The sequence below is a fragment of the Tympanuchus pallidicinctus genome, unplaced genomic scaffold, assembly GCF_026119805.1.
Source record: "Tympanuchus pallidicinctus isolate F22 unplaced genomic scaffold, pur_lepc_1.0 scaffold182, whole genome shotgun sequence".
NCBI classification, from domain to species: domain Eukaryota; kingdom Metazoa; phylum Chordata; class Aves; order Galliformes; family Phasianidae; genus Tympanuchus; species Tympanuchus pallidicinctus.
This window is the reverse complement of record NW_026294702.1, coordinates 1-55182: the sequence shown is the minus strand read 5'-3', so window position 1 is coordinate 55182 and position 55182 is coordinate 1. Positions and strand designations below refer to the sequence as shown.

The 55182-nt window shown below is 42.5% G+C and overlaps 3 protein-coding genes and 1 long non-coding RNA gene across 5 annotated transcripts; 1 reads left to right on the top strand and 3 right to left on the bottom strand.

The window, feature by feature from the left end:
- Positions 1-18354: 18354 nt before the first annotated feature.
- Positions 18355-35204, bottom strand: LOC128079434 (uncharacterized). Its single transcript, XR_008206122.1, has 9 exons — positions 35081-35204; positions 34743-34914; positions 31030-31458; positions 28000-28041; positions 26049-26298; positions 24762-25054; positions 24350-24431; positions 19658-19739; positions 18355-18450 (listed from the first exon to the last, which is right to left on the bottom strand). It is a non-coding gene; the product is annotated as an uncharacterized LOC128079434 (long non-coding RNA).
- A 1631-nt stretch (positions 35205-36835) lies between these two features.
- On the top strand, positions 36836-42928 carry LOC128079433 (intercellular adhesion molecule 5-like). The gene is made up of 7 exons (XM_052680640.1): positions 36836-37272; positions 38434-38706; positions 39000-39317; positions 39486-39779; positions 41228-41497; positions 41747-41989; positions 42267-42928. Exons 1-7 carry the CDS (start codon positions 37221-37223, stop codon positions 42479-42481), a joined length of 1665 nt encoding a protein of 554 aa, XP_052536600.1. The 5' UTR covers positions 36836-37220; the 3' UTR covers positions 42482-42928.
- A 91-nt stretch (positions 42929-43019) lies between these two features.
- On the bottom strand, positions 43020-50054 carry ICAM5 (intercellular adhesion molecule 5). Of its 2 annotated transcripts, XM_052680638.1 has the most exons (11): positions 49956-50054; positions 49173-49245; positions 48577-48852; positions 47898-48209; positions 47341-47619; positions 46742-47014; positions 46118-46360; positions 45363-45605; positions 44771-45013; positions 44021-44284; positions 43020-43789 (listed from the first exon to the last, which is right to left on the bottom strand). In XM_052680638.1, exons 2-11 carry the CDS (start codon positions 49228-49230, stop codon positions 43572-43574), a joined length of 2409 nt encoding a protein of 802 aa, XP_052536598.1. In that variant the 5' UTR covers positions 49231-49245; positions 49956-50054; the 3' UTR covers positions 43020-43571. The 2 variants fall into 2 exon arrangements, with proteins under 2 accessions (XP_052536598.1, XP_052536599.1); XM_052680639.1 differs by lacking the exon at positions 43020-43789 and having other exon boundaries at positions 44115-44280.
- Positions 50055-53163: 3109 nt separating this feature from the next.
- Positions 53164-54661, bottom strand: FDX2 (ferredoxin 2). The gene is made up of 4 exons (XM_052680642.1): positions 54522-54661; positions 54332-54438; positions 53807-53894; positions 53164-53629 (listed from the first exon to the last, which is right to left on the bottom strand). The coding sequence occupies exons 1-4, from the start codon at positions 54659-54661 to the stop codon at positions 53473-53475; spliced, it is 492 nt and encodes a 163-aa protein (XP_052536602.1). The 3' UTR covers positions 53164-53472.
- Between the last annotated feature and the right edge of the window lie 521 nt (positions 54662-55182).

The following is a 55182-nucleotide window of genomic DNA, read 5'->3' as shown; positions in this document are numbered from 1 at the left end:
CACAGAAATCCCAGGTTTTCCCCTAAAATATCGCTTATTTTCATAGAAATCCCTGTTTTTCCCCTAAAATATCGCTTATTTTCACAGAAATCCCTGTTTTTAAAATAAAACATCGCTTATTTTCATTGAAATCCCTGTTTTTCCCCTAAAATATCGCTGATGTTCACAGAAATCCCTGTTTTTAACATAAAATATTGCTTATTTTCATAGAAATCCCTGTTTTTCCCCTAAAATATCGCTTATTTTCATAGAAATCCCTGTTTTTCCCCTAAAATATCGCTTATTTTCATGGAAATCCCTGTTTTTCCCCTTAAATATCGCTTATTTTCATAGAAATCCCTGTTTTTAACCCTAAAATATCGCTTATTTTCATGGAAATCCCTGTTTTTTCCCCTAAAATATCGCTTATTTTCATAGAAATCCCTGTTTTTCCCCTAAAATATCGCTTATTTTCACGGAAATCCCTGTTTTTCCCTAAAATATCGCTTATTTTCAAGGAAATCCCTGTTTTTCCCGTAAAATATCGCTTATTTTCACAGAAATCCCTGTTTTTCCCCTAAAATATCGCTTATTTTCATGGAAATCCCTGTTTTTCCCCTAAAATATCGCTTATTTTCATGGAAATCCCTGTTTTTTCCCCTAAAATATTGCTTATTTTCATAGAAATCCCTGTTTTTAACATAAAATATCGCTTATTTTCACAGAAATCCCTGTTTTTAACATAAAATATCGCTTATTTTCATAGAAATCCCTGTTTTTAACATAAAATATCGCTTATTTTCACAGAAATCCCTGGTTTTAACATAAAATATCGCTTATTTTCATAGAAATCCCTGTTTTTCCCTAAAATATCGCTTATTTTCACAGAAATCCCTGTTTTTAACATGAAATATCGCTTATTTTCACAGAAATCCCTGTTTTTAACATAAAATATCGCTTATTTTCATGGAAATCCCTGTTTTTCCCCTAAAATATCGCTTATTTTCACAGAAATCCCTGTTTTTAACATAAAATATCGCTTATTTTCATGGAAATCCCTGTTTTAACATAAAATATCGCTTATTTTCATAGAAATCCCTGTTTTTCCCCTAAAATATCGCTTATTTTCACAGAAATCCCTGTTTTTCCCCTAAAATATCGCTTATTTTCACAGAAATCCCTGTTTTTCCCCTAAAATATCGCTTATTTTCATGGAAATCCCTGTTTTTTCCCCTAAAATATTGCTTATTTTCATAGAAATCCCTGTTTTTAACATAAAATATCGCTTATTTTCACAGAAATCCCTGTTTTTTCCCTAAAATATCGCTTATTTTCATAGAAATCCCTGTTTTTAACATAAAATATCGCTTATTTTCACAGAAATCCCTGGTTTTCCCCTAAAATATCGCTTATTTTCATAGAAATCCCTGTTTTTAACCCTAAAATATTGCTTATTTTCATGGAAATCCCTGTTTTTCCCCTAAAATATCGCTTATTTTCATAGAAATCCCTGTTTTTCCCCATAAAATATCGCTTATTTTCATGGAAATCCCTGTTTTTCCCCTAAAATATTGCTTATTTTCATAGAAATCCCTGTTTTTCCCCTAAAATATCGCTTATTTTCATTGAAATCCCTGTTTTTCCCCTAAAATATCGCTTATTTTCACAGAAATCCCTGTTTTTCCCCTAAAATATCGCTTATTTTCATGGAAATCCCTGTTTTCAACCCTAAAATATCGCTTATTTTCACAGAAATCCCTGTTTTTAACCCTAAAATATCGCTTATTTTCATGGAAATCCGTGTTTTTCCCCTAAAATATCGCTTATTTTCACAGAAATCCCTGTTTTTAAAATAAAATATCGCTTATTTTCATAAAAATCCCTGTTTTTAACCCTAAAATATCGCTTATTTTCACAGAAATCCCTGTTTTTAACATAAAATATCGCTTATTTTCATAGAAATCCCTGTTTTTCCCCTAAAATATCGCTTATTTTCATAGAAATCCCTGTTTTTCCCCATAAAATATCGCTTATTTTCATGGAAATCCCTGTTTTTCCCCTAAAATATCGCTTATTTTCACAGAAATCCCTGTTTTTTCCCTAAAATATCGCTTATTTTCATAGAAATCCCTGTTTTTCCCCTAAAATATCGCTTATTTTCACAGAAATCCCTGTTTTCCCCTAAAATATCGCTTATTTTCATAGAAATCCCTGTTTTTCCCCTAAAATATCGCTTATTTTCATAGAAATCCCTGTTTTTCCCCTAAAATATCGCTTATTTTCATAGAAATCCCTGTTTTTAACATAAAATATCGCTTATTTTCATAGAAATCCCTGTTTTTCCCCTAAAATATCGCTTATTTTCACAGAAATCCCTGTTTTTAACCCTAAAATATCGCTTATTTTCATAGAAATCCCTGTTTTTCCCCTAAAATATCGCTTATTTTCATAGAAATCCCTGTTTTTAACATAAAATATCGCTTATTTTCATAGAAATCCCTGTTTTTAACCCTTAAATATCGCTTATTTTCATGGAAATCCCTGTTTTTCCCCTAAAATATCGCTTATTTTCATGGAAATCCCTGTTTTTCCCCTAAAATATCGCTTATTTTCATAGAAATCCCTGTTTTTAACCCTAAAATATCGCTTATTTTCATGGAAATCCCTGTTTTTCCCCTAAAATATCGCTTATTTTCATAGAAATCCCTGTTTTTCCCCTAAAATATCGCTTATTTTCAGGAAATCCCTGTTTTTAACCTAAAATATCGCTTATTTTCATAGAAATCCCTGTTTTTAACATAAAATATCGCTTATTTTCATGGAAATCCCTGTTTTTCCCCTAAAATATCGCTTATTTTCACAGAAATCCCTGTTTTTAACATAAAATATCGCTTATTTTCATAGAAATCCCTGTTTTTCCCCTAAAATATCGCTTATTTTCATAGAAATCCCTGTTTTTCCCCTAAAATATCGCTTATTTTCACAGAAATCCCTGTTTTTAACTAAAATATCGCTTATTTTCATAGAAATCCCTGTTTTTCCCCTAAAATATCGCTTATTTTCATAGAAATCCCTGTTTTTAACCCTAAAATATCGCTTATTTTCATGGAAATCCCTGTTTTTCCCCTAAAATATCGCTTATTTTCATAGAAATCCCTGTTTTTCCCCTAAAATATCGCTTATTTTCATAGAAATCCCTGTTTTTCCCCTAAAATATCGCTTATTTTCAAGGAAATCCCTGTTTTTCCCCTAAAATATCGCTTATTTTCACAGAAATCCCTGTTTTTCCCCTAAAATATCGCTTATTTTCATGGAAATCCCTGTTTTTTCCCCTAAAATATCGCTTATTTTCATAGAAATCCCTGTTTTTCCCTAAAATATCGCTTATTTTCATAGAAATCCCTGTTTTTCCCCTAAAATATCGCTTATTTTCATAGAAATCCCTGTTTTCCCCTAAAATATCGCTTATTTTCATAGAAATCCCTGTTTTTCCCTAAAATATCGCTTATTTTCATAGAAATCCCTGTTTTTCCCCTAAAATATCGCTTATTTTCATAGAAATCCCTGTTTTTCCCCTAAAATATCGCTTATTTTCATGGAAATCCCTGTTTTTCCCCTAAAATATCGCTTATTTTCATAGAAATCCCTGTTTTCCCCTAAAATATCGCTTATTTTCATAGAAATCCCTGTTTTCCCCTAAAATATCGCTTATTTTCATAGAAATCCCTGTTTTTCCCCTAAAATATCGCTTATTTTCACAGAAATCCCTGTTTTTAACCCTAAAATATCGCTTATTTTCATAGAAATCCCTGTTTTTCCCCTAAAATATCGCTTATTTTCATAGAAATCCCTGTTTTTCCCCTAAAATATCGCTTATTTTCATAGAAATCCCTGTTTTTCCCCTAAAATATCGCTTATTTTCATGGAAATCCCTGTTTTTAACCCTAAAATATCGCTTATTTTCATAGAAATCCCTGTTTTTAACTAAAATATCGCTTATTTTCATGGAAATCCCTGTTTTTCCCTAAAATATCGCTTATTTTCATAGGAATCCCTGTTTTTCCCCTAAAATATCGCTTATTTTCATGGAAATCCCTGTTTTTCCCCTAAAATATCGCTTATTTTCACAGAAATCCCTGTTTTTCCCCTAAAATATCGCTTATTTTCATGGAAATCCCTGTTTTTAACCCTAAAATATCGCTTATTTTCATAGAAATCCCTGTTTTTAACCCTAAAATATCGCTTATTTTCATAGAAATCCCTGTTTTTCCCTTAAAATATCGCTTATTTTCATAGAAATCCCTGTTTTTAACATAAAATATCGCTTATTTTCATAGAAATCCCTGTTTTTCCCCTAAAATATCGCTTATTTTCATGGAAATCCCTGTTTTTCCCCTAAAATATCGCTTATTTTCATAGAAATCCCTGTTTTTCCCCTAAAATATCGCTTATTTTCATGGAAATCCCTGTTTTTCCCCTAAAATATCGCTTATTTTCATAGAAATCCCTGTTTTTAACATAAAATATCGCTTATTTTCATAGAAATCCCTGTTTTTCCCCTAAAATATCGCTTATTTTCACAGAAATCCCTGTTTTTCCCCTAAAATATCGCTTATTTTCAAGGAAATCCCTGTTTTTCCCCTAAAATATCGCTTATTTTCATAGAAATCCCTGTTTTTCCCCTAAAATATCGCTTATTTTCATGGAAATCCCTGTTTTTTCCCCTAAAATATTGCTTATTTTCATAGAAATCCCTGTTTTTAACATAAAATATCGCTTATTTTCACAGAAATCCCTGTTTTTTCCCTAAAATATCGCTTATTTTCATAGAAATCCCTGTTTTTAACATAAAATATCGCTTATTTTCACAGAAATCCCTGTTTTCCCCTAAAATATCGCTTATTTTCATAGAAATCCCTGTTTTTAACCCTAAAATATCGCTTATTTTCATGGAAATCCCTGTTTTCCCCATAAAATATCGCTTATTTTCATAGAAATCCCTGTTTTTAACATAAAATATCGCTTATTTTCATGGAAATCCCTGTTTTTCCCCTAAAATATTGCTTATTTTCATAGAAATCCCTGTTTTTCCCTAAAATATCGCTTATTTTCATGGAAATCCCTGTTTTTCCCCTAAAATATCGCTTATTTTCACGGAAATCCCTGTTTTTCCCCTAAAATATCGCTTATTTTCATGGAAATCCCTGTTTTCAACCCTAAAATATCGCTTATTTTCACAGAAATCCCTGTTTTTCCCCTAAAATATCGCTTATTTTCATAGAAATCCGTGTTTTTCCCCTAAAATATCGCTTATTTTCACAGAAATCCCTGTTTTTAAAATAAAATATCGCTTATTTTCATAGAAATCCCTGTTTTTCCCCTAAAATATCGCTTATTTTCACAGAAATCCCTGTTTTTAACATAAAATATCGCTTATTTTCATAGAAATCCCTGTTTTTCCCCTAAAATATCGCTTATTTTCACAGAAATCCCTGTTTTTAACATAAAATATCGCTTATTTTCACAGAAATCCCTGTTTTTCCCCTAAAATATCGCTTATTTTCACAGAAATCCCTGTTTTTTCCCTAAAATATCGCTTATTTTCATAGAAATCCCTGTTTTTCCCCTAAAATATCGCTTATTTTCACAGAAATCCCTGTTTTCCCCTAAAATATCGCTTATTTTCATAGAAATCCCTGTTTTTCCCCTAAAATATCGCTTATTTTCATAGAAATCCCTGTTTTTCCCCTAAAATATCGCTTATTTTCATAGAAATCCCTGTTTTTAACATAAAATATCGCTTATTTTCATAGAAATCCCTGTTTTTCCCCTAAAATATCGCTTATTTTCACAGAAATCCCTGTTTTTAACATAAAATATCGCTTATTTTCATAGAAATCCCTGTTTTTCCCCTAAAATATCGCTTATTTTCATAGAAATCCCTGTTTTTAACATAAAATATCGCTTATTTTCATAGAAATCCCTGTTTTTAACCCTAAAATATCGCTTATTTTCATGGAAATCCCTGTTTTTCCCCTAAAATATCGCTTATTTTCATGGAAATCCCTGTTTTTCCCCTAAAATATCGCTTATTTTCATAGAAATCCCTGTTTTTAACCCTAAAATATCGCTTATTTTCATAGAAATCCCTGTTTTTCCCCTAAAATATCGCTTATTTTCATAGAAATCCCTGTTTTTCCCCTAAAATATCGCTTATTTTCATGGAAATCCCTGTTTTTAACCCTTAAAATATCGCTTATTTTCATAGAAATCCCTGTTTTTAACATAAAATATCGCTTATTTTCATGGAAATCCCTGTTTTTCCCCTAAAATATCGCTTATTTTCACAGAAATCCCTGTTTTTAACATAAAATATCGCTTATTTTCATAGAAATCCCTGTTTTTCCCCTAAAATATCGCTTATTTTCATAGAAATCCCTGTTTTTCCCCTAAAATATCGCTTATTTTCACAGAAATCCCTGTTTTTAACATAAAATATCGCTTATTTTCATAGAAATCCCTGTTTTTCCCCTAAAATATCGCTTATTTTCATAGAAATCCCTGTTTTTAACATAAAATATCGCTTATTTTCATGGAAATCCCTGTTTTTCCCCTAAAATATCGCTTATTTTCATAGAAATCCCTGTTTTTCCCCTAAAATATCGCTTATTTTCATAGAAATCCCTGTTTTTCCCCTAAAATATCGCTTATTTTCAAGGAAATCCCTGTTTTTCCCCTAAAATATCGCTTATTTTCATAGAAATCCCTGTTTTTCCCCTAAAATATCGCTTATTTTCATGGAAATCCCTGTTTTTTCCCCTAAAATATCGCTTATTTTCATAGAAATCCCTGTTTTTAACATAAAATATCGCTTATTTTCACAGAAATCCCTGTTTTTCCCCTAAAATATCGCTTATTTTCATAGAAATCCCTGTTTTCCCCTAAAATATCGCTTATTTTCATAGAAATCCCTGTTTTTATCCCTAAAATATCGCTTATTTTCATAGAAATCCCTGTTTTTCCCCTAAAATATCGCTTATTTTCATAGAAATCCCTGTTTTTCCCCTAAAATATCGCTTATTTTCATGGAAATCCCTGTTTTTCCCCTAAAATATCGCTTATTTTCATGGAAATCCCTGTTTTTTCCCCTAAAATATCGCTTATTTTCATAGAAATCCCTGTTTTTTCCCCTAAAATATCTCTTATTTTCATAGAAATCCCTGTTTTTAACCCTAAAATATCGCTTATTTTCATGGAAATCCCTGTTTTTAACATAAAATATCGCTTATTTTCATAGAAATCCCTGTTTTTAACCCTAAAATATCGCTTATTTTCATGGAAATCCCTGTTTTTCCCCTAAAATATCGCTTATTTTCATAGAAATCCCTGTTTTTCCCCTAAAATATCGCTTATTTTCATAGAAATCCCTGTTTTTAACCCTAAAATATCGCTTATTTTCATAGAAATCCCTGTTTTTCCCCTAAAATATCGCTTATTTTCATAGAAATCCCTGTTTTAACCCTAAAATATCGCTTATTTTCATGGAAATCCCTGTTTTCAACCCTAAAATATCGCTTATTTTCACAGAAATCCCTGTTTTTAACCCTAAAATATCGCTTATTTTCATGGAAATCCCTGTTTTTAACCCTAAAATATCGCTTATTTTCATAGAAATCCCTGTTTTTAACATAAAATATCGCTTATTTTCATAGAAATCCCTGTTTTTAACCCTTAAATATAGCTTATTTTCATAGAAATCCCTGTTTTTAACATAAAATATCGCTTATTTTCATAGAAATCCCTGTTTTTCCCCTAAAATATCGCTTATTTTCATGGAAATCCCTGTTTTTCCCCTAAAATATCGCTTATTTTCATAGAAATCCCTGTTTTTCCCCTAAAATATCGCTTATTTTCATGGAAATCCCTGTTTTTCCCCTAAAATATCGCTTATTTTCATGGAAATCCCTGTTTTTCCCCTAAAATATCGCTTATTTTCACAGAAATCCCTGTTTTTCCCCTAAAATATCGCTTATTTTCACAGAAATCCCTGTTTTTCCCCTAAAATATCGCTTATTTTCAAGGAAATCCCTGTTTTTCCCCTAAAATATCGCTTATTTTCACAGAAATCCCTGTTTTTCCCCTAAAATATCGCTTATTTTCATGGAAATCCCTGTTTTTTCCCCTAAAATATCGCTTATTTTCATAGAAATCCCTGTTTTTAACAAAAAATATCGCTTATTTTCACAGAAATCCCTGTTTTTTCCCCTAAAATATCGCTTATTTTCATAGAAATCCCTGTTTTTCCCCTAAAATATTGCTGATTTTCACAGAAATCCCTGTTTTTAAAATAAAACATCGCTTATTTTCATTGAAATCCCTGTTTTTCCCCTAAAATATCGCTGATGTTCACAGAAATCCCTGTTTTTAACATAAAATATTGCTTATTTTCATAGAAATCCCTGTTTTTCCCCTAAAATATCGCTTATTTTCTCAGAAGTCCCTGTTTTTCCTCTAAAATATCGCTTATTTTCATAGAAATCCCTGTTTTTAACATAAAATATCGCTTATTTTCACAGAAATCCCTGTTTTTCCCCTAAAATATCGCTTATTTTCATGGAAATCCCTGTTTTTTCCCCTAAAATATCGCTTATTTTCATAGAAATCCCTGTTTTTAACATAAAATATCGCTTATTTTCATGGAAATCCCTGTTTTTTCCCTAAAATATCGCTTATTTTCAAGGAAATCCCTGTTTTTCCCGTAAAATATCGCTTATTTTCACAGAAATCCCTGTTTTTTCCCCTAAAATATCGCTTATTTTCATAGAAATCCCTGTTTTTAACATAAAATATCGCTTATTTTCACAGAAATCCCTGGTTTTAACATAAAATATCGCTTATTTTCATAGAAATCCCTGTTTTTCCCCTAAAATATCGCTTATTTTCATAGAAATCCCTGTTTTTCCCCTAAAATATCGCTTATTTTCACAGAAATCCCTGTTTTTAACATAAAATATCGCTTATTTTCACGGAAATCCCTGTTTTTCCCCTAAAATATCGCTTATTTTCACAGACATCCCTGTTTTTAACATAAAATATCGCTTATTTTCATGGAAATCCCTGTTTTTCCCCTAAAATATCGCTTATTTTCATAGAAATCCCTGTTTTTCCCCTAAAATATCGCTTATTTTCACAGAAATCCCTGTTTTTCCCCTAAAATATCGCTTATTTTCACAGAAATCCCTGTTTTTCCCCTAAAATATCGCTTATTTTCATGGAAATCCCTGTTTTTTCCCCTAAAATATTGCTTATTTTCATAGAAATCCCTGTTTTTAACATAAAATATCGCTTATTTTCACAGAAATCCCTGTTTTTTCCCTAAAATATCGCTTATTTTCATAGAAATCCCTGTTTTTAACATAAAATATCGCTTATTTTCACAGAAATCCCTGGTTTTCCCCTAAAATATCGCTTATTTTCATAGAAATCCCTGTTTTTAACCCTAAAATATTGCTTATTTTCATGGAAATCCCTGCTTTTAACCCTAAAATATCGCTTATTTTCATAGAAATCCCTGTTTTTAACATAAAATATCGCTTATTTTCATGGAAATCCCTGTTTTTAACCCTAAAATATTGCTTATTTTCATAGAAATCCCTGTTTTTTCCCGTAAAATATCGCTTATTTTCATTGAAATCCCTGTTTTTCCCCTAAAATATCGCTGATGTTCACAGAAATCCCTGTTTTTAACATAAAATATCGCTTATTTTCATAGAAATCCCTGTTTTTAACCCTAAAATATCGCTTATTTTCATAGAAATCCCTGTTTTTAACATAAAATATCGCTTATTTTCATAGAAATCCCTGTTTTTCCCCTAAAATATCGCTTATTTTCACAGAAATCCCTGTTTTTAAAATAAAACATCGCTTATTTTCATAGAAATCCCTGTTTTTCCCCTAAAATATCGCTTATTTTCACAGAAATCCCTGTTTTTCCCCTAAAATATCGCTTATTTTCACAGAAATCCCTGTTTTTCCCCTAAAATATCGCTTATTTTCATAGAAATCCCTGTTTTTCCCCTAAAATATCGCTTATTTTCATAGAAATCCCTGTTTTTAACATAAAATATCGCTTATTTTCATAGAAATCCCTGTTTTTCCCCTAAAATATCGCTTATTTTCACAGAAATCCCTGTTTTTCCCCTAAAATATCGCTTATTTTCATAGAAATCCCTGTTTTTAACATAAAATATCGCTTATTTTCATAGAAATCCCTGTTTTTCCCCTAAAATATCGCTTATTTTCATAGAAATCCCTGTTTTTAACATAAAATATCGCTTATTTTCATAGAAATCCCTGTTTTTCCCCTAAAATATCGCTTATTTTCACAGAAATCCCTGTTTTCCCCTAAAATATCGCTTATTTTCATAGAAATCCCTGTTTTTCCCCTAAAATATCGCTTATTTTCATAGAAATCCCTGTTTTTAACCCCTAAAATATCGCTTATTTTCACAGAAATCCCTGTTTTTCCCCTAAAATATCGCTTATTTTCACAGAAATCCCTGTTTTTTCCCCTAAAATATCGCTTATTTTCATAGAAATCCCTGTTTTTCCCCTAAAATATCGCTTATTTTCACAGAAATCCCTGTTTTTCCCCTAAAATATCGCTTATTTTCATAGAAATCCCTGTTTTTCCCCTAAAATATCGCTTATTTTCATAGAAATCCCTGTTTTTCCCCTAAAATATCGCTTATTTTCATAGAAATCCCTGTTTTTAACATAAAATATCGCTTATTTTCATAGAAATCCCTGTTTTTCCCCTAAAATATCGCTTATTTTCACAGAAATCCCTGTTTTTAACATAAAATATCGCTTATTTTCATAGAAATCCCTGTTTTTCCCCTAAAATATCGCTTATTTTCATAGAAATCCCTGTTTTTAACATAAAATATCGCTTATTTTCATAGAAATCCCTGTTTTTAACCCTTAAATATCGCTTATTTTCATGGAAATCCCTGTTTTTCCCCTAAAATATCGCTTATTTTCATGGAAATCCCTGTTTTTCCCCTAAAATATCGCTTATTTTCATAGAAATCCCTGTTTTTAACCCTAAAATATTACTTATTTTCATAGAAATCCCTGTTTTTCCCCTAAAATATCGCTTATTTTCATAGAAATCCCTGTTTTTCCCCTAAAATATTGCTTATATTCATGGAAATCCCTGTTTTTAACCTTAAAATATCGCTTATTTTCATAGAAATCCCTGTTTTTAACATAAAATATCGCTTATTTTCATGGAAATCCCTGTTTTTCCCCTAAAATATCGCTGATGTTCACAGAAATCCCTGTTTTTAACATAAAATATTGCTTATTTTCATAGAAATCCCTGTTTTTCCCCTAAAATATCGCTTATTTTCATAGAAATCCCTGTTTTTCCCCTAAAATATCTGCTTATTTTCACAGAAATCCCTGTTTTTAACATAAAATATCGCTTATTTTCATAGAAATCCCTGTTTTTCCCCTAAAATATCGCTTATTTTCATAGAAATCCCTGTTTTTAACATAAAATATCGCTTATTTTCATGGAAATCCCTGTTTTTCCCCTAAAATATCGCTTATTTTCATAGAAATCCCTGTTTTTCCCCTAAAATATCGCTTATTTTCATAGAAATCCCTGTTTTTCCCCTAAAATATCGCTTATTTTCAAGGAAATCCCTGTTTTTCCCCTAAAATATCGCTTATTTTCACAGAAATCCCTGTTTTTCCCCTAAAATATCGCTTATTTTCATGGAAATCCCTGTTTTTTCCCCTAAAATATCGCTTATTTTCATAGAAATCCCTGTTTTTAACAAAAAATATCGCTTATTTTCACAGAAATCCCTGTTTTTTCCCCTAAAATATCGCTTATTTTCATAGAAATCCCTGGTTTTCCCCTAAAATATCGCTTATTTTCATAGAAATCCCTGTTTTTATCCCTAAAATATCGCTTATTTTCATAGAAATCCCTGTTTTTCCCCTAAAATATCGCTTATTTTCATAGAAATCCCTGTTTTTCCCCTAAAATATCGCTTATTTTCATGGAAATCCCTGTTTTTCCCCTAAAATATCGCTTATTTTCATCGAAATCCCTGCTTTTCCCCTAAAATATCGCTTATTTTCATAGAAATCCCTGTTTTTCCCCTAAAATATCGCTTATTTTCATAGAAATCCCTGTTTTTAACCCTAAAATATCGCTTATTTTCATGGAAATCCCTGTTTTTAACATAAAATATCGCTTATTTTCATAGAAATCCCTGTTTTTAACCCTAAAATATCGCTTATTTTCATGGAAATCCCTGTTTTTCCCCTAAAATATCGCTTATTTTCATAGAAATCCCTGTTTTTATCCCTAAAATATCGCTTATATTCATGGAAATCCCTGCTTTTAACCCTAAAATATCGCTTATTTTCATAGAAATCCCTGTTTTTAAAACTAAAATATCGCTTATTTTCATGGAAATCCCTGCTTTTAACCCTAAAATATCGCTTATTTTCATGGAAATCCCTGTTTTCAACCCTAAAATATCGCTTATTTTCACAGAAATCCCTGTTTTTAACCCTAAAATATCGCTTATTTTCATGGAAATCCCTGCTTTTAACCCTAAAATATCGCTTATTTTCATAGAAATCCCTGTTTTTAACCCTAAAATATCGCTTATTTTCATAGAAATCCCTGTTTTTAACCCCTAAAATATAGCTTATTTTCATAGAAATCCCTGTTTTTAACATAAAATATCGCTTATTTTCATAGAAATCCCTGTTTTTCCCCTAAAATATCGCTTATTTTCATGGAAATCCCTGTTTTTAACCCTAAAATATCGCTTATTTTCATAGAAATCCCTGTTTTTCCCCTAAAATATCGCTTATTTTCATGGAAATCCCTGTTTTTCCCCTAAAATATCGCTTATTTTCATAGAAATCCCTGTTTTTAACATAAAATATCGCTTATTTTCATAGAAATCCCTGTTTTTCCCCTAAAATATCGCTTATTTTCACAGAAATCCCTGTTTTTCCCCTAAAATATCGCTTATTTTCAAGGAAATCCCTGTTTTTCCCCTAAAATATCGCTTATTTTCACAGAAATCCCTGTTTTTCCCCTAAAATATCGCTTATTTTCATGGAAATCCCTGTTTTTTCCCCTAAAATATCGCTTATTTTCATAGAAATCCCTGTTTTTAACCCTAAAATATCGCTTATTTTCACAGAAATCCCTGTTTTTTCCCCTAAAATATCGCTTATTTTCATAGAAATCCCTGTTTTTCCCCTAAAATATCGCTTATTTTCACAGAAATCCCTGTTTTTAAAATAAAACATCGCTTATTTTCATTGAAATCCCTGTTTTTCCCCTAAAATATCGCTGATGTTCACAGAAATCCCTGTTTTTAACATAAAATATCGCTTATTTTCATAGAAATCCCTGTTTTTCCCCTAAAATATCGCTTATTTTCTCAGAAATCCCTGTTTTTCCTCTAAAATATCGCTTATTTTCATAGAAATCCCTGTTTTTAACATAAAATATCGCTTATTTTCACAGAAATCCCTGTTTTTCCCCTAAAATATCGCTTATTTTCATGGAAATCCCTGTTTTTTCCCCTAAAATATCGCTTATTTTCATAGAAATCCCTGTTTTTAACATAAAATATCGCTTATTTTCATGGAAATCCCTGTTTTTTCCCCTAAAATATCGCTTATTTTCATAGGAAATCCCTGTTTTTCCCGTAAAATATCGCTTATTTTCACAGAAATCCCTGTTTTTTCCCCTAAAATATCGCTTATTTTCATAGAAATCCCTGTTTTTAACATAAAATATCGCTTATTTTCACAGAAATCCCTGGTTTTAACATAAAATATCGCTTATTTTCATAGAAATCCCTGTTTTTCCCCTAAAATATCGCTTATTTTCATAGAAATCCCTGTTTTTCCCCTAAAATATCGCTTATTTTCACAGAAATCCCTGTTTTTAACATAAAATATCGCTTATTTTCACGGAAATCCCTGTTTTTCCCCTAAAATATCGCTTATTTTCACAGACATCCCTGTTTTTAACATAAAATATCGCTTATTTTCATGGAAATCCCTGTTTTTCCCCTAAAATATCGCTTATTTTCATAGAAATCCCTGTTTTTCCCCTAAAATATCGCTTATTTTCACAGAAATCCCTGTTTTTCCCCTAAAATATCGCTTATTTTCACAGAAATCCCTGTTTTTCCCCTAAAATATCGCTTATTTTCATGGAAATCCCTGTTTTTTCCCCTAAAATATTGCTTATTTTCATAGAAATCCCTGTTTTTAACATAAAATATCGCTTATTTTCACAGAAATCCCTGTTTTTTCCCTAAAATATCGCTTATTTTCATAGAAATCCCTGTTTTTAACATAAAATATCGCTTATTTTCACAGAAATCCCTGGTTTTCCCCTAAAATATCGCTTATTTTCATAGAAATCCCTGTTTTTAACCCTAAAATATTGCTTATTTTCATGGAAATCCCTGCTTTTAACCCTAAAATATCGCTTATTTTCATAGAAATCCCTGTTTTTAACATAAAATATCGCTTATTTTCATGGAAATCCCTGTTTTTAACCCTAAAATATTGCTTATTTTCATAGAAATCCCTGTTTTTTCCCCTAAAATATCGCTTATTTTCATTGAAATCCCTGTTTTTCCCCTAAAATATCGCTGATGTTCACAGAAATCCCTGTTTTTAACATAAAATATCGCTTATTTTCATAGAAATCCCTGTTTTTAACCCTAAAATATCGCTTATTTTCATAGAAATCCCTGTTTTTAACATAAAATATCGCTTATTTTCATAGAAATCCGTGTTTTTCCCCTAAAATATCGCTTATTTTCACAGAAATCCCTGTTTTTAAAATAAAACATCGCTTATTTTCATAAAAATCCCTGTTTTTCCCCTAAAATATCGCTTATTTTCACAGAAATCCCTGGTTTTCCCCTAAAATATCGCTTATTTTCACAGAAATCCCTGTTTTTCCCCTAAAATATCGCTTATTTTCATAGAAATCCCTGTTTTTCCCCTAAAATATTGCTTATTTTCATAGAAATCCCTGTTTTTAACATAAAATATCGCTTATTTTCATAGAAATCCCTGTTTTTCCCCTAAAATATCGCTTATTTTCACAGAAATCCCTGGTTTTCCCCTAAAATATCGCTTATTTTCATAGAAATCCCTGTTTTTAACATAAAATATCGCTTATTTTCATAGAAATCCCTGTTTTTCCCCTAAAATATCGCTTATTTTCACAGAAATCCCTGTTTTTAACATAAAATATCGCTTATTTTCATAGAAATCCCTGTTTTTCCCCTAAAATATCGCTTATTTTCACAGAAATCCCTGGTTTTCCCCTAAAATATCGCTTATTTTCATAGAAATCCCTGTTTTTCCCCTAAAATATCGCTTATTTTCATAGAAATCCCTGTTTTTCCCCTAAAATATCGCTTATTTTCATAGAAATCCCTGTTTTTAACATAAAATATCGCTTATTTTCATAGAAATCCCTGTTTTTCCCCTAAAATATCGCTTATTTTCACAGAAATCCCTGTTTTTAACATAAAATATCGCTTATTTTCATAGAAATCCCTGTTTTTAACATAAAATATCGCTTATTTTCATAGAAATCCCTGTTTTTAACCCCTAAAATATCGCTTATTTTCATAGAAATCCCTGTTTTTAACATAAAATATCGCTTATTTTCATAGAAATCCCTGTTTTTTCCCCTAAAATATCGCTTATTTTCATGGAAATCCCTGTTTTTCCCCTAAAATATCGCTTATTTTCATAGAAATCCCTGTTTTTAACCCTAAAATATCGCTTATTTTCATAGAAATCCCTGTTTTTTCCCTAAAATATCGCTTATTTTCATAGAAATCCCTGTTTTTCCCCTAAAATATTGCTTATATTCATGGAAATCCCTGTTTTTAACCTTAAAATATCGCTTATTTTCATAGAAATCCCTGTTTTTAACATAAAATATCGCTTATTTTCATGGAAATCCCTGTTTTTCCCCTAAAATATCGCTTATTTTCATGGAAATCCCTGTTTTTTCCCCTAAAATATCGCTTATTTTCACGGAAATCCCTGTTTTTAACCCTAAAATATCGCTTATTTTCATGGAAATCCCTGCTTTTAACATAAAATATCGCTTATTTTCACAGAAATCCCTGTTTTTCCCCTAAAATATCGCTTATTTTCATAGAAATCCCTGTTTTTCCCCTAAAATATCGCTTATTTTCACAGACATCCCTGTTTTTAACATAAAATATCGCTTATTTTCATGGAAATCCCTGTTCTTTCCCCTAAAATATCGCTTATTTTCATAGAAATCCCTGTTTTTCCCCTAAAATATCGCTTATTTTCACGGAAATCCCTGTTTTTCCCCTAAAATATCGCTTATTTTCACAGAAATCCCTGTTTTTCCCCTAAAATATCGCTTATTTTCACAGAAATCCCTGTTTTTCCCCTAAAATATCGCTTATTTTCATGGAAATCCCTGTTTTTTCCCCTAAAATATCGCTTATTTTCATAGAAATCCCTGTTTTTAACAAAAAATATCGCTTATTTTCACAGAAATCCCTGTTTTTTCCCCTAAAATATCGCTTATTTTCATAGAAATCCCTGGTTTTCCCCTAAAATATTGGTTATTTTCATAGAAATCCCTGTTTTTATCCCTAAAATATCCCTTATTTTCATAGAAATCCCTGTTTTTCCCCTAAAATATCGCTTATTTTCATAGAAATCCCTGTTTTTCCCCTAAAATATCGCTTATTTTCACAGAAATCCCTGTTTTTCCCCTAAAATATCGCTTATTTTCATCGAAATCCCTGTTTTTTCCCCTAAAATATCCCTTATTTTCATAGAAATCCCTGTTTTTCCCCTAAAATATCGCTTATTTTCATAGAAATCCCTGTTTTTAACCCTAAAATATCGCTTATTTTCATGGAAATCCCTGTTTTTAACATAAAATATCGCTTATTGTCATAGAAATCCCTGTTTTTAACCCTAAAATATCGCTTATTTTCATAGAAATCCCTGTTTTTCCCCTAAAATATCGCTTATTTTCATAGAAATCCCTGTTTTTATCCCTAAAATATCGCTTATATTCATGGAAGTCCCTGCTTTTAACCCTAAAATATCGCTTATTTTCATAGAAATCCCTGTCTTTAAAACTAAAATATCGCTTATTTTCACAGAAATCCCTGCTTTTAACCCTAAAATATCGCTTATTTTCATAGGAATCCCTGTTTTTAACCCTAAAATATCGCTTATTTTCATGGAAATCCCTGTTTTCAACCCTAAAATATCGCTTATTTTCACAGAAATCCCTGTTTTTAAAACTAAAATATCGCTTATTTTCATGGAAATCCCAGCTTTTAACCCTAAAATATCGCTTATTTTCATAGAAATCCCTGCTTTTAACCTAAAATATCGCTTATTTTCATAGAAATCCCTGTTTTATCCCCTAAAATATCGCTTATTTTCATAGAAATCCCTGTTTTTAAAACTAAAATATCGCTTATTTTCATGGAAATCCCTGTTTTTAACATAAAATATCGCTTATTTTCATAGAAATCCCTGTTTTTACCCCTAAAATATCGCTTATTTTCATGGAAATCCCTGCTTTTAACCCTAAAATATCGCTTATTTTCATAGAAATCCCTGTTTTTCCCCTAAAATATCGCTTATTTTCATAGAAATCCCTGTTTTTAACCCTAAAATATCGCTTATTTTCATGGAAATCCCTGTTTTTCCCCTAAAATATCGCTTATTTTCATAGAAATCCCTGTTTATAACCCTAAAATATTGCTTATTTTCATGGAAATCCCTGTTTTTCCCCTAAAATATCGCTTATATTCATAGAAATCCCTGTTTTTCCCCTAAAATATCGCTTATTTTCACAGAAATCCCTGTTTTTAACCCTAAAATATCGCTTATTTTCATGGAAATCCCTGTTTTTCCTCTAAAATATCGCTTATTTTCATAGAAATCTCTGCTTTTCCTCTAAAATATCGCTTATTTTCATGGAAATCCCTGTTTTTCCCCTAAAATATCGCTTATTTTCACAGAATTCCCTGTTTTTAACCTAAAATATCGCTTATTTTCATGGAAATCCCTGTTTTTAACCCTAAAATATCGCTTATTTTCATAGAAATCCCTGTTTTTAACCCTAAAATATCGCTTATTTTCATGGAAATCCCTGTTTTCAACCCTAAAATATCGCTTATTTTCACAGAAATCCCTGTTTTTAACCCTAAAATATCGCTTATTTTCATGGAAATCCCAGCTTTTAACCCTAAAATATCGCTTATTTTCATAGAAATCCCTGTTTTTAACCCTAAAATATCGCTTATTTTCATAGAAATCCCTGCTTTTCCTCTAAAATATCGCTTATTTTCACAGAATTCCCTGTTTTTAACCCTAAAATATCGCTTATTTTCATGGAAACCCCTGTTTTTAACCTAAAATATCGCTTATTTTCATAGAAATCCCTGTTTTTATCCCTAAAATATCGCTTATATTCATGGAAGTCCCTGCTTTTAACCCTAAAATATCGCTTATTTTCATAGAAATCCCTGTTTTTAACTAAAATATCGCTTATTTTCATGGAAATCCCTGTTTTTAACCCTAAAATATCGCTTATTTTCATAGAAATCCCTGCTTTTAACCCTAAAATATCGCTTATTTTCATAGAAATCCCTGTTTTTAAAACTAAAATATCGCTTATTTTCATGGAAATCCCTGTTTTTAACATAAAATATCGCTTATTTTCATAGAAATCCCTGTTTTTACCCCTAAAAATATCGCTTATTTTCATAGAAATCCCTGTTTTAACCCTAAAATATCGCTTATTTTCATAGAAATCCCTGTTTTTCCCCTAAAATATCGCTTATTTTCATAGAAATCCCTGTTTTTAACCCTAAAATATCGCTTATTTTCATAGAAATCCCTGTTTTTCACCCTAAAATATCGCTTATTTTCATAGAAATCCCTGTTTATAACCCTAAAATATCGCTTATTTTCATGGAAATCCCTGTTTTTCCCCTAAAATATCGCTTATTTTCATAGAAATCCCTGTTTTTCCCCTAAAATATCGCTTATTTTCACAGAAATCCCTGTTTTTAACCCTAAAATATCGCTTATTTTCATGGAAATCCCTGTTTTTCCCCTAAAATATCGCTTATTTTCATAGAAATCCCTGTTTTTCCCCTAAAATATCGCTTATTTTCATAGAAATCCCTGTTTTTCCCCTAAAATATCGCTTATTTTCACAGAAATCCCTGTTTTTAACCTAAAATATCGCTTATTTTCATGGAAATCCCTGTTTTTCCCCTAAAATATCGCTTATTTTCCATAGAAATCCCTGTTTTTAACCCTAAAATATCGCTTATTTTCATGGAAATCCCAGCTTTTAACCCTAAAATATCGCTTATTTTCATAGAAATCCCTGTTTTTAACCCTAAAATATCGCTTATTTTCATAGAAATCCCTGTTTTTAACCCTAAAATATCGCTTATTTTCCATAGAAATCCCTGTTTTTAACCCTAAAATATCGCTTATTTTCATGGAAATCCCTGCTTTTAACCCTAAAATATCGCTTATTTTCATAGAAATCCCTGCTTTTAACCCTAAAATATCGCTTATTTTCATGGAAATCCCTGTTTTTAACCTAAAATATCGCTTATTTTCATAGAAATCCCTGTTTTTCCCTAAAATATCGCTTATTTTCATGGAAATCCCTGCTTTTAACCCTAAAATATCGCTTATTTTCATAGAAATCCCTGTTTTTAAAACTAAAATATCGCTTATTTTCATGGAAATCCCTGCTTTTAACCCTAAAATATCGCTTATTTTCATAGAAATCCCTGTTTTAACCCTAAAATATCGCTTATTTTCATAGAAATCCCTGCTTTTCCTCTAAAATATCGCTTATTTTCACAGAATTCCCTGTTTTTAACCTAAAATATCGCTTATTTTCATGGAAACCCCTGTTTTTAACCTAAAATATCGCTTATTTTCATAGAAATCCCTGTTTTTATCCCTAAAATATCGCTTATATTCATGGAAGTCCCTGCTTTTAACCCTAAAATATCGCTTATTTTCATAGAAATCCCTGTTTTTAAAACTAAAATATCGCTTATTTTCATAGAAATCCCTGCTTTTAACCCTAAAATATCGCTTATTTTCATAGAAATCCCTGTTTTTCCCCTAAAATATCGCTTATTTTCATGGAAATCCCTGTTTTCAACCCTAAAATATCGCTTATTTTCACAGAAATCCCTGTTTTTAACCCTAAAATATCGCTTATTTTCATGGAAATCCCTGCTTTTAACCCTAAAATATCGCTTATTTTCATAGAAATCCCTGCTTTTAACCCTAAAATATCGCTTATTTTCATAGAAATCCCTGCTTTTCCTCTAAAATATCGCTTATTTTCACAGAAATCCCTGTTTTTAACCCTAAAATATCGCTTATTTTCATGGAAACCTCTGTTTTTAACTAAAATATCGCTTATTTTCATAGAAATCCCTGTTTTTAACCCTAAAATATCGCTTATTTTCATGGAAATCCCTGTTTTTCCCCTAAAATATCGCTTATTTTCATGGAAATCCCTGTTTTCAACCCTAAAATATCGCTTATTTTCATGGAAATCCCTGTTTTTCCCCTAAAATATCGCTTATTTTCATAGGAAATCCCTGTTTTTAACCTAAAATATCGCTTATTTTCATGGAAATCCCTGTTTCTAACCCTGAAAATATCGCTTATTTTCATCGAAATCCCTGTTTTTCACCCTAAAATATCGCTTATTTTCATGGAAATCCCTGTTTTTCACCCTAAAATATCGCTTATTTTCATAGAAATCCCTGTTTTTATCCCTAAAATATCGCTTATTTTCATGGAAATCCCTGTTTTAACCCTAAAATATCGCTTATTTTCATAGAAATCCCTGTTTTTAACTAAAATATCGCTTATTTTCATGGAAATCCCTGTTTTAACCCTAAAATATCGCTTATTTTCATAGGAATCCCTGTTTTTCACCCTAAAATATCGCTTATTTTCATGGAAATCCCTGTTTTCAACCCTAAAATATCGCTTATTTTCACAGAAATCCCTGTTTTTAACCCTAAAATATCGCTTATTTTCATGGAAATCCCTGTTTTTAACCCTAAAATATCGCTTATTTTCATAGAAATCCCTGTTTTAACCCTAAAATATCGCTTATTTTCATAGAAATCCCTGTTTTCCCCTAAAATATCGCTTATTTTCACAGAAATCCCTGTTTTTAACCTAAAATATCGCTTATTTTCATGGAAATCCCTGTTTTTAACATAAAATATCGCTTATTTTCATAGAAATCCCTGTTTTTAACCCTAAAATATCGCTTATTTTCATGGAAATCCCTGTTTTTAACATAAAATATCGCTTATTTTCATGGAAATCCCTGTTTTCAACCCTAAAATATCGCTTATTTTCATGGAAATCCCTGTTTTTCCCCTAAAATATCGCTTATTTTCATAGGAAATCCCTGTTTTTAACCTAAAATATCGCTTATTTTCATAGAAATCCCTGTTTCTAACCCTAAAATATCGCTTATTTTCATAGAAATCCCTGTTTTTCCCCTAAAATATCGCTTATTTTCATGGAAATCCCTGTTTTTCACCCTAAAATATCGCTTATTTTCATAGAAATCCCTGTTTTTAACATAAAATATCGCTTATTTTCACAGAAATCCCTGTTTTTCACCCTAAAATATCGCTTATTTTCATCGAAATCCCTGTTTTTAACATAAAATATCGCTTATTTTCATAGAAATCCCTGTTTTTAACCCTAAAATATCGCTTATTTTCATAGAAATCCCTGTTTTTAACCCTAAAATATCGCTTATTTTCATAGAAATCCCTGTTTTTCCCCTAAAATATCGCTTATTTTCATAGAAATCCCTGTTTTTAACCCTAAAATATCGCTTATTTTCATGGAAATCCCTGTTTTTCACCCTAAAATATCGCTTATTTTCATAGAAATCCCTGTTTATAACCCTAAAATATCGCTTATTTTCATGGAAATCCCTGTTTTTCCCCTAAAATATCGCTTATTTTCATAGAAATCCCTGTTTTTCCCCTAAAATATCGCTTATTTTCACAGAAATCCCTGTTTTTAACCCTAAAATATCGCTTATTTTCATGGAAATCCCTGTTTTTCCCCTAAAATATCGCTTATTTTCATAGAAATCTCTGCTTTTCCTCTAAAATATCCCTTATTTTCATGGAAATCCCTGTTTTTCCCCTAAAATATCGCTTATTTTCACAGAATTCCCTGTTTTTAACCTAAAATATCGCTTATTTTCATGGAAATCCCTGTTTTTAACCCTAAAATATCGCTCATTTCCATAGAAATCCCTGTTTTTAACCCTAAAATATCGCTTATTTTCATAGAAATCCCTGCTTTTCCCCTAAAATATCGCTTATTTTCATAGAAATCCCTGTTTTTAACCCTAAAATATCGCTTATTTTCATAGAAATCCCTGTTTTTAACCCTAAAATATCGCTTATTTTCATCGAAATCCCTGTTTTTAACCCTAAAATATCGCTTATTTTCATAGAAATCCCTGTTTTTAACATAAAATATCGCTTATTTTCATCGAAATCCCTGTTTTTAACCCTAAAATATCGCTTATTTTCATGGAAATCCCTGTTTTTCCCCTTAAATATCGCTTATTTTCATAGAAATCCCTGTTTTTAACCTAAAATATCGCTTATTTTCATGGAAATCCCTGTTTTCAACCCTAAAATATCGCTTATTTTCACGGAAATCCCTGTTTTTAACCCTAAAATATCGCTTATTTTCATGGAAATCCCTGCTTTTAACATAAAATATCGCTTATTTTCATAGAAATCCCTGCTTTTAACCCTAAAATATCGCTTATTTTCATAGAAATCCCTGTTTTTCCCCTAAAATATCGCTTATTTTCATGGAAATCCCTGTTTTTCCCCTAAAATATCGCTTATTTTCATCGAAATCCCTGTTATTAACCTAAAATATCGCTTATTTTTATGGAAATCCCTGGTTTTAACCCTAAAATATCGCTTATTTTCATAGAAATCCCTGTTTTTAACCCTAAAATATCGCTTATTTTCATGGAAATCCCTGCTTTTAACCCTAAAATATCGCTTATTTTCATAGAAATCCCTGTTTTTCACCCTAAAATATCGCTTATTTTCATAGAAATCCCTGTTTTTAGCCCTAAAATATCGCTTATTTTCATGGAAATCCCAGCTTTTAACCCTGAAATATCCCTTATTTTCATAGAAATCCCTGTTTTTAACATAAAATATCGCTTATTCTCATGGAAATCCCTGTTTTTCCTCTAAAATATCGCTGATTTTCATGGAAATCCCTGTTTTTCCCCTAAAATATCGCTTATTTTCATGGAAATCCCTGCTTTTCCCCTAAAATATCGCTTATTTTCATCGAAATCTCTGCTTTTCCCCTAAAATATCGCTTATTTTCATAGAAATCCCTGCTTTTCCCCTAAAATATCGCTTATTTTCATAGAAATCCCTGTTTTTAACCCTAAAATATCGCTTATTTTCATGGAAATCCCTGTTTTTAACCCTAAAATATCGCTTATTTTCACAGAAATCCCTGTTTTAACCCTAAAATATCGCTTATTTTCATAGAAATCCCTGTTTTTCCCCTAAAATATCGCTTATTTTCATAGAAATCCCTGTTTTTAACCCTAAAATATCGCTTATTTTCATAGAAATCCCTGTTTTTCCCCTAAAATATCGCTTATTTTCATGGAAATCCCTGCTTTTAACCCTAAAATATCGCTTATTTTCATAGAAATCCCTGTTTTTCACCCTAAAATATCGCTTATTTTCACAGAAATCCCTGTTTTCAACCCTAAAATATCGCTTATTTTCATAGAAATCCCTGTTTTTAACCCTAAAATATCGCTTATTTTCATGGAAATCCCTGTTTTTAACCCTAAAATATCGCTTATTTTCATAGAAATCCCTGTTTTAACCCTAAAATATCGCTTATTTTCATAGAAATCCCTGCTTTTCCCCTTAAAATATCGCTTATTTTCATGGAAATCCCTGTTTTTCCCCTAAAATATCGCTTATTTTCACAGAATTCCCTGTTTTTAACCTAAAATATTGCTTATTTCCATGGAAATCCCTGTTTTTAACATAAAATATCGCTTATTTTCACAGAAATCCCTGTTTTTAACCCTAAAATATCGCTTATTTTCATGGAAATCCCTGCTTTTAACCCTAAAATATCGCTTATTTTCATAGAAATCCCTGTTTTCAACCCTAAAATATCGCTTATTTTAATAGAAATCCCTGTTTTTCCCCTAAAATATCGCTTATTTTCATAGAAATCCCTGTTTTAACCTAAAATATCGCTTATTTTTATGGAAATCCGTGCTTTTAACCCTAAAATATCGCTTATTTTCATGGAAATCCCTGTTTTTATCCCTAAAATATCGCTTATATTCATGGAAATCCCTGCTTTTAACCCTAAAATATCGCTTATTTTCATAGAAATCCCTGTTTTTCCCCTAAAATATCGCTTATTTTCATAGAAATCCCTGTTTTTCCCCGAAAATATCGCTTATTTTCATGGAAATCCCTGTTTTTAACTAAAATATCGCTTATTTTCATGGAAATCCCTGCTTTTCCCCTAAAATATCGCTTATTTTCACGGAAATCCCTGTTTTTAACCTAAAATATCGCTTATTTTCATAGAAATCCCTGCTTTTCCCCTAAAATATCGCTTATTTTCATAGAAATCCCTGTTTTTAACCCTAAAATATCGCTTATTTTCATGGAAATCCCTGCTTTTAACCCTAAAATATCGCTTATTTTCCTAGAAATCCCTGTTTTTCACCCTAAAATATCGCTTATTTTCATAGAAATCCCTGTTTTTAGCCCTAAAATATCGCTTATTTTCATAGAAATCCCTGTTTTTCACCCTAAAATATCGCTTATTTTCATCGAAATCCCTGTTTTTAACCCTAAAATATCGCTTATTTTCATAGAAATCCCTGTTTTTCCCCTAAAATATCGCTTATTTTCATGGAAATCCCTGTTTTTCCCCTAAAATATCGCTTATTTTCATAGAAATCCCTGTTTTTAACCCTAAAATATCGCTTATTTTCATGGAAATCCCTGTTTTCCCCTAAAATATCGCTTATTTTCATAGAAATCCCTGTTTTTCCCCTAAAATATCGCTTATTTTCATAGAAATCCCTGTTTTTCCCCTAAAATATCGCTTATTTTCATAGAAATCCCTGTTTTTAACCCTAAAATATCGCTTATTTTCATAGAAATCCCTGTTTTTCCCCTAAAATATCCCTTATTTTCATGGAAATCCTGTTTTTAACACTAATTTACACCTTATTTTCATAGAAATCCCTGTTTTTAACCCTGAAATATCACTGATTTTCATGCAAATCCCTGTTTTTAACCCTAAAATATCGCTTATTTTCATAGAAATCCATGTTTTTCCCCTAAAATATCGCTTATTTTCATCGAAATCCCTGTTTTTAACCCTAAAATATCGCTTATTTTCATGGAAATCCCTGCTTTTCCCCTAAAATATCGCTTATTTTCATAGAAATCCCTGTTTTTAACCCTAAAATATCGCTTATTTTCATAGAAATCCCTGTTTTTCCCCTAAAATATCACTTATTTTCATAGAAAACCCTGTTTTTAACCCTAAAATATCGCTTATTTTCATGGAAATCCCTGTTTTTCACCCTAAAATATCGCTTATTTTCATGGAAATCCCTGCATTTCACCTAAAATATCGCTTATTTTTATATAAATCCCTGTTTTTCCCCTAAAATATCGCTTATTTTCATAGAAATCCCTGTTTTTAACCCTAAAATATCGCTTATTTTCATGGAAATCCCTGCTTTTAACCCTAAAATATCGCTTATTTTCATGGAAATCCCTGTTTTTAACCCTAAAATATCGCTTATTTTCACGGAAATCCCTGTTTTTAACCTAAAATATCGCTTATTTTCATAGAAATCCCTGTTTTTAACCCTAAAATATCGCTTATTTTCGCGGAAATCCCTGTTTTTAACCCTAAAATATCGCTTATTTTCATGGAAATCCCTGCTTTTCCCCTAAAATATCGCTTATTTTCATAGAAATCCCTGTTTTTAACCCTAAAATATCGCTTATTTTCATGGAAATCCCTGTTTTTAACCCTAAAATATCGCTTATTTTCATGGAAATCCCTGTTTTTAACCTAAAATATCGCTTATTTTCATAGAAATCCCTGGTTTTCCCCTAAAATATCGGTTATTTTCATAGAAATCCCTGTTTTTATCCCTAAAATATCGCTTATTTTCATCGAAATCCCTGTTTTTCCCCTAAAATATCGCTTATTTTCATAGAAATCCCTTTTTTTAACCTTAAAATATCGCTTATTTTCACAGAAATCCCTGTTTTTCCCCTAAAATATCGCTTATTTTCACGGAATTCCCTGTTTTTAACATAAAATATCGCTTATTTTCATGGAAATCCCTGCTTTTAACCCTAAAATATCCCTTATTTTCATAGAAATCCCTGCTTTTCCCCTAAAATATCGCTTATTTTCATAGAAATCGCTGTTTTTAAAACTAAAATATCGCTTATTTTCATAGAAATCCCTGCTTTTCCCCTAAAATATCGCTTATTGTCATGGAAATCCCTGTTTTTCACCCTAAAATATCGCTTATTTTCATCGAAATCCCTGTTTTTAACCCTAAAATATCGCTTATTTTCATAGAAATCCCTGTTTTTCCCCTAAAATATCGCTTATTTTCATGGAAATCCCTGTTTTTCCTCTGAAATATCGCTTATTTTCATAGAAATCCCTGTTTTTAACCCTAAAATATCGCTTATTTTCATGGAAATCCCTGCTTTTCCCCTAAAATATCGCTTATTTTCATAGAAATCCCTGTTTTTCCCCTAAAATATCGCTTATTTTCATAGAAATCCCTGTTTTTCCTTTAAAATATCGCTTATTTTCATAGAAATCCCTTTTTTTAACCCTAAAATATCGCTTATTTTCATAGAAATCCCTGTTTTTCCCCTAAAATATCCCTTATTTTCATGGAAATCCCTGTTTTTAACACTAAATTACACCTTATTTTCATAGAAATCCCTGTTTTTAACCCTGAAATATCGCTTATTTTCATGCAAATCCCTGTTTTTAACCCTAAAATATCGCTTATTTTCATAGAAATCCATGTTTTTCCCCTAAAATATCGCTTATTTTCATCGAAATCTTTGTTTTTAACCCTAAAATATCGCTTATTTTCATGGAAATCCCTGCTTTTCCCCTAAAATATCGCTTATTTTCATAGAAATCCCTGTTTTTAACCCTAAAATATCGCTTATTTTCATAGAAATCCCTGTTTTTCCCCTAAAATATCACTTATTTTCATAGAAATCCCTGTTTTTAACCCTAAAATATCGCTTATTTTCATGGAAATCCCTGATTTTCACCCTAAAATATCGCTTATTTTCATGGAAATCCCTGCATTTCACCTAAAATATCGCTTATTTTTATATAAATCCCTGTTTTTCCCCTAAAATACTGCTTATTTTCATGGAAATCCGGTTTTTATCCCTAAAATATCGCTTATTTTCATGGAAATCCCTGCTTTTAACCCTAAAATATCGCTTATTTTCATGGAAATCCCTGTTTTTAACCCTAAAATATCGCTTATTTTCACGGAAATCCCTGTTTTTAACCTAAAATATCGCTTATTTTCACAGAAATCCCTGTTTTTAACCCTAAAATATCGCTTATTTTCGCGGAAATCCCTGTTTTTAACCCTAAAATATCGCTTATTTTCATGGAAATCCCTGCTTTTCCCCTAAAATATCGCTTATTTTCATAGAAATCCCTGTTTTTAACCCTAAAATATCGCTTATTTTCATGGAAATCCCTGTTTTTAACCCTAAAATATCGCTTATTTTCATGGAAATCCCTGTTTTTAACCTAAAATATCGCTTATTTTCATAGAAATCCCTGTTTTTCCCCTAAAATATCGCTTATTTTCATAGAAATCCCTGTTTTTATCCCTAAAATATCGCTTATTTTCATCGAAATCCCTGTTTTTCCCCTATAATATCGCTTATTTTCATAGAAATCCCTTTTTTTAACCTTAAAATATCGCTTATTTTCACAGAAATCCCTGTTTTTCCCCTAAAATATCGCTTATTTTCATAGAAATCCCTGTTTTTAACATAAAATATCGCTTATTTTCATGGAAATCCCTGCTTTTAACCCTAAAATATCGCTTATTTTCATAGAAATCCCTGCTTTTCCCCTAAAATATCGCTTATTTTCATAGAAATCCCTGTTTTTAAAACTAAAATATCGCTTATTTTCATAGAAATCCCTGCTTTTCCCCTAAAATATCGCTTATTTTCATAGAAATCCCTGTTTTTCCCCTAAAATATCGCTTATTTTCACGGAATTCCCTGTTTTTAACATAAAATATCGCTTATTTTCATGGAAATCCCTGCTTTTCCCCTAAAATATCCCTTATTTTCATAGAAATCCCTGTTTTTCCCCTAAAATATCGCTTATTTTCATAGAAATCCCTGTTTTTCCTTTAAAATATCGCTTATTTTCATAGAAATCCCTTTTTTTAACCCTAAAATATCGCTTATTTTCATAGAAATCCCTGTTTTTCCCCTAAAATATCGCTTATTTTCATGGAAATCCTGTTTTTAACACTAATTTACACCTTATTTTCATAGAAATCCCTGTTTTTAACCCTGAAATATCACTGATTTTCATGCAAATCCCTGTTTTTAACCCTAAAATATCGCTTATTTTCATAGAAATCCATGTTTTTCCCCTAAAATATCGCTTATTTTCATCGAAATCCCTGTTTTTAACCCTAAAATATCGCTTATTTTCATGGAAATCCCTGCTTTTCCCCTAAAATATCGCTTATTTTCATAGAAATCCCTGTTTTTAACCCTAAAATATCGCTTATTTTCATGGAAATCCCTGTTTTTCCCCTAAAATATCACTTATTTTCATAGAAATCCCTGTTTTTAACCCTAAAATATCGCTTATTTTCATAGAAATCCCTGTTTTTCACCCTAAAATATCGCTTATTTTCATGGAAATCCCTGCATTTCACCTAAAATATCGCTTATTTTTATATAAATCCCTGTTTTTCCCCTAAAATATCGCTTATTTTCATAGAAATCCCTGTTTTTATCCCTAAAATATCGCTTATTTTCATGGAAATCCCAGCTTTTAACCCTGAAATATCCCTTATTTTCATGGAAATCCCTGTTTTTAACCCTAAAATATCGCTTATTTTCACGGAAATCCCTGTTTTTAACCTAAAATATCGCTTATTTTCACAGAAATCCCTGTTTTTAACCCTAAAATATCGCTTATTTTCGCGGAAATCCCTGTTTTTAACCCTAAAATATCGCTTATTTTCATGGAAATCCCTGCTTTTCCCCTAAAATATCGCTTATTTTCATAGAAATCCCTGTTTTTAACCCTAAAATATCGCTTATTTTCATGGAAATCCCTGTTTTTAACCCTAAAATATTGCTTATTTTCATGGAAATCCCTGTTTTTAACCTAAAATATCGCTTATTTTCATAGAAATCCCTGGTTTTCCCCTAAAATATCGGTTATTTTCATAGAAATCCCTGTTTTTATCCCTAAAATATCGCTTATTTTCATCGAAATCCCTGTTTTTCCCCTAAAATATCGCTTATTTTCATAGAAATCCCTTTTTTTAACCTTAAAATATCGCTTATTTTCACAGAAATCCCTGTTTTTCCCCTAAAATATCGCTTATTTTCACGGAATTCCCTGTTTTTAACATAAAATATCGCTTATTTTCATGGAAATCCCTGCTTTTAACCCTAAAATATCCCTTATTTTCATAGAAATCCCTGCTTTTCCCCTAAAATATCGCTTATTTTCATAGAAATCCCTGTTTTTAAAACTAAAATATCGCTTATTTTCATAGAAATCCCTGCTTTTCCCCTAAAATATCGCTTATTTTCATGGAAATCCCTGTTTTTCCCCTAAAATATCGCTTATTTTCACGGAAATCCCTGTTTTTAACATAAAATATCGCTTATTTTCATGGAAATCCCTGTTTTTAACCCTAAAATATCCCTTATTTTCATAGAAATCCCTGCTTTTCCCCTAAAATATCGCTTATTTTCATAGAAATCCCTGTTTTTAAAACTAAAATATCGCTTATTTTCATAGAAATCCCTGCTTTTCCCCTAAAATATCGCTTATTTTCATGGAAATCCCTGTTTTTCCCCTAAAATATCGCTTATTTTCATAGAAATCCCTGTTTTTAACCCTAAAATATCGCTTATTTTCATGGAAATCCCTGTTTTTAACCCTAAAATATCGCTTATTTTCATAGAAATCCCTGTTTATAACCCTAAAATATCGCTTATTTTCATAGAAATCCCTGTTTTTATCCCTAAAATATCGCTTATTTTCATGGAAATCCCTTTTTTTATCCCTAAAATATCGCTTATTTTCATAGAAATCCCTGTTTTTCCCCTAAAATATCGCTTATTTTCATAGGAAATCCCTTTTTTTATCCCTAAAATATCGCTTATTTTCATAGAAATCCCTGTTTTTAACCCTAAAATATCGCTTATTTTCATAGAAATCCCTGTTTTTAACATAAAATATCGCTGATTATCACAGAAATCCCTGTTTTTCCCCTAAAATATCGCTTATTTTCATGGAAATCCCTGCTTTTAACCCTAAAATATCGCTTATTTTCATGGAAATCCCTGCTTTTAACCCTAAAATATCGCTTATTTTCATGGAAATCCCTGTTTTTAACCCTAAAATATCGCTTATTTTCATAGAAATCCCTGTTTTTCCCCTAAAATATCGCTTATTTTCATAGAAATCCCTGTTTTTAACCCTAAAATATCGCTTATTTTCATGGAAATCCCTGTTTTTAACCCTAAAATATCGCTTATTTTCATGGAAATCCCTGCTTTTCCCCTAAAATATCGCTTATTTTCATAGAAATCCCTGCTTTTAACCCTAAAATATCGCTTATTTTCATAGAAATCCCTGTTTTTAACCCTAAAATATCGCTTATTTTCATAGAAATCCCTGTTTTTCCCCTAAAATATCGCTTACTTTCATGGAAATCCCTGTTTTCAACCCTTAAATATCGCTTATTTTCATAGAAATCCCTTTTTTTCCCCTAAAATATCGCTTATTTTCATAGAAATCCCTGTTTTTATCCCTAAAATATCGCTTATATTCATGGAAATCCCTGCTTTTAACCCTAAAATATCGCTTATTTTCATGGAAATCCCTGCTTTTAACCCTAAAATATCGCTTATTTTCATAGAAATCCCTGCTTTTAACCCTAAAATATCTCTTATTTTCACAGAAATCCCTGTTTTTCCCCTAAAATATCGCTTATTTTCATAGAAATCCCTGTTTTTCCCCTAAAATATCGCTTATTTTCACAGACATCCCTGTTTTTAACATAAAATATCGCTTATTTTCATGGAAATCCCTGTTCTTTCCCCTAAAATATCGCTTATTTTCACGGAAATCCCTGTTTTTCCCCTAAAATATCGCTTATTTTCACGGAAATCCCTGTTTTTCCCCTAAAATATCGCTTATTTTCATAGAAATCCCTATTTTTAACCCTAAAATATCGCTTATTTTCACAGAAATCCCTGTTTTTCCCCTAAAATATCGCTTATTTTCATAGAAATCCCTGTTTTTAACCCTAAAATATCGCTTATTTTCATAGAAATCCCTGTTTTTCCCCTAAAATATCGCTTATTTTCATGGAAATCCCTGTTTTTAACCTAAAATATCGCTTATTTTCATAGAAATCCCTGTTTTTCCCCTAAAATATCGCTTATTTTCATCGAAATCCCTGTTATTTCCCCTAAAATATCGCTTATTTTCATAGAAATCCCTGTTTTTAACCTAAAATATCGCTTATATCCATGGAAATCCCTGTTTTTCCCCTAAAATATCGCTTATTTTCATAGAAATCCCTGTTTTTAACCCTAAAATATCGCTTATTTTCATAGAAATCCCTGTTTTTAACCCTAAAATATCGCTTATTTTCATGGAAATCCCTGCTTTTCCCCTAAAATATCGCTTATTTTCATAGAAATCCCTGTTTTTAACCCTAAAATATCGCTTATTTTCATAGAAATCCCTGTTTTTAACCTAAAATATCGCTTATTTTCATGGAAATCCTCTTTTTAACCCTAAAATATCGCTTATTTTCATAGAAATCCCTGTTTTTAACCTAAAATATCGCTTATTTTCATGGAAATCCTCTTTTTAACCCTAAAATATCGCTTATTTTCATAGAAATCCCTGTTTTTAACACTAAAATATCGCTTATTTTCTTGGAAATCCTGTTTTTAACACTAAATTACACCTTATTTTCATGGAAATCCCTGCTTTTCCCCTAAAATATCGCTTATTTTCATGGAAATCCCTGTTTTTAACCTAAAATATCGCTTATTTTCATAGAAATCCCTGTTTTTAACATTAAAATATCGCTTATTTTCATGGAAATCCCTGTTTTTAACCCTAAAATATTGCTTATTTCCATGGAAATCCCTTTTTTTAACCCTAAAATATCCCTTATTTTCACAGAAATCCCTGTTTTTAACCCTAAAATATCGCTTATTTTCATCGAAATCCCTGTTTTTCCCCTAAAATATCGCTTATTTTCATGGAAATCCCTGTTTTTAACCTAAAATATCGCCTATTTTCATGGGAAATCCCTGTTTTTACCCTAAAATATCGCTTATTTTCATAGAAATCCCTGTTTTTCCCCTTAAACATTGCTTTGTCATGCCAATGCGCCAAGCAGATACCCTACTGCGCATGCGCTGGGCTTTCACCCTACTGCGCTTGCGCCGGTTTTTGTACTTTACTGCGCATGCGCTGGGCTGGCATTTTACTGCGCATGTTTCGGACAGGATCTGTATTGTGCTTGCCCCGGCCTGGCACACTTCTGCGCGTGCGTCATGTAAGCTTCGTAGTGCGCATGCGCTGGGTTCGTACGCTTCTGCGCATGTGAATTTCTGCAGCGTGGTGCCCATGCGCAGTGTAGGCTTTGTAGTGCGCATGCGTCCTGTTTTCAGCATTTTGCGCATGCGCTAACTTGTCTCTCTACTGCGCGTGCGCCGGGTAGGCACCGTAGTTCGCATGAGTCGGGCTGGCGCCCTGTTGCACATGCGCCGTGACGTATCATACTGCGCAAGGGGCGGTCTCGCACCCTAGTACTCATGCGCTGGGTTTGCACTCTACTGCGCATGCGCCACGTTGGGTCCCCACTGCGCATGTGCTGGGCTTGCATTCTATTGCGCTTGCGCTGATTTGTCTCCCTACTGCGCATGGTTTTGAGTGGCACGTTACTGCCCATGCGCTAGGTTGGCAGCCTTCTGCGCATGCGCCAGGATGGCACCCTACTGCGCCTGCGTCTGGCTGGCAACCTATTGCGCGTGTGCCGGTCTGGCCCCCTATTGCGCAAGAGGTGGCAGTGGAACATATTGCCAGAGACGTGGTGGATGCGCTGCCCCTTTCAAGGTGAGGCTGGATCAGGCTGCTCATAGCCTGATCCAGCTGGGTGATCATTGTGGCGGAGCTGGACCTCATCGCAAACCAACCTGCATACAAGCAATGCACCAACACGGGGCTCATGGTGTTCATTACCTGCTGCACTGATCGCACACCACTGACTGGAGGAGCCCAGGCAATCCTTGAACCCCATCGGGTTGCAAAATGAAGTCAGAAAAGATACAGAACATAAGTTAGTACATGATAATGATGCATAGAATGTCCTTAAAAAACTCTGCATGGATGCAATTAACAGATAGCACTGTGCATTACAGCCAAAGTGGGATGATGTGGGAGCAGATAAACCACATTTGGGGCCCCAGACTGGAAGTTATGAGATGAGAACCATCGAATAAGAAACAACCCACATAGCAGATACAGCCACTCTAACCCAACTTGAGATCCCCCAGAAAGGCAGAGCTCACAGCTCTGAAATAAATCAGGAATCACTCACCCCATCCTAAGGCTCACCCCACACCCCAGAGGAAGCAGTCTCCAGGTTCAGGTGCTGCCCTTACAGCTACCAGCCCCTAAATGAGGTGAGGAACCCCCAAAAGGGGAGGTCACAACCCTGAAATACAAATGGAACCGCTTACCCCATTCCAAGGACCAATGCTCACCACGCTCAAAGGAAGCAGCTTCCAGGTGCAGGTGGCTGCCAGCCCTCCAACGCAGTCAGGATCCCCCAAAAAGGAATAGATCACAGCCCTGTAAGAGAGAAGGAATCCCCCATCCCAAGGAGCAGGGCTCACCCACACTACCAAGGCAGCACTCCCCAGGGAGGGGTGGAGCCCAGCTCAGCCCCGCCCACAGCCAAACTGCCCCCAGCTGTGCTGCAGGGCCGTGCCCCCCCCCCAGGTGCTCCATCACAGCTTGGGGCCGTGCCCTTAAAGTGCCGGTACAGCCACAGAACGGGGATAATGAGGAAAATGAACGTCTGCCGAGGGAGGTTTGTGGATGGGTGACCTGCCACAGCCCACACATTTTGATCCCAGTTTGTCCTCGATGCCAATGGATGGTTCTTCTAACAGACAGGGGAGCACAGATCTCAGTGCTGGCACAGCAGATGCTGAGATCTGTGTGAGCAGCCCAGAGAGCAAAGGGCTGCAATCACTGCTGGGGATGCAGCGAGTGCTGTTTGCACACCCAGTGCTCCCAGCGACACACAGCTGTCGTTTCGTAGCCCTGCGAATGGGAGCTGTTGGGTCAGGGCCTGGAGCGCTGATTGAACACCTGAGGCGAGGACCGAGCCAGCTGTGGGAGCGCAGGTGAAGGCGATGCAGATGTGTAACGAAGGGGCGGAGCCTGGCTGCACCTCTCCTGGACCCCATTTAAGGGCTGGCTGCTGCTGGGGAAGGATCTCTGCTGTGATTTGTGACTTCTGTTGTCATTGTTCCACATCAGAGCATCGTGTAAAGCGTGTTAAAGAGTTCCTGTTCTGGTCCTTGAATGCCCTTATGGGTATTTTGGGCTCTCAGACAGGAGGAGAGGAGCGGTGTTCCTGGAGGACCTGGAGTGCAGAGGAAAGAAGGTGGAATTCCCAGCTGGACCAAAGCAGCGAAAAAGGTACCGTGCTTCCCCTGTGTAAGAACTTGTGTTTGATGCTCTGTTTGTTTCTCGTTTGGTTTGGTTGGGTTTAGTAAATTACTGCTCCTTCTCAGATCGCTGCCGTTGGTTTTTTTTCTTGTTAGACCCATCTGCTGTCTCCCTATTCTCTCTCCCTCCCCCAGAGTGCCTGGTCTGCCACGTGCCGTGTCTCATTAGTTGTGGGGCGGGAGCTGGCTGCGCTGTTAATATGTACGATTGCTTTTTTTTTTCTCTCTTCTGTCTCCTGGGTTTGTGCCCCTGTCACGGACTCCCATCTAGAGATGATTCTGTGATTCTCTTTCTGCAGGTCTTTCTCCTTGGAGTTTTCTTCTACAAGCCTAGGACCCGGGTGAGCATTGCATTTATTTCTGGGTGCCAATTACTTACTATTGCAGTAACCTTTCTAACTGCAACACCTGTGAAATGCTGTTGTGACCAAACCACTGCAAACTGCGCGCCCTGCAACTGGGCTTCGGTCACCCATCAGAGCGCCGCAGGGACGCCTCTGCAGGAAGCACTGCAGGCTGTTAAAGCCCGCCGCTGCTGCTATGGCAGAAGACCTTCGGATCAGAAGACCTGCAGATCCAAGGGACTTCATGGTCGGAGAGGAGGAGCTCCATACAACCCAGTTCAAAGTAGCCTTTTGGTTTTCAGACGCTGTCCCTCTCATCTCATCCAAAAAATAAGACATTTTCTCCCAGAAATACCAGTTTTCTTTCAAAAAATGTGGAATATTAGCTTTCAAGGAGGAAATGTCGTATTTTTGGGGTGAAAACTGGTGTTTGTGGGAGGTAATATCCTATATTTGGGAGAAAAGTGTTATTTTAGGGGAGAAAACTTCGTAATTCTCAGAGAACGTATCATATTTTGGGGAGGAAAGTGGAATTTCTGGGTGAAAGTGTCCTATCTGGGGGGAATTTCCCTTATGTCCTGGTAGAAAACGACACCCAGAGCCACCGATTTCCCTTCAGTTCCCCCCTGTGCTTCTCAGTGGGGTCACCCACTGTTACTGGGGTTCCATGGGGTCACATCATTGCAAATATGGGGGTCAGCCCACTTCCATTATGGGGGTCCCAAAGGTGCCATTATTGGGGTCCCAGGGGGGTTCTTCTCCTTCCATCACTGGGCTCCCATCGCTGTCGCCCCACTGCTGCCGTTGGGTGAGAAAAGTCCCCAAAAAACGGGAATTTAAAGAAAAAAGCAGAACCCAAACCCACGCGTTTGGGGGATGAGGTCACGTGGTGACGTCATGGGGAAATCACGTGGGGTGGGGGGGGGGAACAGATTTGGGGCAGATTTGGGGAGTTTGAGGCATAGGGGGTCGTATGGAGTCTCATGCAGGGGCAATAGGGGCTCCAAATCTGCCCCATGTTGGGGCAACAGGGGCTCGACCTTCCCCATGTTGTGTCTATAGGGCTGAAACGATCTGCACCCCGCAGCGGGACTCTCCCCTCCCAGCCCTTTCCCGGGGCATTCCCCGCTCCAAAATCCCCTCCATCCCGGAATTCCCCCCCCCCGCGGTCCCTCCACCCTATATGGGGGCGAGGCTCAGCCTCTATAGGGCCGCAATGGAAATAGGGGCGGCCCCGGGGGCGGAGCGCGGAAGAGGGGAACGGACCGTAGGGCGGCCGCGGGATTCTGACCCCATTGAGTGCCGGGATTCAGGAGGACAGGAGTGGGAACCATCGGGGGGGTTGCTGGGGGTCCTGAGTCCATCGGATCCCATCGCCTGGAGATCCCCATTGGATCCTATTGGATAATTCTTGGAGATCTTAATTGGACCCTATAATCTGGAGATCCTGATCGGACCCCATTGGAGATCCTGATTGGATCCCATCACCTGGAGCTCCCAGTTGGACCCGATTGGGAGAGTTCTTGGGGATCCCAATTGGACCCCAAAGTTGTGGGGATCCCCATAGGATCCGTCCCCCTGCATTCCCATTGATCCCACAATGCGTCACACTGCACTCCCACTGCTGCTGGGCTGCCTGAGTGTGCTTACAGGTGAGAAATGGGGTGGGGGGCAGTCAGGGGGGTATGGGGCAATGGGGTGGGGGGCAGCAGGTTTGGGATGGCAGTGGGTGCAGTCAGAGGGCTATGTGGTCTATGGGGATATAGAAGTGTGGGGGCACAGGGTTATGGGGTCACAGGGCTGTGTGGGGCACAGGGATGTGTGGTGGAGATAAGTGGGGAAGAGGGACATGGGGGTGTGGGGTCGTAGGGATACGTGGGGCACAGAGATGTGGGGTTACAGAGATCTGGGGGTCCCTATGGACACACAATGGCTCACATGTGTGTGCGCGCCCCCCCCTCCCCTCCTCCCCCCAACTCCGGAAGCCTTCGAGGATGTCACAGGGATTCTTTTCATTTCCTTTCAGTTACAAAATCCCTTTTTGGCACTCAGGAATTCCCCGGAATTCTTTATTTGTTTATTTAATTTTTATTATTGTTACTTTCTTTTCCTTTTCCCATCCGGAAATGGGGGGGGGTGGGGTGGAGGGTTCAGAATCCACCCCTCCCCTCTCCCCCCTGCTCGTGCCTGACAGCAGCTGTCAGCATCTGGAGGTCACTCAGCAGATGGGCACATCTCCTTTAATTAATTACTTTTTTATTATTATTAATTCGGAAACGGGGGGGGGGTGTAGGGTGAAGTCAGAATCCATGCAGCCTCCCCACCACCTCGTGCCCCATAGCAGCATGTTTCCCTCTCCCCCCCACCACGCATGCCCCTCATTTGTGTTACCTCCCCCACGTGTGACCCCCCATCCTCCACGTGTGTTCCCCCCCCCGTGCTTTGGGGGTGGAGGAGGAAGTGGAAATCAGTTCCCACACGGCTCTGCTTCTTGAGAGGGGAACTATGGGGGGTGAGGGGGGTGAAGTGGTGCTTCCCCATATGGAACAAACTGCAGGGGGGGGGGGGGGGGGGGGGGAAGTTCCCATGGCCCCATATGGGGGTCTTTTGTTCCCTGTGTCCCCATATGGGGGTCCTCCATAACCTGTATCCCCTGGAGGACAGATTTGAGGGTCCCCACATCCCCATATGGGGGGTTCTTGGTGCCCTATGTCCCCATATGGGGGTCCTCCACCCCCTCCAACCATCTGCTGCCAAGTTCTCCCAACCCCCCCACCCCCACTGACACCAACCTCATTCTCCCCCCATTCCAGGCCCCCAGTTCTCCTCCTGCTCCGTCTGGCTGCAGCCCCCGGTGCTGTTGGTTCCATTCGGCGGCTCCCTCAACATCACCTGCAGCACTTCCTGCAGTGACCCCCTGGTGCAGGGCGGCGTGGAGACTTCATCGCGCCACAGTCGTCAGCCCCGCAACGCGACGGTGCTGGATGTGACACTGAGCAACGTCACCGAGTGGAACAGCAGCCTGAAGTGCTACTTCCGCTGCCACGGGGGCAGGGAGTGGGAGAAGGCAGAGCTCATCGCCTACCGTAAGGCTGCCAGGAGACGGCGTTGGCACCTCCTGTCACTGTTGTCACCTTCGGTCACCAACGTCACCATCATTGTCACCATCACCAAGACCTTCTGTCGCTTTCGTCACTGTTGCCATCACTGTCACCATTACTTGTCACCCTTCCGTCACCATTGCTGTCACCTTTGGTCACCATCATTCTCCCTTTTGTCACCTCTTGTCACCTTTTCTCACCACATTATCAACTTCAGTCCTCATCATTGTCACCCTTTCTCACCTTTTGTCACTTTTGTCCCCTTTTTCCCCCCCCAGGCTCATTGGACCAGCCGGAGCTGTCACCAATTCCCCCCCTGCAGTCCGGCCATGCTCACATCCTGTCCTGCCTTGTCCCCAACGTGTCCCCAGTCCGCAACCTGACGGTGTCCCTGTGCCGTGGTGGCCTCACTCTGCACACAGCCACTTTCTGGGGGCACTCCCAGAAGCAGCCGGAGGACGTGTTGGTGACACATGAGGTGATGGCACGGCGGGAGGACCATGGGCAGAGCATCACCTGCCGTGCAGAGCTCGACCTGCGGCCGTACGGCCCGCTGTTCAACACCACCTCCACTGCACAGCTGGTGGACGTCTATGGTGAGCTGCCAGCGTGGTCACATTCGTTACCATTGTAACGCTGTTGTCCCTCCCTCCACTCCCATTGTCACTGCTGTCTGACTGTTGCCCTCCCCCAATTGTCCCCTTGGTCCACCTGCAGCCCTCCCCTCTGCCCCCCCACCCTCTGACTCTTCCCCTCCACTGCAGATTTCCCGGACCCCCCCACGCTTACCTCATCCCCCCCAGCCCTCCAAACGACAGCCGACGTCCGCCTGGAAACTGGCGAGGAGCTCAACCTGACCTGCAGCGTCCGGAACGCCTTCCCTGCAGCCAACATCACCCTGCTGCTGGATGGGGAACCGCTGAAGCCATACAGCGAGGACAGTCAGAGTGTGGGGACTGGGGGGCTGCTGTGGAATCAGCCTGGAAAGCACAAATTGGTGTGCAGGGTGAGAGTGGGGCCTGAGGCACAGAGCACGGAGCTGGTGGTGAACGTTTATGGTGAGCGTGGCACAATGGCAGCGGGTGGCGCTGTGGGGAAGGAGGGGTGCAGGGGGGGCTGCAGGTGGAGCAAGGGGACAATGGAGGGGGGAGTGACAACAGTCAGCAGTGACAGTGGGAATGGTGGGGGGGACAACAGTCAGACCGTGGAGGCAATAGGGTGACAAGGGGGGGTGACAACAGGTAGACCATGGGGATCAGAGGGACCTCAGCAGGCTGGGAAGGAGGGCATGGGTGAATCTAACGAGGGTCAGCATCAGAAAATGCAAAGGTTTGCGCTTGGGCCAGAGGAATCTCAGGTGTGTACAGAGTGGTGGGGGGAGCAGCCCTGCAGAGAAGGACCTGGACAGCAAAAAGCTGAACACGAAGCAGCAGTGTGTGATTACAGCTTGGAAAGCAAATGGAATCCTGGGCTGCATCAGCAGAAGGGTGGCAGTGGGACTGGGGGGGGGATTAAACCACTCTGCTGTCACAGAGGCCCCATCTGCAGAATTGCAACCAGATCTGGGAATCTCAGTGCAAGAAAGACAGGGAGCTGCTGGAGAGGGTCCAGAGGAGGGGCACCGAGACAGGGAGAAGAGCACTGAGGTGGGCAGAGGGCTGCAGCACCTCCTCTACAGAAACAGGCTGAGGGAGCTGCGCTTGTTCGGCCTGGAGAAACGAAGGCTGCGGGGTGACCTCATTGCAGCCTTCAGTACCTAAAGGGAGCCTACAAACAGGAGGGAATCAACTCTTGGAAAGGGGAGATAACAGCAGGACAAGGGGAAATGGCTTGAAGTTGAGGGAGGGAAGATTGAGGTTGGATCCAGGGGCTGCAGCCAGACAGAGCAGGAGGAGAACTGGGGGCCTGGAATAGGGGGAGAATGAGGTTGGGGGTCAGCGGGGGTGTATAATCAAAGAATATTAGGCTGTTATAATCACAGAATAAACAAGAGAGTTAGCCAAAGTAGACTATAATAACAAAAGAGAAAAAATGGAAGACTTACTCTTATCCTGGGCTCACAAAACTCCAGCAGAGCTCCTTCCCCAATGGCAGCCAGCTCTTAAATAGGTCTAGGAGGGGGGAGCCAGGCTTCCGGCAGCTCAGGTGAATTGCCCTCAGCTGTGCTCCTCTGGCTGCCTCACTGCTCGCCTCAGGTGATCAATCAGAGGTTCAGAACGTGACTCAGCGGTTCCCATACAGGGGTTGGGAGGACTTGGGGAAGTTTGTTCTTATGAGAGTGAAGAGGTGCTGGAACAGCTGCACTGAGAAGCTGTGGGTGCGCCGTCCGTCCCTGGAGGTGTTTGAGGCCGGGTTGGATGGGCAGCTGGGATGGTGTTCGATGGGAGGTTGGTGGCCCTGCATGCAGCTGGGGGGGGTTGGAGCTCCGTGATCCTTGGGGTCCGTCCAACCCAAGCATTCTGTGCCAGCATCCCATGGGCGTCACCTCTCTGATTGTCACCCACAGATTTCCCCACGCCGCAGCTCAGTGTCAGCACCGACATCCCCGTGGCGATGCAGAACGTGTCGGGACTCTGCGAGCTGCCTGGAGGGCACAGGGAGGGCATCGAGCTGCGGGTGATGGTCGGGCAAAGGGTGTTGGCACCCTGGGGGCCATCGCCGCTGCTTTTCACACTGCTGGTGACGGAGGGGCACGACGGCTCCGAGCTGCACTGCGAGGCCAAAGTGGAGGGCAGAGCTCCGAAATGGAGCGACGTCGTGAGGCTGAATGTCAGCGGTGGGTGGCTGGCGTTGGGGGTTGGCCACAGCCCTGGTGCAAAACCCCGTAACGGCAGTGCAGAAGCCCCGCGATCACAGAGCAAAACCCCTTAGACCTGGCGCAAAATCCCACAGCTCTCGTGCAAAAGCCCTTAGTTGTAGTGCAAAATTCCTGCTGTGAATGCAAAACCCCTCAGTCCCTGTGCAAACCCCACTGGTCCCGAGGCAAACCCTTTGGCCCAATTTTGAACCCCATTTTTCCCCCTAGCCCCACCCCACATGGACGACCAACTCTGCCCCCCAACCCACACCTGGACGGAGGGCCAGGAGGTGAACCAGTGGTGCCGTGCACGAGGAAAACCCGACCCAGTGGTGACATGTCACAAGGATGGCACCATCATCCTCATGCAACAGCCGTGTGTCGTCAGCCGGAACCACAGCGGGACGTATTGGTGCAGCGCCAGCAACGCCTTGGGCACGACTGGACGGAGCGTCAGCGTGAGGGTGGAGTGTGAGTGGGGGGGGGGGGGATACATGTGGGGCGGTGACACAGCTGGGATGGTGAGCACATGGAATGGTGACACACGGGGTGGTGGGGGATGGGGTGACAAATGTGGGATGGTGAGACGCATAGGGATGGGGTCATTGGGGTGGAGGTGACGCACGTGGGGATGGGCATAGGGGGTTGGTGGTTACACATGTGGGGCAGTGACGCATGTGGGGATGGGTGTATGGAGTTGGAGTAGAGGTTGACACACGTGGGGTGCTGACACCACTTTCTGCCCCAGACTGGGACATCAACGTGGGCCTTTTGGTGGCGCTGGCGGTGGTGGTGGCGGTGCTGGCTGCAGTTGGGGCTGCTCTGTACCGCCTGTATTACCGTAAGAAGAAGATCCGTCAGTATGAGCTGCAGAAGGAGCAGCAGCGCCTCTTGGCTTTGGGGGCCTTCTCGGATGGGGCTACAGCCTCCCCAAATGGGTCAGCACCAGGGACACAAGCGTAGCACCCATGGGTGCAGGGTGGGAATGTCCCATGGGACCCTCAGAGGGGTGAGCAGACTGACAGCAGTGTGATGGGGGTGGTGGTACCCAGTGGGGGACATCTATAGGGACAATGTGGTGGTACCCCATGGTGACACCTATAGGGACACAACCAGTGGTACCTGATGGGGGACATCTATAGGGACACACAGCTAGCCGTAGCCCATGAGTGACACCGATGGGGACACAACCTCTGGCCCAGGGACACCACAGTGGTGTTACCCAGTGGATGAGGACTGGTGTCACGCTGACTTCATGCTGTCCCCCAACACCTCGCTGGCCCAGGGTGGGGGGGCCACGGTGGGTTCTGGTGATGAAGGTGAGGACGATGAAGGTGCAGGGGGTGTTGTGAGCCGATAAAAAGTGGGGGTGACAACTGTGGTGTCCCCCCCAGACTCTTCCACCAGGTGCCATCGGGGCCGTACTGGGGGGGCAGGGGCTGCTGAGTGGCACCAAGTGGGGGGTGGGGGTATGGGGAGGAGTTTGGGACCAGGCTGTTGCTCCACTTTCGTCCTTCTCAATAAAAATTTTATTTTTAATTTACATTCCTTGCCTCCTTCCCCTCCCTTCCCAATAACCTCCATAAAATGCAAAGCAAAGCAGTTAAAAAACGGCATTGGCCACAAATTGGGCTGAATCCAACACCAACCCACGGGGATGGAGCAATGACACCAGCGTTGCTCCTTGGGGACATTTGGTGACATCCAACACCATTCCTTGGAGACAGTTTGGTGACATCCAAGTCTATTCCTTGAGGACGGTTTATGTGACATCCAACACTGTTCTTTGGGGACAATATGGTGACATCCAACACTGTTAATTGAGGACATCCAACAGCACAGTGACATCCAACGCTGTTTCTTGGGCACATCCAACACCATTTCTTCGGGACATACGACGACAACCAACACAGCTTCTTGCGGACAATATGATGACAGCCACCACCACCCCCACGGGCACAGCATGGCGACCCCCACCACCATCCCTCGGTCCAGGTGTCACCACACTGTCTCCACCTCCATGTGCTCTGGGGGTCCCGGGTGCTGAGGTTCCTCAGGTGGGGGTGAGAGGGATCCCAAACAGCTCCCGTTGTCCCCCGCTGTCCCCCCGGTGCAGGCGGGAGGCCTCGGAGGAGCCCTCGGCATCACGCACGTTGTACTCTCCCTTCTTGCAGGCAGTGGTCTTCATGTAATAAATGCCCCATGCGGCCGCTGCCAGCACGGTGACAGAACCCAGCAGGGACAGGGACAGCAGCAGGGACAGCCGGCTCTCTGCGGGGACAGCGGAACCACGGTGTGGCACCGGTGGCATCAACACCGTGCCAACAACACTCATGTGACACCTCGACTGTGGCACCTTCGTGGTGACGGCACGCAGGGGAGACCGCAGCGGTGACCGTGACACCCCACTGGTGACATCCACACCCACTGGTGACATCGACACCCCACTGGTGACATCGACACCCCACTGGTGACACCACCCCTCTGTCCCCCAGGGCTCACCATCCACGCTCACCACCACGCTGCCCACGCGCCGGCCGTGCCGGTTGACAGCCATGCAGGTGTAGCGGCCGCGATTGACGGCCGCCGCGTTCTCCACCTCCACCGACCGGTTGTCGGCCCCGAAGCGCAAGTTGGGGGCAGGGGGCAGCGCCCACCCAAAGGTGGGAGTCGGGACCCCCTCAGCGCCGCACTCCACGCTGAAGCTGCCGCCGCGGCTCACGTTGGGGGACGGCAGCACGCGGAGGGTGAGGGCTGCGGGGCTGTCTGTGCGAGAGGGAAAACCCGAAAGGGCCCCTTTGAGCCCCAAAATGGCCCCTCGCTCTCCCTTCTTTTCCCTTCCAGCCTCAAGCCGTCCCCCAGAAATGGCGATCGGGGAACCCAAACCCATCGGTTTCCTTCTTTTCTGATCCTCCAAACCTCAAAGCCCCCATTTTTAAACCCCCCAAAACCCCAATTTTTACCCCCTAAATCACCAACACCTCATTTTTTACCCCCCAAAACCCCCAACCTCCAATTTTTACCCCCCTACCTCCTATTTTTATCCCTCTTATAACCCCATTTTTACCTTTCAATTCCTCCATTTCCCCCCCAAAACCCCTAACTTCCCCATCTTTACCTCCAACCCCTCATTTTTTACCCCCAGAAACCCCCAAGTCCCCCATCTTTACCCCAACTCCTCATTTTACCCCCTCCCAAAACCCCCACCCCCAAATCGCCCCCCCCATACCCTCCCCCCATCACCTCACTCACACTCCACAGTGATGGTGACGTTCTGCAGTGCCGTGCCATGCACGTTGGTGGCCTGGCATTGGTAGGTGCCGGCGTGGGCACGGGTGACATTGGCACTGCCAGGGGGGGCGTGGGGGTCTCCCAGTTTGGAGCAAGCTACACTGGGGGGGGGATTCCCACTGGCGTTGCATTCCAGCTCCGCCGCTGTGCCCTCCACCCACAGCCGCCGCGCTGGGCAGTCGGCATCGCCAATGCTGGGTTGGTCTGAGGGGAGGAAGGGGAACCATGATGGCACCGACGGCGGCACCGGCACGGTCACGGTGTTCCTGGGTGTTCATGGCATCCCTGGTTTGGTCATGGTAGGGTCAACCACATTCCCAACTTGGTAGAGCCATGGCATCTCCACTTTGGCCACAGCGTGGATGTGGCACTCCTAATACGAACATGGTGACATCCTTGGCATGGGTATGGCAATCTGGCACAAACGCAGCATCCCTGGCACGGTGACACTACTGGCACAGACACGGCATCCCTAACCCGGTCACAATGGCACCCCTGGCCCAGACACAACGGCACTCCCCGCACAAACTCAGCACCCCATCTCCCCACTCACACTCGACGGTGACGTCGACGCTGCGCCGCGCCGACCCGTGCCGGTTGGTGGCGGTGCAGACGTAACGCCCGGCGTCGCCGCGGCTGACGGTGCGGCCATCCTCATCCCCCGGGGGTCCCCCATGGCGGGCGCAGTGCGTGGTGGGCGCAGGGTCCCCATCGGCGCTGCACGGCAGCTCCCGGCGCTGCCCTTCCAGCCACGTGCGGTGCGCCGGGCAGCCGAGCTCCGACAGCGAGGGCTCATCTGGGGGTAAGGGAGGTGAGGAGGGAAGCGTGGGGTCATCGAATCGTGGGATCGGTGAGTTGTGGGATCAACAGAAGGTGGAATTGGAGACTCACGGGATCATCGAATCACTGAATCATGGGATCAGCAAATCGTGGGATCGCACAATCGCATAATTAATTAGAGACTCCCATAATCACATAATTACAGAACCACAATTTCCAGTTGGGACCTCAAGGTTCCCCCCAGTTTTACCCCCTGCCTATTTGGTACCCAAATCCCACCCAGCCAACTGTGGGATCCCCTCAGACTCCCCCCCCCACCTCAAGAGGAAGAATTTCACCCCACATCCGACCCAAATCTGCCCCTTTTAGTCCCAAACCAATCCCCCTCACCCCGTATTCCTACCTTCCCTAATAAAATATGTCCGTATTTGGCATCACCCAGACCCACAACTAACCTGAGCCCCCCCAATGCCACCACCCCATTCATCCCTAATGCCCCCCGCAGTGCCCCCCACTCGCCCCACTCACACTCCACACGGACGGTGACAACGCGGCTCCGTGTCCCCACGCTGTTGGTGGCGTTGCAGTGGTAGATCCCCGCATGGGACCGGGTGACCAGGATGGGTCCGGCGGTGCCGGGGGGGTCACCGCGGCGGGTGCAGGTGACGACAGGTGTGGGGTTACCAGCAGCCCCACAGGAGAGAGTTTCCCTTGTGCCCTCCAACCATGTGAGGGATGTGGGGCAGGAGGTAGAGTCCATCTCAGGGGGGTCTGGGGAGGAAAATGTGATGGGAGGAGGGGGGGTCGGCGGGATGGGATGGATGCAGGGTTGGATGGACACGGGAGGAGTGAGATGGGAGGAGTGGGGCGAGATGGAGATAGGATAGGATAGGATTGGGAGGGTGGGGTTGGGGTGGAAGGGGGGATGAAGGGTGAGGGGTTGGATGGAGACAGAGGTGAAAATGTATGTGGAATGGGACGGAGGCGAGGAACGGGACGGAGGCGAGGAAGGGGAATTGGCATTGAGATGAGAATGAGGACAGAATGGGGATGGCGATGGGACAGGAAGGGGACCACCCCAAACATTCCCCCTCCTCCCCACTCTCTTCCCAACTGCACATGGGGCCAACAGGGACCACGGCAGGGACTTACAGAGCACCGTCAGCCTCCCCTCGGCTTCTTTGGTCACCACATCGTCCCCCAGGGCCAGGCGGGCGCTGCACCCAAACCAGCGCCCATCGTCCTCCCGCTGGGGCACCATGCGCAGCTCCAGCGCCGGCTGGGGACCCTCAGCCAGGACCCCGCCATCGGCATCACGCAGCTGCAGCCGCACTGAGGGGGGGTCGGCAGGCGCCGAGCGGCACCAAACCGACACCGGGAGACCCGCAGGCACCGGGCTCAGCTCCAGGATGGGCGCTGGGAATCCTATGGGGTGAGAGAGGGGCTGGGGTGATCAGGGTGGGAGGGGGAGGGGTGGCTGTGGGATTTGGGGTTTTGGGGTGGAACGCACATGGGAGTGGTGGTCTGGGGGTTGCAGGTGGGAGGGGGCAGTGGTGGGTACCCCATGGGATTGGGGATGGATTTTGGAAGCCTTAAGTCATGGAATCCTTAAGGAGGGGAAAGATCTCTATGGCCGTAAGTCCAACCATCTGATCCATTTCGAGTTGCATGTTGGGGTGGGATCTCAGGGTTGGGGTCTCGGGATTTGGATCTATGGGGCTGGGATCCACGAGATTCAGTTCTGTCCATACGGTAAACGTGGATCAGCGCCCGCGCCGTCTGTTCTGCTGCGCCCACAGCGGCGGTGCAGCTGAGCTCGCGGTGCCCCACGGTGCGGGCGTTGATCTGAGCCACGGCCGTCACCGCCTCCGCTGTCGCCGTCACCTCCGTCTCCAAAGGGTCCCCATCCAGTGCCAGCACCACGCGGGTCTCCTCCGCCGGGAAGGCGCCCAGCACACGGCAGCTGCCGGCCGCTGCGGTGTCGGCTTCGAGGTGCGGCGGGGAGAACAGCTGGGGGGGATCTGGGAGGGCTGGGGCGGGGGGGAGGCATTGTGAGGGGGGCTGAGAGCCACGGGCGAGAGCATAGGGGGGTGGGGATGGAAAAGGGGATGAAATGGGGATTGGGATGGAAATGGGATTGGATGGCAATGGGGATGACATGGTGATTGTGATGGGATTAGATTGGGATTGGAATTGGATCTTGTTTGAAATTGGGATAGAGATTGGAATTAAGATTGGAATAGGGACATGGATTGGGATTGGATTAGGGACTGAATTAGAGATGAGGATCCCGTGGTGCTGCCCTCACCGTACACCGATAGCCGGATGGGCGCCGCGGCGCGGGCGAAGAGCGGCCCATGCGGGCGCAGGGAGAGCTCGGCGTGGCAGCGCACCGGCTGGCCGTGGTCGCCGGGCCCGGCGGTCAGCGTGTGGCTGACGGTGACGGCGGCGCTGCCGGGGGCGGCGGGGAAACTGTGGGTGCTGAGGGTCTCTGTGCCGTGACGCAGCGTCACCGTCAGGTTGGCCAGCGGGGCGCACTCAGCCACGTGGCACTGCAGGGTCACTGCGGCACCCACCGGCACCGCCGGCACCGCGTCCAAACGCACCCAGTCTGGCTGCTCTTATGGGGGCAGAGCAGAGCGGGGAGAGGGGGGCGTCGCAGATCCGCCTGCAGCCAATCCCAACCCTATATCCCATCCCAATCCCAACATACCATCCCAATCCTAACCCCAATCCCAACCCTATATCCCATCCTCCCCGTCCCAATCCCGGCCCCATGAGAGTGCTGGCCCAACCACATCCCCATCCAAATCCCATTCCCAACCCTATATCCCATCCCAATCCCATCCCTATCCCCACCCCAATCCCAGTCCCATCCCCATCCCCATCCCCCCCACTCCATTCCATCCTACCCCACTCCCAATCGCACCCAAAGCCAATCATGCCCCAATCCCCATCCCTCCCCAGTCCCAATCCCCCCATCTCACTGTACACGATGATGGCAGTGCTGCTGTTGGCACTGCTGTCCCCGCACCGCGCTCTGCACAGCGCCGGCTCCGGCTCCCATTCGGTGACGTTGGTGAGGACGAAGGTTCTCCAGCGGCGGCCGCCCGGCCCGGCGGTGCTGCCCAGCGCCCAGCTCAGCTCCGGTGGCACCGCGAGACCCGGGCAGAAACCGCGGCTGCAGTTGATGGGCACCGAACCGCCAAACGGAACCACGGCGACACGCGGCCACGAGCGGACCCAGAAAGTGGCTGAGGGGGCTGGCAGACCCCAAATGGGGCCTTCAGACCAATCGGAGACCACAGACCCAAATGGGATGCTGGGGTCAGGGTGAGACCCCAGAGCCAAATGGGGCAGTGAGTATAGAGGGGGACCCCAGACCCAAATGGAGCCTTCGGTCCAAAATGGGACCCTGACCCCAAAGCAGGATCCCAGACCCAAACAGACCCCCAGCAGCAAACCAGGACCTCAAATCCAGAGCAGCATTCCGTGCCCCATCAGGTCAGGGTTGTGTCCACCCCCCTACATACTAACAAATATGGGGACCCCCCCCAGATTGCCCCATCCCCATCCCCATTACCTGCGAGTGCCAGGAGGAGGGGGGGCAGCAGCTTTGCGGCCGCTTGGGGGGCAGCCATGGGGTCCCGTCAGTGCTGAGGGGGGGAGGGAGGGGATGAGGATGAGGAGGGGATGAAGGTTATGGGGATAGTGGTGAGGATGAGGAGGGAAGGAAAGCTATAGGTAGGAATAGGGGACGAGGATGAGGAAGGGATGAAGCTTCGCATGGTAATAGGGATGAGGATGGGAGTGAGGATAAGGAGGGGAGGAAGGTTGGGGATGAATGTCATGGATAGGGATGGGGGGGAGGATGAGGAGGGGATGAAGGCAATGGGCAGGAATAGGGGCAAGGATGAGGAGCGGAGGAAGGTCGGGAACGGGGTGAGGATGAGGAGGGGAGGTTGAAGGCTCACACAGCAGCTCCCCCCCTCCCCCTCCACACCCCCACGTGCGAACGCAGCGCTGTGATGTGTGGGTGTGCAAAGCGTGGGCTGCGTGCAACGCACAGGGAAGCGGCCACGCGTGGGGGGGTGAGCGTGCATGAGGGCGTGCAACGCGTGTGCACCTGGCTGTGCACTGCGTGTGTGGGCGTGCATTGCACGTGGGTGTGAGCACATTTCGCATGTGGGCGTGCATTGCACGTGGGCGCCCCCCCAACTCACCGCACCTGTACCGCCGTGACAACTGAGCAGCGGTGACAGCAGTGATGGTGACAATCCCGGTGACGGTGGCGCTGGTGGCAGCCCTGGTGATGGTGACAACTCTGGTGCCAGCAGTGATGGTGACAGCAGTGATGATGACCAACCTGGCAGCGGTGATGGCAGCAACGGTGACAATCCCAGTGATGGTGGCAGCGGTGACAGTGCTGGTGGCTGCTGGTGACACTGATGCTGACAGTGCCGGTACCACGCGGTGCCGGCGCTGCGCTGCGCTGCCGCCGTCACTTCTGGGGGGGTTGGAGGGGTGGAGTGGGGGTGGAGGGGGCGGGATCACATGGGAAAGAACGCCCCGCCCTCACCCCATAGCGACCAATGGGAAACCTCAAATCTCACCCCCTCCGTAAGCCCGCCCCCTACTCCCATAGTATCCAATGGGGACCCCCGAACTCCGCCCCGCACCCCTGCCCCATAGCCACAAACAGGACCCCCAAATCCCACCCCATAACCCCACTCCTCGGGGGCGGGGGGTCCGTTACTGCCCCCATTGTCACTCCTGGGGGGGTCCATTGCCCCCCATTATTAATCTGGGGGGGGGGGGGGAAGTCCATTCTCAGCCCCTTTCCTTGGGGGGGGGGGGGCCCCATGTGCTCCCCATTATCACTCCTGGGGGTGGGGGAGGCCCGTTCTCACTCCTGGGGGGCGTCCATATGAACTTCCCCTCCCCGAGGGGGGTCTTCAGCCCCGCACTGGGGGCACCGCGCCGCAGGCGGGGGGAGGGCGCTCCTTCTCGGGACGCTCCAACAGCGGCGACAGCGACGGCGGTACTTCCGGTACCTGGCGGGGGGGGGGGGGTAATTAAGAGCGATATTAATATTAATTAGGGTTTGTTTAATATTAAGTAGGGTGGTATTTTGTCTCCATTAGGATCATATATTGGGAGTGGGGGTTGATACGGGGGTGCCCCTCCCCCCTTCTGGTTTTATTTGGGTTTGGGGGGGGGGGGGGGGAGGGGGTTATGGCGGTGCCCCCCTTTGGGTTTTATCTGGGGGAGGATTTATGGGGTGCCCCCCTCACCGGATCCCGCAGGCGTTGCACAGCGGGGTCCCATTCTCTGCCGCTCGCCATAATGGAGTCCGTTGGGTTTTGCAGGAGGCGCAGCTTCGCGGGGGGGGCTCTAAGGGGGGGGCGGAACAAAGTAAGGGGGGGCACCGTTGGTTTATGCCCCCCCGCTTCCTCCCCCAGTTAAAGGACAACGTACCTGGAGCGGGGGGGGCACTGCGTTCGTCTTCGGAGCTGCTCCCCCCCCCCTTCCTCACCTTCGGGGGTCGGCGGTGCGCGGGGGGGCCGCGGGGGGGGCCGAAGCTGTGGAGAGAGGGGAGGATGTTGGCGGGGGGGGGGGGGTGTTAGGGGGTGGCAAAGGGGGATATTTGGAGGGGGAGACATTGGGATTGGGGAGGGCGTATGGGGTATTTGAGGGGGGGGCACATGGGGGTTATGGGGGGGACTCAAGTGGGTACTTGGGAGGGGGATTATGAGGAGCACATATGGGGGGGCACACATTAGGTTTATGGGGGGGACTAGGGGGGCACATGGGGCTATGGGAAGTTGTGGGGGAGGGGCACATGGGGGGCGGGGGACACAAGGGGACGCTGTGGGGGGGTGGGGAAAACGAGGACATTTGGGGGGGAGGGGGGGGGCATGTGGAGGTTATGGAGGGGGCATCCAAGGGTGCTGACCTGCGGTGGGCGGTGATGAGGAGCCCCCCTCCACCGTCGGCCCTGCTAGGGAGGGGGCCCAAACGAAGGCTGAAGGTGACCCCACGGAATGAGGGGTCCCGGGGGTCCGCCCCGCGCCGGGGGGTGCGCGATTTGCGGCGGGGGGGGCGGGAAGGGGAGGGGGTCCCTAAGTTGGGGGTCTTCGAGGGGGAATTAGAAAGGGTGGGGGGATCCGGGGGGGTCCTTAAACTGGGTGTCTCCAAAAGTGGGGAGGGGCCCAAAGGGGTCCCCAAAGATGAGGGGGGTCCTATAGGGGTCCCCAAAGGAATAGAGGGGCCCAAACTGGGGGTCTCCAAGAGTGGGAGGGGCTCCGTATGCAGGGGGGTCTTCAAAGGGGACTTCAAAAGGGTGCTAGGGTCCGGGGGGGTCCTCAAATTGGGGGTCTCCAAAAGTGGGGGGGGTTCTATAGGGGTCTCCAAAAGAGGGGTGGATCCTATAACTGTTCCCAAAGATTCAGGGGTCCCCAAATTGGGGGTTTCCAAAAGGGACTCCAAAAGTGGGGAGGTCCCTGAAATCGGGGGGGTCCCTAAAGGGCTTCCCAAAGGGGTCCCCAGACCGGGGGGTGTCCCCCAAGGGGTCCCCAAATCGCTATCCAAGTGAGGGGGGGTCCCCAAATCGATAGCCGGAGGGGTGCCCAAAACGATGTCCGGGGGTGTGCCCAAAAGAGGGGGGGGTCCTCAAAAGAGGGGGGGTCTCCCAACATTGGAGGCTGATGAGGCTCAGGGCATCCCCATCCCCAATGCTGGGAGGGCGTGGGGGGGTCCCGGGGGGCGCGCTGTGAAGAGAAGTGGGGGATTAGAGGCAGATCCTGGCTGCGCACCCCCCTTCCCCCCCATAATTTCCCCCGTTTTCCCTTCACATTTCCTCCGCTATTTCCCCCCACTTTTCCACATTTTCTCCTCCCCCCCCACTTTTACCCATTATTTCCTTCTCCCCCCCAATTTCCCCCCCTTCTGCCCCCATTTCCCCCCCTCATTTCTCCACTACCCCCCCAACTTTTCCCCATTATTTCCTCCCTCCCCCCCATTTCCCCACTGTTTTTCCCACCCCCCTACTTTTCCTCGTACTTTTTTCTTTCCCCCTGCTTTCCCCCCTTTTCCTCATTATTTCCCCCCCCTTTTCCTCCTTCCCTTCCACTTTTCCCCCTTATTTCCTTCCCCCCCCCCATTTCCCTGCTCCCCCCACCTGTTCCCGGTGCCCCCCCCCCTCCGCGCTCCGTTTCCGTGCGTTGTTGGATGTTCTGCGAACTCCAGCGCCGCTCCCGAACCGAACCGTTGGGGAAACCCGACGGGGATGGGAGGGAAGCGAAATCCAAACCGAACCGGGACGGAACCCAGCCGGGATGGGACCGACCCGAACCGGGACTCAAACTGGGGCTGAAGTGAGGCGAGAAGGGAACCAAACCGGAAACAGAACCGGATCACAGCGGTACCAAATCGGCCTTAAATCAGCCGCAGCTGTGAGGGGGAGGGGAGTGGGGCCCTATGGGGCAATGGGATCCATGGGGCGGGCGAGGGGAGGGGTCCTATGGGTCCCACCCCCCCCCACATCCAAAAAAAAGAAACCCAACACCATCAGCTCGGGGGGTCCCCATAACATTTTATTTAAGGGGGTGTCCCCATTCCATCCCATTATATTTCATTATATTTGGGAGGGTCCTCATCTCCATTGCTGTCAATATATTTTATTTTTTGGGAGGGGTCTCCATCCAATCCCATTATATCTGGGGGGGGGGGGGGGGGGGCTCTGCATCTTCATCACTTCTAACATACTTTATTTTAGTGGGGGGGGGCGGTGACCCCACTTCCCATTACATTTTATTTTGGGGTGGGGGTCCCCATCCCATTATATTGGGGGAGGGGGTTGTTCCGTCCCCCCCCAGCTCCTGTCAGTGCCCTTTGGGGACGTGGCCGTCGACGTAGAAGTTGCGGGTGACGCGCGGGAGAGTGAAGACAGCGCCCTCCAGCGACGGGAGGAGCGTCAGCTGGCAGCACAGCCGCGACTCCACGCGCAGCTGCGGGGCTGTATCCAGGAGGTCCTCCTCCCTAAGGTGGAGGGGGGGGGCGGGGGGGGGAAGAAATTAATTAAGTTATTAAGTGGGAAGGGACATTGGGGAGGGGGATGGGGTGGCGATGATAGGGGGGTTTGAGGGGGCACAAAAATAGGGGGAGGCTCATTTGGGGAGGGAGGTCTCAGGGAGACTTTGGGGGGGAGGGGGTTACCTCTCGCTGGGGGGGGGCAGACGCTCCAGGTGTGGGGTGCTGACGTAAACGTGGCACGTGGAGCACGCCAGGGATGCCTCACAAGCCCCTATGGGTGGAGGGGGGAAGGGGGGGGGAAACGTGAACATCCAGGACAACCCCCCCCTATTCCCAGTCCCATTCCTGATCCGGTTTCAGCCCCCCAGACCCATTCCCAGTTCTATTCCCACTCCCAATGCCACCCCTAATCCCAATCCTGCTCCCAACGCCTGGCACAATTCCTGCTTCCTCTCCCATTCCCACACCCCACAACCCCCGACAGCCCCCCCTCCCCCATACCCCTATAGGAACCCCGCACCCCCACCCCGCATCCCATAACCCCCATGGGAACCCCGTAACCCCCACCACACTCCGTATCCCCCATAGGAGCCCTACACCCCTATTCCTGCATCCTCTATAGGAACCCCGCATCCCCTACAAAAACCCCTCACCTCCAGACCCCCCCGCAACTCCCCCCATAGGAACCCCGCCCCCCCCCCCCCGTACCCTCAATAGGAACCCCGCACTCCCTGGCGAGTTGTAGCACGTTGTCCCCCACGCGGCCCCGCGCCTCCACCCTCCGCCCCGCACTGTCCACGAACACCACGTTCACCCTACGGAAAGGACATGGGGGGGGCAGTCAGCACCACTCTGGAACCCCCTCCCGCACCTCCCCGCCCCCGCCCCGCACCCACACGGCTCTTTCGGGCTCCTCCGCCGCCGCGGTCCCGCACAAACCCCGCACCGCAGCGCTGCGCAGCAACCGCCGCCACAGCGCCCCCGTGGGGGCGGCCATGTTGGGCGCCACGTGACCGAGCCGCGTGACTGAATCGTCATCAGACTGCGGCGGAAGTGGCTCAATGCTCAAACGGGGACCAAAGGGGGCGTGGCTTAAAGCTCCATAGGAACACATGGAGGAGGCGTGGCGTAGGGCGCAATGGCCAACAATTGAACGGGGATGGGGGGCCGATATACGAACTGCGGGGGGCGCACACAGCGTGGTACCTTGCAGGTGGGGGGGGCGACAACACAGGGGATCCCAGAAATGAGGGGGGACGACGACAAGGGGTTCCATGGATAATGGGGGGACACCCAGGGGTCCTAGGATGGAAGGGGGGGCACTAGACCGATCCAATAGGCAAAGTTGAGGGGGGGGGGGGGGCATTAGAAATAATGAGACCAAAGCAAAGTTGGGGGGTTGATATAAATATAGCTTTACTTTGAGAAGAGTTCATCCTTTGGGGGGGGGGGAATGGGGAGTGTGCCCCCCCCCCAGCAAAAAGAAACTCACACTGAAATGTAACGGAAATAAAACAGGAGAGGGAGAGGGGAGGGGGGGGTCGACCGGCACAATTCCT

Excerpts from the sequence above, each read along its gene's own strand:
- LOC128079433 (XM_052680640.1), top strand. The coding sequence starts at position 37,221 with ATGCGTCACACTGCACTCCCACTGCTGCTGGGCTGCCTGAGTGTGCTT. Across the intron at positions 37,273-38,433 it reads CTGCCTGAGTGTGCTTACAG|GCCCCCAGTTCTCCTCCTGC; the intron begins GTGAGAAATGGG and ends CCCCCATTCCAG. Across the intron at positions 38,707-38,999 it reads GGCAGAGCTCATCGCCTACC|GCTCATTGGACCAGCCGGAG; the intron begins GTAAGGCTGCCA and ends TTCCCCCCCCAG.
- ICAM5 (XM_052680638.1), bottom strand. The coding sequence starts at position 49,230 with ATGGCTGCCCCCCAAGCGGCCGCAAAGCTGCTGCCCCCCCTCCTCCTG. Across the intron at positions 47,015-47,340 it reads GGCGCTGATCCACGTTTACC|GATTCCCAGCGCCCATCCTG; the intron begins GTATGGACAGAA and ends CTCACCCCATAG. Across the intron at positions 44,285-44,770 it reads CGTCACCATCACTGTGGAGT|ACAGCCCCGCAGCCCTCACC; the intron begins GTGAGTGAGGTG and ends CCTCTCGCACAG.
- FDX2 (XM_052680642.1), bottom strand. The coding sequence starts at position 54,661 with ATGACGATTCAGTCACGCGGCTCGGTCACGTGGCGCCCAACATGGCCG. Across the intron at positions 53,895-54,331 it reads GTGCGGGGTTCCTATTGAGG|GGGCTTGTGAGGCATCCCTG; the intron begins GTACGGGGGGGG and ends CTCCACCCATAG. Across the intron at positions 53,630-53,806 it reads CTGCCCCCCCCCAGCGAGAG|GGAGGAGGACCTCCTGGATA; the intron begins GTAACCCCCTCC and ends CCTCCACCTTAG.